Here is a 72,089-nt window from a genome sequence, read left to right on the forward strand (position 1 = left end):
CACTCACCGCCTTCTCACCGTGAGCGTCCCTCACTGCTAGCACTCACCTATTGAATGTGAGTGTCCCTCACTGCTACCACTCACCGCCTTCTCACCATGAGTGTCCCTCACTGCTAGCACTCACCGCCTTCTCAATGTGAGTTTCTTATGTATTGCAAATTAGTTTCCACACTAAATAATCTTCACACGGGACGCATTTTTTAAAATAATTTCTTATTAATTTAATATAGTTGTATCAATCATACTTTGCGCCATTCCACGAAAGAATTGAATGAGATAAAAGCCAAAATAAAGCGTGGACATTAGGGCGATCCCAGTCGGATCACACACAGACTGGCGCTTCTTGTGTGGTAATACAAGGTGATGTGATCCGTGGTCGCAGCTGACGTGGTCATAGCACGAGAGTATAAGTTTACTGGCCAGGGCGACTCATGGTGGCCACATATAGAGGCCTGGTAGCCACACATGGCCACAGGGACTGCACTTGACATGACCAAATGTGTTACAAAAGCAGGTGATCCAATCTGCATTCTGCAAGTTTGAAAGGCATGCCTCGCTGTGTGCACATGTCCGTGTTTGCTGGTACAATAAAAATGATCATACATGGAAAAGAAATAGAGTTCTTTGGACACCATGTAGGTGAGTATTGCATTAATTACGATTTTTCCCCCTAAAGTGTCAGTCAGACGGGGGCGAAACGCGTTGGGTCGTTTCATAGTAAACACTACTAGGTGGAGGATTTGTTAGACAGGTAAGAAATGAGTGCCACCACAGCCCCAACGTAGGTACAGATTCCCAGGAAGATGGAGAGTACGGCTAGCAGAAAGGTTTGTCTGGAAGCCACACTTGCCCCGTGGTAGTCACCTTGAGCCGACGCTTTATTTGTCTAGAGAGAGAGGAATCTGGCGTTAGTAAGTGGAGGTAACAGTGAGTACACATTGTGGGCAATTGTTAAATACATAGGGAACACCCCAATTTTATCATCCCTCTTCATTAATTCCTTCCCATTTACAACCCATAGCTAATACATGCTTCCCTTCCCAAAACATGGAACTGCAACCAGTTCCTCTGGGACTACCATATACCCATGTAATTTACTGCTACCACCACTAATATCCTTACCATTACCCACATACTATAACACTACCATCACCCCACATCCTATCCAACCACCATTACTCACATACTATAACAATACTATCACCCCACATCCTATCACCATTACCCACATACTATAAGACTACCATCACCCCACTTCCTATCCCACCACCATAACACACATACTATAACACTACCATCACCCCACGTCCTATCCCACCACATTACACACATACTATAATAGTACCATCACCCCACGTCCTCTCCCACCACCATTACCCACATACTATAACACTACCATCACCCCACGTCCTATCCCACCACATTACACACATACTATAACACTACCATCACCCCACATCCTCTGCCACCATTACCCACATACTATAACACTACCATCACACCACGTCCTATCCCACCACATTACCCACATACTATAACACTACCATCAGCCCACGTCCTCTCCCACCACCATTGCCACCACCATTACCCACATACTATAATACTACCATCACCCCACGTCCTCTCCCACCACCATTACCCTCATCACCACATATTCTAACACTGCCATGTCTGCTTGAGTTTCTCCCTCCTTTTCTACTGACCCTGGTCCTCAATCCCCCCATTGTGTCTGTTCTCACCTTCTGGGACAGAATGAATGCTGCAATGCCCATGGGCCAGAAACAGCACAGCATAGAGAACACGGCCAGACCTAGATAGTCCTGCGGCAGCAACAGCGAGAAGTGACTTTCACTGTCCGTGTCACTTTCACTAGACGAGTCGTTCTAAAGGGGGAAAAAAGACAGTGTCAGCGTCCCGCACACTACTACACCATGTATACACTTCTACACCATGCCACGAATACACTATCACACCATGTAATATATACCTAATACACCACTCAATGTATAAACTACTACACCATGCCACGCATACACTACTACACCGATATGTATGCACTACTACACCGATATGTATACACTGCTACACCATCCCATGTATACACTTCTACACCATGCCACGCATACACTACTACACCGATATGTATACACTACTACACTATGTCATATATACACTGCTACACCATGCCACGCATACACTACTACACCGATATGTATACACTACTACACCATGTCATATATACACTACTACACCATCCCATGTATACACTTCGACACCATGCCACGCATACACTACTACACCATGTCATATATACACTACTACACCATGTATACACTACTACACCATTCCATGTATACACTACTACACAATGTATACACTACTTCCCCGTGCCATGTATACACTTCTACACAATTCCATGTATACACTACTACACCATGTATACACTTCTACACCACGCCATGTATACACTACTACACCATGCCATGTATACACTACACCATCCCATGTATACACTACTACACCATCCCATGTATATACTTCTACACCACGCCATGTATACATTACTACACCACGCCATGTATACACTACCACACCATGCCATGTATACCCAATACACCACACCATGTATACCCAATACACCACGCCATGTATACACTACTACACCACGCCATGTATACACTACTACACCATGCCATGTATACCTAATACACCATCCCATGTATACCTAATACACCATCCCATGTATATACTACTACACCATCCCATGTATACACTAGTACACCACGCCATGTATACACTAGTACACCACGCCATGTATACACTAGTACACCACGCCATGTATACACTAGTACACCACGCCATGTATACACTAGTACACCACGCCATGTATACACTAGTACACCACGCCATGTATACACTAGTACACCACTCCATGTATACACTACTACACCACTCCATGTATACACTACTACACCACTCCATGTATACACTACTACACCACTCCATGTATACACAACTACACCACCCCATGTATACACTACTACACCACGCCATGTATACATTACTACACCACGCCATGTATACACCACTACACCATGCCATGTATACCCAATACACCACGCCATGTATACCCAATACACCACGCCATGTATACACTACTACACCACGCCATGTATACACTACTACACCACGCCATGTATACCTACTACACCACGCCATGTATACCTACTACACCACGTATACAGTACTACGCCACGTATACACTACTACACCGCACCATGTATACACTACTACACCAGTACCCCATGTATACACTACTACACCACGCCATGTATACACTACTACACCACGCCATGTATACGCTACTACACCACGCCATGTATACACTACTACACCATCCCATGTATACCTAATACACCATCCCATGTATACCTAATACACCATCCCATGTATACCTAATACACCATCCCATGTATATACTACTACACCATCCCATGTATACACTACTACACCACGCCATGTATACACTAGTACACCACGCCATGTATACACTAGTACACCACGCCATGTATACACTAGTACACCACGCCATGTATACACTAGTACACCACGCCATGTATACACTAGTACACCACGCCATGTATACACTAGTACACCACGCCATGTATACACTAGTACACCACGCCATGTATAAACTAGTACACCACGCCATGTATAAACTAGTACACCACGCCATGTATAAACTAGTACACCACGCCATGTATACACTAGTACACCACGCCATGTATACACTAGTACACCACGCCATGTATACACTAGTACACCACGCCATGTATACACTAGTACACCACGCCATGTATACACTAGTACACCACGCCATGTATACACTAGTACACCACGCCATGTATACACTAGTACACCACTCCATGTATACACAACTACACCACCCCATGTATACACAACTACACCACCCCATGTATACACAACTACACCACCCCATGTATACACTACTACACCACGCCATGTATATACTACGCCATACATATATAATACACCACTCCATGTATACCTACTACACCACACCATGTATACCTACTACACCACGCCATGTATACACAGCACAGACACCCCCTCACACTATTTAAAGATTTGAATGTGTGTAAATGCTGTGTGTCGATGTCTCAATCTGTTGATGTGCGTCAGTCAGGGTTCCACACAGCTAGATAGTGACATGGTTATAGTTACAGAGTATATTTGATGTTTTAGTATGAGTCCGTCACATTAAACCTTTAAAACACACCTTTTCCTGCTGCTGCATTAAACAAAGTGTGAAGCCATTTCTCATTGTGCCACAAACCTGGATGGACACATTATATCTGTAATATAATGTAATCTAACACAATAAAATGTTTTACTGTCCCTTTAACAGTAGGTACCAGAATGCCAGTGATAAGTGGCAGCCTGTACAGGGAAAATGGTGACCCAGAAAATAACAAATATTGACTCGAAAAGCCAGTTTAACCCCAGCCTTTGTAAATCTACACGCTGGAAGGGAAACATTCTGAATGACTCGGACAGCCGCTGGATTGGGGGGACGGTGGGGGCACTGATCGCTAAATTAGCGACATATTTACTAAATGCTGCTTAATGGCAAGAATTTCACCTGGGCAGACAGTTGGCTTAGTTTCATGTTCGGCAGTCACTATACGTAGTGTTTATGGTCAGAGTTTAATAATCTCAGGATAATGTCATTATCAATGTATAAAGCGTTCTTACTTTCACTAGCCAGTTATGGCCTCTGGCTCTCTAATCGCTAGTCCAGAAGCTTTCTGGGCATTTCAGCTCCAATAGAAAGGACAGAATTATTAAAAATCAAATTGTAAGGGAGGTACCCGGTAAACCGATTGTGGGAAAAGGGACCATGTCACTTTAAAATCTCCCTTTAAACACAATATAACCCACGATACACCGTGAGCTGTATTGGTAAATTCCGAAGTTCACTGAGTGCCTGTAGAGGGTTGTGTTAGGCTGCGATGTGTTTTAATTAAACCGTGCTGTCAATCCGCAGAGCTAACTAACTCCCCTGGGACGACATAGCAAATAACAGCAAAGAGGGAACTGAGAGATATACACAAACACGTTAACACGGTCTGATAGACCGCCACGGAGAGAGAGACAGAGCGTCCCTCTGATAGAGCGCCATGGAGAGAGAGAGAGACAGAGCGTCCCTCTGATAGAGCGCCACGGAGAGAGACAGAGCGTCCCTCTGATAGAGCGCCACGGAGAGAGACAGAGCGTCCCTCTGATAGAGCGCCACGGAGAGAGAGACAGAGCGTCCCTCTGATAGAGCGCCACGGAGAGAGAGACAGAGCGTCCCTCTGATAGAGCGCCACGGAGAGAGAGAGAGAGAGCATCCCTCTGATAGAGCGCCACGGAGAGAGAGAGACAGAGCATCCCTCTGATAGAGCGCCACGGAGAGAGAGACAGAGCGTCACGGAAAGAGAGAGAGAGAGACAGAGCATCCCTCTGATAGAGCGCCACAGAGAGAGAGAGAGACAGACAGAGCATCCCTCTGATAGAGCGCCACGGAGAGAGAGACAGACAGAGCGTCACGGAAAGAGAGACAGAGTATCATGGAGAGAGAGAGAGAGAGAGAGACAGAGCGTCCCTTTGATAGAGCGCCACGGAGAGAGAGAGACAGAGCGTCCCTCTGGTAGTGCACCACGGAGAGAGAGACAGAGTATCATGGAGAGAGAGAGAGCGCCACGGAGAGAGAGAGACAGACAGAGCGTCACAGAGAGAGAGAGACAGAGTCTCGCTCTGTTAACTTTTCATCGACTTTTATAAGAAAAGTGGGCTATGAGTTTGGGAAACCCCCAGTAATTCTGGCACGAGCTCCCAGCCACTCCCTGTATGAGACATGGAGAGGGGGTCTGAGGATTACTTTGTTTTTATTCTGGTCTTTCTGTTTATCGCTGAATACACACTGGGAGCCACTTTCGCAATACAATGGCGGACAGATAACGCACTGCGCCAAAAGAATGACTAGGTACACATGTGCATCGCGGGGTTATTCAGGGGTCAAAGTTGCTGCACACACCGCTATCAGTCACGAGGGCATCAGTAACGGCTGTTGCGATGCCCTTGTGAACCTCAATGCAGGAGTCTGCGCGGACAGTGCTCTGATTGGAGTGCTTGTCCGCGAGGGCGCTCTAGAGCGGGAAAAAACGCAATATATAAGGCGCCCTGAGGTGATATTTTGCGTCAGAAGAAAGAAGAATGTAGAGCTGTTTTCCCCTCCGTCGCTCCCTATAAGTTCAATATGTCGTAGTCTTTTATCGGGGTTGAGGTCACCTGCCTAATTTAAAGGGGGGGTGGACTGGCTGAGTTTCGTTATCATTTTCTTTAAGTTCTGCCTAATAGGGCACAACTCTGGTGAGTTAGGTGTTAAATCTCTGGGGGTTACAAATTACGTGTTTTAAAGTAAAGTAAGACCACTTCCTTCCCAGCACACACCTGAGCCTGTGTTTTGATTCATATATTTTATGTGTCGATCCGAATTAACCCCTGCTGAGCACATGGCGAGTTATTAAAAGCGCAGATAGAAACCGGACTATAAAAATGTAAAGAAACGTAGAATGGCGCCATCTGATCCCCATCAATACCGTAACCTGTAATACAAGCACCATCACTAATGTACCAATAAACGCTCTACATGCGCCATCGCCACCGAACGCCATGTCATTCCCATAAACATTGTTATCAAAATATTTAATTGCATAACAGCGGGAAAAATAATTATAAATTCTAATTAAAGCTGTTCCCTCCCAGGACGGGCACTAATCCCATTAATTATACAGAAATAATTACTGCGCAGGGTTCGTGTAAGAGCCAAGATACAGTTTTGTTTCTTCCATAGTTAATTATGTTGAAATCCAGCCCCAGAGCTCATTCCGTTTAACCTCTCCAAGTTCGGAATCTGTTGATCTAAATTAGGACTGAATTGCGCATATTCCACTCCACTGGCTGATTCATGGGAATTATAGTCATAGTGCACTGGGAGACGTGCAGGCATGATATAATTCCAATAATGAATTGAAATCTTCATTTCTGCCTCAAGTATTTGAGAATTCCCTGGACCAACATTACTCTCTCTGAATTGGACAGTTTTAACCCTTTATACTCCTAGGTATATTTCGTATCTGGCATTTAGTTTAATGACGCTTTGTCTGCTGTCTGTGAGATGAGGAATATAACCGCCATCTGTGTGCATATTTAACAAACCTCAAGAAATTCAAACTAAAGGGAGATTAATTTTTTTAGCCTCTTGCGTTGCTATGGTAACAAAAATCTATTTGATGCGTTTGTCCGTGGGCATTATAAAGGAAAGTTGCTAACAACCAGTCATCGAATTGTCCGTGCATCATGTGATACGAGAGAACTAACTGGACCCTCGGAAAACACTTCAAAAGCTTTGTTTTACTTTGTGCAGTTGGACATTTGATAATCAATTAAAACCTGTTACCAGAGGCATGTGTGGCAGGTGCGCCAAGAAACAACAAAATGCAGGACAGAACAGCATACCTCCCAAGTGTCCCTATTTAACAGGGACAGTCCCTATTTTGGTCCCAAATCCCTCTTTTCTTCTTTTCTATCCTAATGTCCCTCGTTTCTAGGAGCTCCATATTGTTGGCGTGTCTGCGTGTATAACAGAGCTCCACAGTAATAATACTCCCAGTAATGTGTCTGAGTGTATAACAGAGCTCCACAGCAATAATACTCCCAGTAATGTGTCTGAGTGTATAACAGAGTTCCACAGCAATAATACTCCCAGTAATGTGTCTGAGTGTATAACAGAGCTCCGCAGTAATATTACTCCCAGTAATGTGTCTGAGTTTATAACAGAGCTCCACAGCAATAATACTCCCAGTAAAGTGTCTGAGTGTATAACAGAGCCCCGCAGCAATACTACCAGTAATGTGTCTGAGTGTATCACAGAGCTCCACAGCAATAATACTCCCAGTAATGTGACTGAGTGTATAACAGAGCTCCACAGCAATAATACTCCCAGTAATGTGACTGAGTGTATAACAGAGCTCCACAGCAATAATACTCCCAGTAATGGGTCTGAGTGTATAACAGAGCTCCACAGCAATAATACTCCCAGTAATGTGTCTGATCGTATAACAGAGCTCCACAGCAATAATACTCACACTCAAAATAGCCCAGCTCCTGATAACACCTCCACTCACACTCAAAACAGCCCAGCTCCTGATAACACCTCCACTCAAAACAGCCCAGCTCCTGATAACACCTCCACTCACACCCAGAACAGCCCAGCTCCTGATAACACCTCCACTCACACTCAAAACAGCCACGCTCCTGATAACACCTCCACTCAAAACAGCCCAGCTCCTGATAACACCTCCACTCAAAATAGCCCAGCTCCTGATAACACCTCCACTCACACTCAGAACAGCCCAGCTCCTGATAACACCTCCACTCACACTCAGAACAGCCCAGCTCCTGATAACACCTCCACTCACACCAAGAACAGCCACGCTCCTGATAACACCTCCACTCACACTCAGAACAGCCCCGCTTCTGATAACACCTCCACTCACACTCAGAACAGCCCCGCTCCTGATAACACCTCCACTCACACTCAAAACAGCCCAGCTCCTGATAACACCTCCACTCAAAACAGCCCAGCTCCTGATAACACCTCCACTCACACTCACACTCAGAACAGCCCTGGCCACACCCCCACTCACTCAGTGATTAGTGATGATGATGTTTTGCCTTTTGGTAGGTTTTAGGCCAGGTAAGTGCTTTGGCTGGGGTGTAATGAAGAGTTAGGCTATTGGAGAGAGTTAAAAGGGGTATATTTCATCCACGATTGAACAATCAATACTTATTGACCCTATTATTCACCTTGATCAATCACACATCAGTTTGTAAAACCGTCAGAATGTTTGGGATCCCGCGTGTTAGTCTGTGAGCTTCACATCGTTTAAACTATAGTTTGGCAGCCACGACCCAAGCGCCACGGAAAACTGAAAACTAAATTAAAGCAAACTTGTCACATTTATGCAATCCTGAGTTATTCAAATGATCTCGTGAAATGAGCTGTTCGTTCTGTGAACCATTTTTCAAACTCCTGACAGATTCATAAATTAGCCTAGAATACGGCTTCAGCCGCGCTGTGACAGCGCTGATTCATTCACAAGGCAGCGAAGGTACGGGGACTGAGCATTATCTGCACATATTGCATTGTTCTAATTGTGCATATTCTAGCAATACAGATCGGAACGAGCACAGAGACAGGGGAGCCACCTTCCACACACTCATTACTCCCGGCCTTCATGCAATAACCTGCTAACTGACTAGAATCAGCAAAATAGCAAGTTTTAGGCAAATATTTTCTGAGCTGGACTGGAGGTACCTTCCCCTATAATCTATACCTTCCTCTATAATCTGTACCTTCCTCTATAATCTATACCTTCCCCTATAATCTATACCTTCCCCTATAATCTGTACCTTCCCCTATAATCTGTACCTTCCCCTATAATCTATACCTTCCCGTATAATCTGTACCTTCCCCTATAATCTATACCTTCCTCTATAATCTATACCTTCCCCTATAATCTGTACCTTCCTCTATAATCTGTACCTTCCCCTATAATCTATACCTTCCTCTATAATCTGTACCTTCCTCTATAATCTATACCTTCCCCTATAATCTATACCTTCCCCTATAATCTGTACCTTCCCCTATAATCTGTACCTTCCCCTATAATCTATACCTTCCCGTATAATCTGTACCTTCCCCTATAATCTGTGGAGAGAGAAAAACGGGTCGCAAGAGTATTCTGAGAACGGACAGCAGCTGAAATAGCCTGCCCTACGGTGGGTCCCCGCTCAGAACTCAAGCTGGTTTTAGCTCATCTTGTGCCATTACAGAGAGAACATATCTGAAGCATATCAGACTGGTCCCACCCATACGGGCAGTCCAGATCCGAAATACCAGCAAGTTCTCTCTGCACGAGAGACACAGCAACCCCAGATGATCATTTCAGCCTTGTTAGGCATCATCAGTGAGGCATAGCTGATATCTCTCTAGGCACCTCTATAATCTGTACCTTCCTCTATAATCTGTACCTTCCTCTATAATCTGTACCTTCCCCTATAATCTGTACCTTCCTCTATATTCTGTACCTTCCTCTATAATCTGTACCTTCCTCTATAATCTGTACCTTCCTCTATAATCTGTACCTTCCTCTATAATCTGTACCTTCCCCTATAATCTGTACCTTCCCCTATAATCTGTACCTTCCTCTATAATCTGTACCTTCCTCTATAATCTGTACCTTCCTCTATAATCTATACCTTCCCCTATAATCTATACCTTCCCCTATAATCTATACCTTCCCGTATAATCTGTACCTTCCCCTATAATCTGTACCTTCCTCTATAATCTGTACCTTCCCCTATAATCTATACCTTCCTCTATAATCTGTACCTTCCTCTATAATCTATACCTTCCCCTATAATCTGTACCTTCCTCTATAATCTGTACCTTCCCCTATAATCTATACCTTCCTCTATAATCTGTACCTTCCTCTATAATCTATACCTTCCCCTATAATCTATACCTTCCCCTATAATCTGTACCTTCCCCTATAATCTATACCTTCCCGTATAATCTGTACCTTCCCCTATAATCTGTGGAGAGAGAAAAACGGGTCGCAAGAGTATTCTGAGAACGGACAGCAGCTGAAATAGCCTGCCCTACGGTGGGTCCCCGCTCAGAACTCAAGCTGGTTTTAGCTCATCTTGTGCCATTACAGAGAGAACATATCTGAAGCATATCAGACTGGTCCCACCCATACGGGCAGTCCAGATCCGAAATACCAGCAAGTTCTCTCTGCACGAGAGACACAGCAACCCCAGATGATCATTTCAGCCTTGTTAGGCATCATCAGTGAGGCATAGCTGATATCTCTCTAGGCACCTCTATAATCTGTACCTTCCTCTATAATCTGTACCTTCCTCTATAATCTGTACCTTCCCCTATAATCTGTACCTTCCTCTATATTCTGTACCTTCCTCTATAATCTGTACCTTCCTCTATAATCTGTACCTTCCTCTATAATCTGTACCTTCCTCTATAATCTGTACCTTCCCCTATAATCTGTACCTTCCCCTATAATCTGTACCTTCCTCTATAATCTGTACCTTCCCCTATAATCTGTACCTTCCCCTATAATCTGTACCTTCCTCTATAATCTATACCTTCCTCTATAATCTGTACCTTCCCCTATAATCTATACCTTCCTCTATATTCTGTACCTTCCTCTATAATCTGTACCTTCCTCTATGATCTGTACCTTCCTCTATAATCTGTACCTTCCTCTATAATCTGTACCTTCCTCTATAATCTGTACCTTCCTCTATGATCTGTACCTTCCTCTATAATCTGTACCTTCCCCTATAATCTGTACCTTCCCCTATAATCTATACCTTCCTCTATAATCTGTACCTTCCTCTATAATCTGTACCTTCCCCTATAATCTATACCTTCCCCTATAATCTGTACCTTCCACTATAATCTGTACCTTCGTCTATAATCTGTACCTTCCTCTATAATCTGTACCTTCCCCTATAATCTATACCTTCCTCTATAATCTCTACCTTCCTCTATAATCTGTACCTTCCTCTATAATCTGTACCTTCCCCTATAATCTATACCTTCCTCTATAATCTGTACATCCTCTATAATCTATACCTTCCTCTATAATCTGTACCTTCCTCTATAATCTATACCTTCCTCTATAATCTGTACCTTCCTCTATAATCTGTACCTTCCCCTATAATCTGTACCTTCCTCTATAATCTATACCTTCCTCTATAATCTGTACCTTCCTCTATAATCTGTACCTTCCTCTATAATCTGTACCTTCCCCTATAATCTGTACCTTCCCCTATAATCTATACCTTCCTCTATAATCTATACCTTCCTCTATAATCTATACCTTCCTCTATAATCTGTAGCTTCCTCTATAATCTGTACCTTCCCCTATAATCTATACCTTCCTCTATAATCTGTACCTTCCTCTATAATCTGTACCTTCCTCTATATTCTGTACCTTCCTCTATAATCTATACACTGCTCTAGTATATAATCTATACCCTTCTTTAGTATATAATCTATACCATCCTCTAGTATATAATCTATACTCTCCTCTAGTATATAATCTATGCCCTCCTCTAGTATATAATCTATACCCTCCTCTAGTATATAATCTATACCCTCCTCTAGTATATAATCTATGCCCTCCTCTAGTATATAATCTATGCCCTCCTCTAGTATATAATCTATACCCTCCTCTAGTATATAATCTATACCCTCCTCTAGTATATAATCTATGTCCTCCTCTAGTATATAATCTATGCCCTCCTCTAGTATATAATCTATACCTTCCTCTATAATCTGTACCTTCCTCTATAATCTATATCTTCCTCTATAATCTGTACCTTCCTCTATAATCTATACCTTCCTCTATAATCTGTACCTTCCTCTATAATCTGTACCTTCCCCTATAATCTGTACCTTCCTCTATAATCTATACCTTCCTCTATAATCTGTACCTTCCTCTATAATCTGTACCTTCCTCTATAATCTGTACCTTCCCCTATAATCTGTACCTTCACCTATAATCTGTACCTTCACCTATAATCTATACCTTCCTCTATAATCTATACCTTCCTCTATAATCTGTACCTTCCTCTATAATCTATACCTTCCTCTATAATCTGTAGCTTCCTCTATAAACTGTAGCTTCCTCTATAATCTGTACCTTCCCCTATAATCTATACCTTCCTCTATAATCTGTACCTTCCTCTATATTCTGTACCTTCCTCTATAATCTATACACTGCTCTAGTATATAATCTATACCCTTCTTTAGTATATAATCTATACCATCCTCTAGTATATAATCTATACCCTCCTCTAGTATATAATCTATACTCTCCTCTAGTATATAATCTATGCCCTCCTCTAGTATATAATCTATACCCTCCTCTAGTATATAATCTAAACCCTCCTCTAGTATATAATCTATGCCCTCCTCTAGTATATAATCTATACCTTCCTCTATAATCTGTACCTTCCTCTATAATCTGTACCTTCCCCTATAATCTGTACCTTCCTCTATAATCTATACCTTCCTCTATAATCTGTACCTTCCTCTATAATCTGTACCTTCCTCTATAATCTGTACCTTCTCCTATAATCTGTACCTTCACCTATAATCTGTACCTTCCCCTATAATCTATACCTTCCTCTATAATCTATACCTTCCTCTATAATCTGTACCTTCCTCTATAATCTATACCTTCCTCTATAATCTGTAGCTTCCTCTATAATCTGTAGCTTCCTCTATAATCTGTACCTTCCCCTATAATCTATACCTTCCTCTATAATCTGTACCTTCCTCTATAATCTGTACCTTCCTCTATATTCTGTACCTTCCTCTATAATCTATACACTGCTCTAGTATATAATCTATACCCTTCTTTAGTATATAATCTATACCATCCTCTAGTATATAATCTATACTCTCCTCTAGTATATAATCTATGCCCTCCTCTAGTATATAATCTATACCCTCCTCTAGTATATAATCTATGCCCTCCTCTAGTATATAATCTATGCCCTCCTCTAGTATATAATCTATACCCTCCTCTAGTATATAATCTATGCCCTCCTCTAGTATATAATCTATGCCCTCCTCTAGTATTTAATCTATACCCTCCTCTAGTATATAATCTATACCCTCCTCTAGTATATAATCTATGCCCTCCTCTAGTATATAATCTATGCCCTCCTCTAGTATATAATCTATGCCCTCCTCTAGTATATAATCTATGCCCTCCTCTAGTATATAATCTATACCCTCCTCTAGTATATAATCTATACCTTCCTCTATAATCTGTACCTTCCTCTATAATCTGTACCTTCCCCTATAATCTGTACCTTCCTCTATAATCTATACCTTCCTCTATAATCTGTACCTTCCTCTATAATCTGTACCTTCCTCTATAATCTGTACCTTCCCCTATAATCTGTACCTTCACCTATAATCTGTACCTTCCCCTATAATCTATACCTTCCTCTATAATCTATACCTTCCTCTATAATCTGTACCTTCCTCTATAATCAATACCTTCCTCTATAATCTGTAGCTTCCTCTATAATCTGTAGCTTCCTCTATAATCTGTACCTTCCCCTATAATCTATACCTTCCTCTATAATCTGTACCTTCCTCTATAATCTGTACCTTCCTCTATAATCTGTACCTTCCCCTATAATCTGTACCTTCCCCTATAATCTGTACCTTCCTCTATAATCTGTACCTTCCTCTATAATCTGTACCTTCCTCTATAATCTATACCTTCCCCTATAATCTATACCTTCCCCTATAATCTATACCTTCCCGTATAATCTGTACCTTCCCCTATAATCTGTACCTTCCTCTATAATCTGTACCTTCCCCTATAATCTATACCTTCCTCTATAATCTGTACCTTCCTCTATAATCTATACCTTCCCCTATAATCTGTACCTTCCTCTATAATCTGTACCTTCCCCTATAATCTATACCTTCCTCTATAATCTGTACCTTCCTCTATAATCTATACCTTCCCCTATAATCTATACCTTCCCCTATAATCTGTACCTTCCCCTATAATCTATACCTTCCCGTATAATCTGTACCTTCCCCTATAATCTGTGGAGAGAGAAAAACGGGTCGCAAGAGTATTCTGAGAACGGACAGCAGCTGAAATAGCCTGCCCTACGGTGGGTCCCCGCTCAGAACTCAAGCTGGTTTTAGCTCATCTTGTGCCATTACAGAGAGAACATATCTGAAGCATATCAGACTGGTCCCACCCATACGGGCAGTCCAGATCCGAAATACCAGCAAGTTCTCTCTGCACGAGAGACACAGCAACCCCAGATGATCATTTCAGCCTTGTTAGGCATCATCAGTGAGGCATAGCTGATATCTCTCTAGGCACCTCTATAATCTGTACCTTCCTCTATAATCTGTACCTTCCTCTATAATCTGTACCTTCCCCTATAATCTGTACCTTCCTCTATATTCTGTACCTTCCTCTATAATCTGTACCTTCCTCTATAATCTGTACCTTCCTCTATAATCTGTACCTTCCTCTATAATCTGTACCTTCCCCTATAATCTGTACCTTCCCCTATAATCTGTACCTTCCTCTATAATCTGTACCTTCCCCTATAATCTGTACCTTCCCCTATAATCTGTACCTTCCTCTATAATCTATACCTTCCTCTATAATCTGTACCTTCCCCTATAATCTATACCTTCCTCTATATTCTGTACCTTCCTCTATAATCTGTACCTTCCTCTATGATCTGTACCTTCCTCTATAATCTGTACCTTCCTCTATAATCTGTACCTTCCTCTATGATCTGTACCTTCCTCTATAATCTGTACCTTCCCCTATAATCTGTACCTTCCCCTATAATCTATACCTTCCTCTATAATCTGTACCTTCCTCTATAATCTGTACCTTCCCCTATAATCTATACCTTCCCCTATAATCTGTACCTTCCACTATAATCTGTACCTTCGTCTATAATCTGTACCTTCCTCTATAATCTGTACCTTCCCCTATAATCTATACCTTCCTCTATAATCTCTACCTTCCTCTATAATCTGTACCTTCCTCTATAATCTGTACCTTCCCCTATAATCTATACCTTCCTCTATAATCTGTACCTTCCTCTATAATCTATACCTTCCTCTATAATCTGTACCTTCCTCTATAATCTATACCTTCCTCTATAATCTATACCTTCCTCTATAATCTGTACCTTCCTCTATAATCTGTACCTTCCCCTATAATCTGTACCTTCCTCTATAATCTATACCTTCCTCTATAATCTGTACCTTCCTCTATAATCTGTACCTTCCTCTATAATCTGTACCTTCCCCTATAATCTGTACCTTCCCCTATAATCTATACCTTCCTCTATAATCTATACCTTCCTCTATAATCTATACCTTCCTCTATAATCTGTAGCTTCCTCTATAATCTGTACCTTCCCCTATAATCTATACCTTCCTCTATAATCTGTACCTTCCTCTATAATCTGTACCTTCCTCTATATTCTGTACCTTCCTCTATAATCTATACACTGCTCTAGTATATAATCTATACCCTTCTTTAGTATATAATCTATACCATCCTCTAGTATATAATCTATACTCTCCTCTAGTATATAATCTATGCCCTCCTCTAGTATATAATCTATACCCTCCTCTAGTATATAATCTATACCCTCCTCTAGTATATAATCTATGCCCTCCCCTAGTATATAATCTATGCCCTCCTCTAGTATATAATCTATACCCTCCTCTAGTATATAATCTATACCCTCCTCTAGTATATAATCTATGCCCTCCTCTAGTATATAATCTATGCCCTCCTCTAGTATATAATCTATACCTTCCTCTATAATCTGTACCTTCCTCTATAATCTATATCTTCCTCTATAATCTGTACCTTCCTCTATAATCTATACCTTCCTCTATAATCTATACCTTCCTCTATAATCTGTACCTTCCTCTATAATCTGTACCTTCCCCTATAATCTGTACCTTCCTCTATAATCTATACCTTCCTCTATAATCTGTACCTTCCTCTATAATCTGTACCTTCCTCTATAATCTGTACCTTCCTCTATAATCTGTACCTTCCCCTATAATCTGTACCTTCACCTATAATCTGTACCTTCCCCTATAATCTATACCTTCCTCTATAATCTATACCTTCCTCTATAATCTGTACCTTCCTCTATAATCTATACCTTCCTCTATAATCTGTAGCTTCCTCTATAATCTGTAGCTTCCTCTATAATCTGTACCTTCCCCTATAATCTATACCTTCCTCTATAATCTGTACCTTCCTCTATAATCTGTACCTTCCTCTATATTCTGTACCTTCCTCTATAATCTATACACTGCTCTAGTATATAATCTATACCCTTCTTTGGTATATAATCTATACCATCCTCTAGTATATAATCTATACCCTCCTCTAGTATATAATCTATACTCTCCTCTAGTATATAATCTATGCCCTCCTCTAGTATATAATCTATACCCTCCTCTAGTATATAATCTAAACCCTCCTCTAGTATATAATCTATGCCCTCCTCTAGTATATAATCTATACCTTCCTCTATAATCTGTACCTTCCTCTATAATCTGTACCTTCCCCTATAATCTGTACCTTCCTCTATAATCTATACCTTCCTCTATAATCTGTACCTTCCTCTATAATCTGTACCTTCTCCTATAATCTGTACCTTCACCTATAATCTGTACCTTCCCCTATAATCTATACCTTCCTCTATAATCTATACCTTCCTCTATAATCTGTACCTTCCTCTATAATCTATACCTTCCTCTATAATCTGTAGCTTCCTCTATAATCTGTAGCTTCCTCTATAATCTGTACCTTCCCCTATAATCTATACCTTCCTCTATAATCTGTACCTTCCTCTATAATCTGTACCTTCCTCTATATTCTGTACCTTCCTCTATAATCTATACACTGCTCTAGTATATAATCTATACCCTTCTTTAGTATATAATCTATACCATCCTCTAGTATATAATCTATACTCTCCTCTAGTATATAATTTATGCCCTCCTCTAGTATATAATCTATACCCTCCTCTAGTATATAATCTATGCCCTCCTCTAGTATATAATCTATGCCCTCCTCTAGTATATAATCTATACCCTCCTCTAGTATATAATCTATGCCCTCCTCTAGTATATAATCTATGCCCTCCTCTAGTATTTAATCTATACCCTCCTCTAGTATATAATCTATACCCTCCTCTAGTATATAATCTATGCCCTCCTCTAGTATATAATCTATGCCCTCCTCTAGTATATAATCTATGCCCTCCTCTAGTATATAATCTATGCCCTCCTCTAGTATATAATCTATACCCTCCTCTAGTATATAATCTATACCTTCCTCTATAATCTGTACCTTCCTCTATAATCTGTACCTTCCCCTATAATCTGTACCTTCCTCTATAATCTATACCTTCCTCTATAATCTGTACCTTCCTCTATAATCTGTACCTTCCTCTATAATCTGTACCTTCCCCTATAATCTGTACCTTCACCTATAATCTGTACCTTCCCCTATAATCTATACCTTCCTCTATAATCTATACCTTCCTCTATAATCTGTACCTTCCTCTATAATCTATACCTTCCTCTATAATCTGTAGCTTCCTCTATAATCTGTAGCTTCCTCTATAATCTGTACCTTCCCCTATAATCTGTACCTTCCTCTATAATCTGTACCTTCCTCTATAATCTGTACCTTCCTCTATATTCTGTACCTTCCTCTATAATCTATACACTGCTCTAGTATATAATCTATACCCTTCTTTAGTATATAATCTATACCATCCTCTAGTATATAATCTATACCCTCCTCTAGTATATAATCTATACTCTCCTCTAGTATATAATCTATGCCCTCCTCTAGTATATAATCTATACCCTCCTCTAGTATATAATCTATACCCTCCTCTAGTATATAATCTATGCCCTCCTCTAGTATATAATCTATGCCCTCCTCTAGTATATGATCTATACCCTCCTCTAGTATATAATCTATGCCCTCCTCTAGTATATAATCTATGCCCTCCTCTAGTATTTAATCTATACCCTCCTCTAGTATATAATCTATACCCTCCTCTAGTATATAATCTATGCCCTCCTCTAGTATATAATCTATACCCTCCTCTAGTATATAATCTATGCCCTCCTCTAGTATATAATCTATGCCCTCCTCTAGTATATAATCTATACCCTCCTCTAGTATATAATCTATACCATCCTTTATCATACAATCTATACCCTCCTCTAATATATAATCTATACCCTCCTTCCATATATAATCTATACCATCCTCCAGTATATAATCTATACCATCCTTTATCATATAATCTATACCCTCCTCTAATATATAATCTATACCCTCCTTCCATATATAATCTATACCCTCCTCTAATATATAATCTATACCCTCCTTCCATATATAATCTATACCCTCTTCTAATATATAATCTATACCCTCTTCTAATATATAATCTATACCCTTCTGTAGTATATAATCTATACCCTCCTTTATCATATAATCTATACCCTCCTCTAATATATAATCTATACCCTCCTCTAGTATATAATCTATACCCTCCTCTAATATATAATCTATACCATCCTTTATCATATAATCTATACCCTCCTCTAATATGTAATCTATACCCTCCTCTAGTATATAATTTATACCATCCTTTATCATATCATCTATACCCTCCTCTAATATATAATCTATACCCTCCTTCCATATATAATCTATACCCTCTTCTAATATATAATCTATACCCTCTTCTAATATATAATCTATACCCTTCTGTAGTATATAATCTATACTCTCCTCTAGTATATAATCTATACCCTCTTCTAGTATATAATCCATACCGTCCTTTAGTATATAATCTATACCATCCTCCAGTATATAATCTATACCTTCCTCTAGTATATATTCTATACATTCTTTAGCATATAGTCCATACCCTCTTCTAGTATATAATCTATACCCTCCTCTAGTATATAATCTATACTCTCCTCTAGTATATAATCTATACCATCCTCTAGTATATAATCTATACCTTCCTCTAGTATATATTCTATACCATCCTTTAGCATATAGTCCATACCCTCTTCTAGTATATAATCTATGCCCTCCTTCAGTATATAATCTATACCATCCTCCAGTAAATAATCTATACCCTCCTCTAGTATATAATCTATACCCTCCTCTAGTATATAATCTATGCCCTCCTCTAGTATATAATCTATGCCCTCCTCTAGTATATAATCTATACCCTCCTCTAGTATATAATCTATGCCCTCCTCTAGTATATAATCTATGCCCTCCTCTAGTATTTAATCTATACCCTCCTCTAGTATATAATCTATACCCTCCTCTAGTATATAATCTATGCCCTCCTCTAGTATATAATCTATACCCTCCTCTAGTATATAATCTATGCCCTCCTCTAGTATATAATCTATGCCCTCCTCTAGTATATAATCTATACCCTCCTCTAGTATATAATCTATACCATCCTTTATCATACAATCTATACCCTCCTCTAATATATAATCTATACCCTCCTTCCATATATAATCTATACCATCCTCCAGTATATAATCTATACCATCCTTTATCATATAATCTATACCCTCCTCTAATATATAATCTATACCCTCCTCTAGTATATAATCTATACCCTCCTCTAGTATATAATCTATACCCTCCTCTAATATATAATCTATACCCTCCTTCCATATATAATCTATACCCTCTTCTAATATATAATCTATACCCTCTTCTAATATATAATCTATACCCTTCTGTAGTATATAATCTATACCCTCCTTTATCATATAATCTATACCCTCCTCTAATATATAATCTATACCCTCCTCTAGTATATAATCTATACCCTCCTCTAATATATAATCTATACCATCCTTTATCATATAATCTACACCCTCCTCTAATATATAATCTATACCATCCTTTATCATATAATCTATACCCTCCTCTAATATGTAATCTATACCCTCCTCTAGTATATAATTTATACCATCCTTTATCATATAATCTATACCCTCCTCTAATATATAATCTATACCCTCCTTCCATATATAATCTATACCCTCTTCTAATATATAATCTATACCCTCTTCTAATATATAATCTATACCCTTCTGTAGTATATAATCTATACTCTCCTCTAGTATATAATCTATACCCTCTTCTAGTATATAATCCATACCGTCCTTTAGTATATAATCTATACCATCCTCCAGTATATAATCTATACCTTCCTCTAGTATATATTCTATACATTCTTTAGCATATAGTCCATACCCTCTTCTAGTATATAATCTATACCCTCCTCTAGTATATAATCTATACTCTCCTCTAGTATATAATCTATACCATCCTCTAGTATATAATCTATACCTTCCTCTAGTATATATTCTATACCATCCTTTAGCATATAGTCCATACCCTCTTCTAGTATATAATCTATGCCCTCCTTCAGTATCTAATCTATACCATCCTCCAGTAAATAATCTATACCCTCCTCTAGTATATATTCTATACCATCCTTTAGCATATAATCCATACCCTCTTCTAGTATATAATCTATACCCTCCTTCAGTATATAATCTATACCCTCTTCTAATATATAATCTATACCAGGGGTAGGCATAATGCTCTTTACCTTATTATGCTGGCAAAGCATCATGGGAGGTGTAGTCCAAAACATCTGCAGTGCCGAAGGTTGCCTAGGCTATGCCTGATCTATACTCTCCTCTAGTATATAATCTATACCCTCTTCTAGTATATAATCTATAACGTCCTCTAGTATATAATCTACACCCTCCTCTAGTATATAATCTATACCCTCCTTTAGTATATAGTCTATACCCCCTTTAGATAATCTTTACCCTCCTCTAATATATAATCTATACCCCTTTCTAGCATATAATCTATATCTTCCTCTAGAATATAATCTATACCCTCCTCCAGTATATAATCTATACCCTCCACTAGTATGTAATCTATACCCTCCTCTAGTTCTGTATATAATATATACCCTCCTCCAGTATATTATCTATACACTCCACTAGTATATAATCTATACCCTTTTCTAGTATATAATCTATACCCTTTTCTAGTATATAATCTATACCCTCCTCTAGTATATAATCTATACCATCCTCCAGTATATAATCTATAACCCCTCCTTTAGATAATCTATACCCTCCTCTAGTTCTGTATATAATCTATACCCTCCTCGAGTATATAATCTATACCCTCCTCCAGTATATAATCCATACCCTCCTCTAGTTCTGTATATAATCTATACCTTCCTCCAGTATATAATCTATACCCTCCGCTAGTATATAATCTATACCCTCCTCTAGTATATAATCTATACCATCCTCTAGTATATAATCTATACCCTCCTCTAGTATATAATCTATACTCTCCTCTAGTATATAATCTATGCCCTCCTCTAGTATATAATCTATACCCTCCTCTAGTATATAATCTATACCCTCCTCTAGTATATAATCTATGCCCTCCTCTAGTATATAATCTATACCCTCCTCTAGTATATAATCTATACCCTCCTCTAGTATATAATCTATGCCCTCCTCTAGTATATAATCTATACCCTCCTCCAGTATATAATCCATACCCTCCTCTAGTTCTGTATATAATCTATACCTTCCTCCAGTATATAATCTATACCCTCCGCTAGTATATAATCTATACCATCCTCTAGAATATAATCTATACCATTTTCTAGTATATAATCTATACCCTCCTCTAGTTCTGTATATAATCTATACCTTCCTCTCATATATAATCGTACCCTCCTCCTCTAGTATATAATCTATACCCTCTTTTAGGATTTCAGTATACACATACTAAACTCCTAATGTATTTATTTAATACCTTTATATTATTGTATAAAAGAGCCATTATTCGTGCTAGCCTCCTACGATCATGCTTTTTAATTTCAACATCCCAAGCCCTGGATATGCACTAATTATGAGAAAGTAAAAATTGATTATTGCGGACGTGGTAGTGACAGCTCGAGCCCCCAGTGAAACCCAATTTATACTTTCTAACACTGTGATAGGAATTCTGGGTACTGGACCAGCGATACGCCATTACTATCAGACTGCGAGGAAAGGGATAGAATATTACAGATACAGGACTAGGATACATTCTGTGCATTAATATTTAGTCATAGTGCTGGAGCAATGCCTTCTACGGGGACCCAGTCAAGCTACATACACAGAGAAAACTGCACATCATTTCACCATTACCATCATTCTTTAAACATTCCTACACTCTGACATCTCAACTCTCTTCCAGATTGGCATAGACAGAGGCATTTCATGCAAATCAGCTTCATTTCCCATGATCCTTCAATATGATAAAATAGTGCACGTGTGTGTGTGTGTGTGTGTGTAGTATACACAATGATACATACATACACAGCCAACAGAATGATATGCATTGTCCATACAATCATATACACCATTCACTAGACACAGTAATACACAAAATCAATGCAACAAATAATGCAGCCAGTTCAATGATACACAAAGCCAACACAATAACGCACAGCTAACACAGTAACACACACAGTCAATGCAAAGATACACACAGCTAACACAATGATACACAAAGCCGACACAATGATACACACAGCTAACACAGTGATACACACAGCAACACAATGATACACACAGCTAATACAATGATACACATAGCAACACAATGATACACCAAGCTGACACAATGATACATAGCAACACAATAATACACATAGCTAATATAATGATACACACAGCAACACAATAATACACACAGCAACACAATAATACACACAGCTAATACAATGATGCACAGCTAACACAGTGATACACACAGCAACACAATAATACACATAGCTAATATAATGATACACACAGCAACACAATGATGCACACAGCTAATACAATGATACACACTGCTAATAGTGTGTGTGTGTGTGTCAGTATAACTGTGTGTGTCAGTATGTCTGTTAGTGTGTCAGTATGTCTGTCAGTGATGTCTGTCAGTGTATGTCTGTGTGTGTCAGTATGTCTGTTAGTGTGTGTCAATATTTATTTCAGTGTCTGTCAGTGTATGTATCTGTGTGTCAGTATGTCTGTGTGTGTGTGTGTGTGTGTGTGTGTGTGTGTGTGTGTGACTGTCGGTCAGTATTTGTATCTGTGTGTGTCAGTGTATTTGCCTGTCTGTGTGTGTCAGTATTTATTTCAGTGTATGTGTGTGTCAGTATGTCTATCAGTTTATGTATCTTTATGTCAGTATATCTGTCAGTGTATGTGCCTGTGTATGTGTGTCAGTTTGTCTGTCAGTGTATGTGCCTGTGTGTGTGTGTGTCAGTATGTCTGTATATATGCCTGTGTGTGTGTCAGTATGTCTGTCAGTGTGTCAGTATGTCTACCAGTGTATGTGCCTGTGTGTGTCAGTATATCTGTCAGTGTATGTGCCTGTGTATGTGTGTCAGTTTGTCTGTCAGTGTATGTGCCTGTGTGTGTGTGTGTGTTTCAGTATGTCTGTATATATGCCTGTGTGTGTGTCAGTATGTGTGTCAGTGTGTCAGTATGTCTACCAGTGTATGTGCCTGTGTACCTGTATGTAGTCAGTGTGTGTATATGTGTATCTGCATGTGTATCAGTGTGTCTGTGCACCAACATTAAATACAAATACACCCCTCCATTCAAACTTCAACATTACAAACACACTGCTGCATTGAAACATCAATACTCCATACAAACACACCTCTGTATTAAACACAAAAATTATATATGAACAAACTACTACATTCAAAAACCAACACTACACATAAATGCACACTTGCAACACCACATACAAACACATTCACACAAACACACTCCATACAAACACATGCTTATTTTCAAACACACAAACACGGCTCAGTGCTAAGTACAACCCAGCAAAATGGAAAATTGGTAGAGCATCAGCTGTCAAAGCATTGTTGCACGACAGATTGGGTTCTACCTTTTGCACCAGGGCTCTTTCTATTATAATTCCGCCACTGCTTTGGGGTGGATGCCGGGATGCCGGGATTGCATACAATGATACACACAACTAATACAATGATACACAGAGCTAACATAATGATACACACAGCTAATACCATGATACACACAACTAATACAATGATGCACACAACTAATAGAATGATACACAGAGCTAACATAATGATACACACAGTGATACACACAACTAATACAATGATACACACAGCAACACAATGATACACATAGAAAACACAATGATACACATAGGAAACACAATGCTACACACAGCAAACACAATGATACACACAGCAACACAATGATACACACAGCCAACACAATGCTACACACAGCAAACACAATGATACACACAGCAACACAATGATACACACAGCCAACACAATGCTACACACAGCAAACACAATGATACACACAGCTAACACAATGATTCATACAGTTAATACAATTATACACACAGCAACACAATGATTTACACAGCTAATATACTGATACACATAGCTAATATAATTATACACACAGCAACACAATGATACACACAGCTAATATAATTATACACACTATTCATAAAATACACATCATTATACACTGTGATACATGACAACAAAATACTACACAAAGCTAGTGTCTCTGCTCAGGTTCTAGCAGTGATTAGTCACAGTTGTGGGTCACTGAAGCGTACAAACCCAGTCTGTCTGACACAAGCAGCACACAAACATCTTATTATTACCATTTATATGGCGCCAACAGATTCCGTAGCGCTTTACAATATTATGAAAGGGGGGATTTAACTATAAATAGGGCAATTACAATAAAACTTACAGGAACGATAGGTTGAAGAGGACCCTGCTCAAACAAGCTTACAGTCTATAGGATACTGATAGATTGTGTATTCACATAGATATTATCCCTTCATCCATTAACCAGGACCCAGAACAACACACACACACACACACACTTCCAATTATTTATGCTCACTACACCTCCATCCTGCCCTGCAGCTCTCTGCTATTCCTGTACTGACCCCACACACAGCTCTGTCACTGCACCTCCATCCTGCCCTGCAGCTCTCTCTGCTATTCCTGTACTGACCCCACACACAGCTCTGTCACTACACCTCCATCCTGCCCTGCAGCTCTCTCTGCTATTCCTGTACTGACCACACACAGCTCTGTCACTACACCTCCATCCTGCCCTGCAACTCTCACTACTATTCCTGTACTGACACCACACAGCTCTGTTACTACACCTCCATCCTGCCCTACAGCTCTCTCTGTGCTATTCCTGTACTGACCCCACACACAGCTCTGTCACTACACCTCCATCCTGCCCTGCAGCTCTCTCTGCTATTCCTGTACTGACACCACACACAGCTCTCTCACTACACCTCCATCCTGCCCTGCAGCTCTCTCTGTGCTATTCCTGTACTGACCCCACACACAGCTCTGTCACTACACCTCCATCCTGCCCTACAGCTCTCTCTGCTATTCCTGTACTGACCCCACTCACAGCTCTGTCACTACACCTCCATCCTGCCCTACAGCTCTCTCTGCTATTCCTGTACTGACCCCATACACAGCTCTGTCACTACACCCCCATCCTGCCCTACAGCTCTCTCTGCTATTCCTGTACTGACCCCACACACAGCTCCGTCACTGCACCTCCATCCTGCCCTGCAGCTCTCTCTGCTATTCCTGTATTGACCCCCACACACAGCTCTGTCACTACACCTCCATCCTGCCCTACAGCTCTCTCTGCTATTCCTGTACTGACCCCACAAACAGCTCCGTCACTGCACCTCCATCCTGCCCTGCAGCTCTCTCTGCTATTCCTGTACTGACCCCTCACACAGCTCTGTCACTACACCTCCATCCTGCCCTGCAGCTCTCTCTGCTATTCCTGTACTGACCCCACACACAGCTCTGTCACTACACCTCCATCCTGCCCTACAGCTCTCTCTGCTATTCCTGTACTGACCCCATACACAGCTCTGTCACTACACCCCCATCCTGCCCTACAGCTCTCTCTGCTATTCCTGTACTGACCCCACACACAGCTCAGTCACTGCACCTCCATCCTGCCCTGCAGCTCTCTCTGCTATTCCTGTACTGACCCCACACAAAGCTCTGTCACTACACCTCCATCCTGCCCTACAGCTCTCTCTGCTATTCCTGTACTGACCCCACACACAGCTCCGTCACTGCACCTCCATCCTGCCCTGCAGCTCTCTCTGCTATTCCTGTACTGACCCCTCACACAGCTCTGTCACTACACCTCCATCCTGCCCTGCAGCTCTCTCTGCTATTCCTGTACTGACCCCACACCCAGCTCTGTCACTACACCTCCATCCTGCCCTGCAGCTCTCTGCTATTCCTGTACTGACCCCTCACACAGCTCTGTCACTACACCTCCATCCTGCCCTGCAGCTCTCTGCTATTCCTGTACTGAACCCTCACACAGCTCTGTCACTACACCTCCATCCTGCCCTGCAGCTCTCTGCTATTCCTGTACTGAGCACACACAGCTCTGTCACTGCACCTCCATCATACCTGCAGCCCCTTATTATGCGCATTCACTCAAGCCTATACTCACTCGGGGTCTTCCTTACCTCTATGTCGAGAACGTCTTCCTCTCGTACTGCGCATGATACTGTGTGGATGTCTTTCTCTGGAGAGTAGATCAGTTTTCTGCAGATCTCTGGGCTGTCCTGAGGGTCTACAAATGTTGTCTCTATATATTCTTTGCCCCTCCACATCCGGGGGTCAGTGGACCTCCAGAAAGCCAGTTCAGTCACTCTACCAACCCCGGGGTCTGCAGTCCTGCGCAAACTCCCCGGATCCAGAAACTGGTGGGTGATATCTGCCCCAGGTTGGGCACGGTGGGGGAGACATTTCCAAATCAGACCCCCTCCATCATCCTCTTTAGGGAGAAGAGGTGTCATCATACCCCCTCCCAATGACCTCTCCAGCAGAGGGTGCTGTAACTCCTGTAGGCATTCCATCATTCTGCTATAGCAGGGTCACAGCAGGGGGATTCTCGAAGCAGCCATTCTTCTCCAGACTAATCTCTGTGCTATTGTCCTCGGACTCTGTGCTTGGTTTCCTCAAACGCCCTTACTTGCTGATGTCTCAGAACTTTAGATTGTCAGCTCCTGGATCCAGGAAATTTGTACTGAGCCTTGATTCATTTTACATTGACTGGGCTAAAAATGGGTTAGAAATCTTTGTCATGTTTATGTGGAGACAGCTTTCAGCACTGTGGAGTCTGTCTGTCTGGCTTGGAGTTATCAATAAGGAGTTAGAGGTTCGATTCTTCTGGTGACAGATAACATTTCATTTGGTTGCTGTCTTTTCAATGTTTATTGAGATAAACGATCAATTCTGCAAAGGTAGCGAAGATTAGGAGCTGTTTTCAAAATAATTTCGGTATTTCTATCACCTCACCTACAGGAAAAAAACAGAAGAATTGTTACAGTTAATTAGCATGCGCACCAACTCCCATTACTATGTCACACCAGGATGCAATTGGGACACAGAGTCAGCCCCTCCCACTGTAGGGTGACACAGACAGAAGGAGCTATGGGACACACAGTCTGTCCCTCCCACTGCAGGGTGACACAGACAGAAGGAGCTATGGGACGCTGAGTCTGTTCCTCCCACTGCAGGGTGACACAGACAGAAGGAGCTATGGGATTTAGAATCTGTCCCTCCCACTGCAGGGTGACATATAGAAAAATAATCCATGTTTTAATTGATGGGGTACATATTAATCTCTTATTTGATTATTAATGCCTTCTATTAATCCCTACATTCCAATATTTTTTGAAAAAAATTTTTTTTTTATTATTTCTTTGTGGTGTGCACAGGATTTTTTGACAGCACCTTTTCCATTATTGGATCTGTAAAAATTGGCCTGGTACCGTATTTGAAACATTGAAACTTCTGTTACCAATACATATACGGGACCAACAGACTCTGATTTGAACACAAAAAAACCCTTCTCATATTATACCCGGGATATGCGTACACTGACGGCACAAACACTGGCTCAGCTGAGGACACCAAACATATTGCAAGATTCCAGGTAACTCTGTTTGGGCAAATCCCATACAAATAAACACTGTTACACTAAGACAACACGACGAACACACACACACACGTACACAACAGCTGAAATGTCTGACAGCAATACGCCTATCACTACTTCTGCTCTATATAAACAGGCAGATCTGATTTTTATTATAATTATTAGTACCTTCTAGCAGCGAGTCATTGACAGACACAAGAGGTAAAGACCTTGTTCAGGTGAGCTTACAATCTAAGAGAAAATTGTGAAAATGACGGGGAGAGGCTGAAATATAGGATATGATGACTGCATGGTGCATAGCTCCTAACATTGGGCGGTATGAAATCCGGACAGGTCGGGCCTTCACTGACCCCATAAATAGATAGAATGCATTTTGTATCTGGATTCAATCTGCAGCTTTTTTTGCATTAGATAAGAAATGTAACAATGTCGCTATCCGATTCTTTTTGTGTAAAGGTTTATGGATCACTCCACAACCGCCATAACAGAGGGAATTGGTGCAGCAATGAAGAATGATCCAGTTACGTCTAGGAATGTGCAGTGATGTCAGATGGATGGGCTGGGATAGCAAGTCACTTGTCCTCTCTGTGGGACATTCTGCTGACACAGTGACATTCACATTGACATTGCAAACAATCATTGGCACAGTATCGCTAAATTAGTGGATTTTACCGGGAAGCCTGTTTTAGGGAGGGGACATGTGTTTTGGTGGACGTTTCCCCAATGGGGAGGAGGACGGAGCAATCATGTATCATTTTGATTCAAAGTGAAGGAGAAGGCAAGCACAAGCAAATGGGATAAGGAGAGCTGATAGGGCTACGTGGGATAAGGAGAGCTGATAGGGCAACGTGGGATAAGGAGAGCTGATAGGGCAACGTGGGATAAGGAGAGCTGATAGGGCAACGTGGGATAAGGAGAGCTGATAGGGCTACGTGGGATAAGGAGAGCTGATAGGGCAACGTGGGATAAGGAGAGCTGATAGGGCAACGTGGGATAAGGAGAGCTGATAGGGCTACGTGGGATAAGGAGAGCTGATAGGGCAACGTGGGATAAGGAGAGCTGATAGGGCAACGTGGGATAAGGATAGCTGATAGGGCAACGTGGGATAAGGAGCGCTGATAGGGCCACTTGGGATAAGGAGAGCTGATAGGGCCACATGGGGTAAGGAGCAATGACAGGGCTACGTGGGATAAGGAGAGCTGATAGGGCAACGTGGGATAAGGAGAGCTGATAGGGCAACGTGGGATAAGGAGAGCTGATAGGGCAACGTGGGATAAGGATAGCTGATAGGGCAACGTGGGATAAGGAGAGCTGATAGGGCCACTTGGGATAAGGAGAGCTGATAGGGCCACATGGGGTAAGGAGAGCTGATAGGGCAACGTGGGATAAGGAGAGCTGATAGGGCAACGTGGGATAAGGAGAGCTGATAGGGCCACTTGGGGTAAGGAGAGCTGATAGGGCCACTTGGGATAAGGAGAGCTGATAGGGCCACATGGGGTAAGGAGAGCTGATAGGGCAACGTGGGATAAGGAGAGCTGATGGGGCGAGGATCCCGTTATACGGTTTATAATGGAAGTTAGATGGGGCGAGGATCCCGTTATACGGTTTATAATGGAAGTTAGATGGGGCAAGGTTCCCGTTATACGGTTTATAATGGAAGTTAGATGGGGCAAGGTTCCCGTTATACGGTTTATAATGGAAGTTAGATGGGGCAAGGTTCCCGTTATACGGTTTATAATGGAAGTTAGATGGGGCGAGGATCCCGTTAAACGGTTTATAATGGAAGTTAGATGGGGCGAGGATCCCGTTATACGGTTTATAATGGAAGTTAGATGGGGCGAGGTTCCCGTTATACGGTTTATAATGGAAATTATATGGGGCGAGGTTCCCGTTATACAGTTTATAATGGAAGTTAGATGGGACAAGGTTCCCGTTATACGGTTTATAATGGAAGTTAGATGGGGCGAGGTTCCCGTTATACGGTTTATAATGGAAGTTAGATGGGGCGAGGATCCCGTTAAACGGTTTATAATGGAAGTTAGATGGGGCAAGGTTCCCGTTATACGGTTTATAATGGAAGTTAGATGGGGCGAGGATCCCGTTATACGGTTTATAATGGAAGTTAGATGGGGCGAGGTTCCCGTTATACGGTTTATAATGGAAGTTAGATGGGGCGAGGTTCCCGTTATACGGTTTATAATGGAAGTTAGATGGGGCAAGGTTCCCGTTATACGGTTTATAATGGAAGTTAGATGGGGCGAGGTTCCCGTTATACGGCTTATAATGGAAGTTAGATGGGGCGAGGATCCCGTTAAACGGTTTATAATGGAAGTTAGATGGGGCAAGGTTCCCGTTATACGGTTTATAATGGAAGTTAGATGGGGCGAGGATCCCGTTATACGGTTTATAATGGAAGTTAGATGGGGCGAGGATCCCGTTATACGGTTTATAATGGAAGTTAGATGGGGCGAGGTTCCCGTTATACGGTTTATAATGGAAGTTAGATGGGGCGAGGTTCCCGTTAAACGGTTTATAATGGAAGTTAGATGGGGCAAGGTTCCCGTTATACGGTTTATAATGGAAGTTAGATGGGGCGAGGATCCCGTTATACGGTTTATAATGGAAGTTAGATGGGGCGAGGTTCCCGTTATACGGTTTATAATGGAAGTTAGATGGGGCAAGGTTCCCGTTATACGGTTTATAATGGAAGTTAGATGGGGCGAGGTTCCCGTTATACGGTTTATAATGGAAGTTAGATGGGGCGAGGATCCCGTTATACGGTTTATAATGGAAGTTAGATGGGGCGAGGATCCCGTTATACGGTTTATAATGGAAGTTAGATGGGGCGAGGATCCCGTTATACGGTTTATAATGGAAGTTAGATGGGGCGAGGATCCCGTTATACGGTTTATAATGGAAGTTAGATGGGGCGAGGATCCCGTTATACGGTTTATAATGGAAGTTAGATGGGGCGAGGATCCCGTTAAACGGTTTATAATGTGTCACGACAGTGACCCCTTCTCGCAGAGTGTAACCTAACTATAGAACGTATACCGGACCTTAGAATGGCCGGACTCACGTTAGAGTAGTCAAATGGGATAGCCAGAGGTCAAGGGATAACAGAAGACGGGATAACGATAAGCAAGCCAAAGTACAGGGAACCAGAGAGTAGAGTAGTCGAATAGGGAAGCCAAAAGTCAAATACCAGGGTAGAATACAAATATCACAGAAACTAGCACTAGGGGAACCAGCAAGAACCACACTAGGGCGTCTTACTGCTGTCAGGGCAGACCTTTTATAGTGTGGTGTGTGTAGCCTTAAAACCACGCCCCCAAAAGGTCCGGGGGCGTGGCCGCGTCAGGACCTTGTCGGCTTCAAGCCGACGGCAGTGGCGCGCATGCGCCGAACCTAGAAATTCCGAGCTGATCGAGCGGCCGGCGTTAGAAGTGCCGTGCCGCTCAGTGAAGGAGGGCGCTGTGCTGCGTGGGTCCGAGGAAGTCAGGTAAGGTATCGTGACAGTACCCCCCCCACAAGGACCGCCCCCAGGGCGGTTAGAACGCCTCCTTTCAAACAAACGAACCAGGCGAGGGGCGTGAACATCAGAAGCGTCCACCCACGAACGATCTTCAGGACCATAACCCTTCCAGTCTAAAAGGTATTGAAGTTTACCCCTAGAAAAACGAGAACCCAAAATAGACCTCACTTCATATTCGTTTTGTCCCTCCACAACTTCAGGAAGAGGAGGAGGGGTACTACGAGTAAACCGATTACAGATTAATGGCTTGAGAAGTGAGACATGAAACGAATTCGGTATTTTCATATTAGAGGGTAAACGAAGACTGTAACAAACAGGGTTGACACGTTTGAGGACCTGAAACGGGCCAATGAATCTGGGAGCAAATTTCATAGACGGGACCTTGAGTTTAATGTTACGGGTACTTAACCACACTTTATCCCCGATCATGAACGTGGGAGCAGGTCTCCGATGCCTGTCCGCATTAGCTTTGTACACACTAGCCCTTTGAGTCAAGATTTGTTTAACCCCTAGCCAAGTCTCCCTCATATTCCGGACGGTGTCATCCACACTAGGCACTCCCGTAGAAGGGACGGAACTTGGTAGAGTCGTAGGGTTAAACCCATAATTCATAAAAAAAAGGGGCTGTGTAAAGTGGATTCATGGACATGATGGTTGTGAGCAAATTCTGCCCAAGATAACAACTCCGCCCAGTCATCTTGATGAACCGAAGTGAAACAGCGGATGTATTGTTCCAGGCATTGGTTCATCCTTTCCGTAACACCATTTGATTGGGGATGATAAGAAGAGGAAAGGTTAAGGTTGATACCCAACTGTCCACAAAACGAGAAATAAATTGAGGTCCCCTATCAGAGACAATATCATGGGGTACCCCATGTAAGCGGACCACCTCCCTTATAAATATAGAAGCCAGTTCAGAAGATGTAGGTAATTTATAAAGAGGGACCAAATGAGACATCTTGGAGAATCTGTCAATTATCGTTAATATGACAGTGTGGTTCTTAGAAGGAGGTAGGTCTACTACAAAATCCATGGCAATACTCGACCACGGAGTCTCCGGAATAGGTGAGGGCATGAGGAGACCTAAAGGACGACCCTTAGGGGATTTAGTAGCGGAACAAATACCACAAGCAAGGACAAACTCACGAACATCCTTCTTGTAGGAAGGCCACCAAAACCGTTCCACCAGCAATGATGTGGTTTTATGTATCCCTTGATGCCCTGCCATTTTGGAATCATGCATGAGGGATAGTACTCTGTCCCGATAGGCCAATGGCACATATAGTTTTCCTTGTGGAACAGTCAAGGTAGTGCGATCTTGGAACGTAGAGAGTTCCTCTATTAATCCCGATGAGACTCTAGCATAGACAGTGGCGACAATACGATTCTTAGGGATTAAAGAGGACATAACTTCGTTGGAGGATGTAAAAGGTTCATATTGGCGGGATAGGGCATCAGCCTTAATATTTTTTGACCCCGGCCTATATGTAACAATATAATTGAAACGATTGAGATATAGAGACCAACGTACTTGTCTGTCAGACATTTTCTTGGCTTCACTGAAGTAAGAGAGGTTTTTATGGTCTGTAAAAATGGTAACAGGGATGGGTGACCCTTCAAGCAAGTATCGCCATTCTTTAAGGGCAGAAATAATTGCCAACAACTCTCTCTCCCCTATATCGTATCTTTTCTCAGTTTCTGTTAATTTCTTAGAGAAAAACCCACATGGGTGCAATGGTTGATCATCCGAAGGTCTTTGAGATAGTATCGCTCCTATCCCTGTCTCGGATGCATCTACCTCCAGTATAAAAGGACGGGAAGGATCAGGATGCCGTAATACTGGCGCTGAAGAAAAGGCTTCTTTTAATGAATCAAAAGCTCTCTTAGCTTCTGGGCACCATTCCCTGTGAGTCCTTCCCTTCTTAGTCATAGCAGTAATAGGGGCTGTTATTGAAGAAAATCCTTTAATGAATTTTCTATAGTAATTGGCAAACCCCAAAAAGCGTTGGATTGCTTTAAGTTCAACTGGTAAGGGCGATTGCTGAATGGCCTCTAACTTTTTCGGCTCCATTTGGAAACCCGTACTAGAAATGATGTATCCCAGGAAATGCACTTCTTCCTTGTGGAACAAACATATCTCCAATTTACAATAGAGACCATTCTCTAATAACTTTGAAAGAACCAATCTGACATGTTCATAGTGTTCGTTCATGTTTTTTGAGTAAATCAGGATATCATCCAAGTATACTATTACAAACATTTGTAAAAAGTCTCGTAACACATCGTTAATGAAGTCCTGGAAGACTGCTGGGGCGTTGCATAACCCGAAGGGCATAACTCGATACTCATAATGACCATAACGAGTATTAAAAGCAGTCTTCCATTCATGCCCTTCTTTTATTCTGATTAAATTATATGCTCCCCGCAAATCCAGTTTAGAAAAGACAGTAGCTCCTTTCAACCTGTCAAATAGTTCAGTCACTAAGGGAATAGGATAAGCATTACGTATAGTAATCTTATTTAACCCTCTGTAATCAATACAGGGTCTTAAATCCCCCTCTTTCTTAGATACAAAGAAAAACCCAGCGCCCGCAGGCGATGAAGATTTAGTGATAAACCCCTTCTTTAAGTTCTCAGCAATGTATTCCTCTAATACTTTATTCTCGGCTATCGACAGGGGATAAACTGTACCTCGTGGAGGCATAGTGCCGGGCAACAATTCAATAGAACAATCATAGGGACGATGAGGAGGTAATCTTTCTGCCTCTTTAGGTTCAAAGACATCTTTAAGATCAATATATTGGTTGGGTATTTGGGTGGTCAATGGTTCCATAGTAGGTATATTGATCAACCCCACTGGTTTGATCGGAGTAATGCATTTACTGTGACAAGATTCTCCCCATTTAAGAATCTCCCTCTTATCCCAGTCAATCGAAGGATTATGCTGGGCTAACCAAGGAAACCACAGTATTACAGGAAAAATAGGGGATGTTATCTGTTGCAGGGTGATAACCTCCCTATGAAGGAGACCTGTAGATAATACTAAGGGAATGGTTTCCTGGGTAATAAGAGGTATCGACAGTGGTCTACCATCTATGGCCTCAACGGCCAAGGGTGCAGATCTTTTTTGGAATGGGAGAGAATTTTTCTGCCCGAACAAGTGATCCACAAAATTCTCGGCAGCCCCAGAATCAATTAAAGGGTGGATACTTTCTTTCCCTCCCATTCTAGAGTAATAGGTAGAAGAAGCCGGAGATCTTTTTTATCATTGAAGGAGGACATACACATAACACCCAAGGCCTGTCCCCCCTGCGGACTTAGGTGCGAGAGTTTTCCGGCCGGTTAGGACAATTCACTCGTGTATGTCCCTTCCTGCCACAATATAAACATAAACCTTCCCTCCTACGGTATTGTCTCTCTGTCTCAGACAATCTTGTAGCCCCTAATTGCATGGGTTCTGGAGGGGTAACTGTTGGGGTTTCTGACGAGGGATAAGTCAGAGCAAGACGTTCCGGTACCCTCCTAGGTCTCTCTCTGGTATTCTGCCTATACCTAAGGCGTTCGTCAATATGAGCCAAATATGTTATCAATTCCTCTAGAGTGTCTGGTAAATCTCTTGTGGCCACTTCATCTAAGATTCTGTCAGACACTCCATTCAGGAACACATCCACGAAAGCTTGTTCGTTCCATCTGACTTCTGCAGCTAAAGTACGGAACTCCAAAGCATAGTCTACTAGAGAACGGGTACCTTGTCTTAAACGTAACAAGGATTTGGCAGCGTTAGTCTTTCTGCCTGGGGGATCAAAAGTTCTCCTGAAAGCTGCAACAAAGTTTATATAATTAAAGACAATTGGGTTGTCATTTTCCCACAAGGGATTAGCCCAGGTTAAGGCCCTATCTACTAACAGGGTGATAACATACCCAATCTTAGCCCTATCGGTAGGGTACGCTCTAGGATGGAGTTCAAAATAGATGCTTATCTGGTTCAAGAACCCCCTGCATCCCTTAGGATCACCCCCATACCTGAGAGGCGCTGTAGCCTGATTGGAAGTGCCTGTAGGTAGCACTTCCATGGGATGTTCCTGGGGTCTCCATCCTCCGGCTGGAGATAAGCAGTACGGTTAATTAACGTCTGTACGGCGAGAGCGATCTGGTCCATACGATGGTCCAGTTCCTCAAACCTATTGTCAGTACCAAGCCCAAGAGGGTTAACACCTGCAGGGTCCATGGCCCTAGTGTAATGTCACGACAGTGACCCCTTCTCGCAGAGTGTAACCTAACTATAGAACGTATACCGGACCTTAGAATGGCCGGACTCACGTTAGAGTAGTCAAATGGGATAGCCAGAGGTCAAGGGATAACAGAAGACGGGATAACGATAAGCAAGCCAAAGTACAGGGAACCAGAGAGTAGAGTAGTCGAATAGGGAAGCCAAAAGTCAAATACCAGGGTAGAATACAAATATCACAGAAACTAGCACTAGGGGAACCAGCAAGAACCACACTAGGGTGTCTTACTGCTGTCAGGGCAGACCTTTTATAGTGTGGTGTGTGTAGCCTTAAAACCACGCCCCCAAAAGGTCCGGGGGCGTGGCCGCGTCAGGACCTTGTCGGCTTCAAGCCGACGGCAGTGGCGCGCATGCGCCGAACCTAGAAATTCCGAGCTGATCGAGCGGCCGGCGTCAGAAGTGCCGTGCCGCTCAGTGAAGGAGGGCGCTGTGCTGCGTGGGTCCGAGGAAGTCAGGTAAGGTATCGTGACATAATGGAAGTTAGATGGGGCGAGGATCCCGTTATACGGTTTATAATGGAAGTTAGATGGGGCGAGGTACCCGTTATACGGTTTATAATGGAAGTTAGATGGGGCAAGGTTCCCGTTATACGGTTTATAATGGAAGTTAGATGGGGCGAGGATCCCGTTATACGGTTTATAATGGAAGTTAGATGGGGCAAGGTTCCCGTTAAGTCTTTCTATAATACACGTCTGTGACATGCTAAGTCTTTTTGTAATACACGTCTGTGACCTCTACCCCAGTAACCTGACGCTCAGGTACCCACACCCCGGGTAAACATATAACATTCTATAGGATACCATATTAGATACAACAGCCCTATAGGTTCCCGACAGGAATACTGTGACATACATCAGCTGCGATATACGGATATTAGTTACTGTATAGATTCACTAAGTGCCTCGTATGTTGCGCTCCGATCCCCTTTATCTCACGCCTGCTGGCTAATAGACTTTAATACGACCTCCCATACAGCCCAAGGAAATCAATCTGGTGAAACCAGATCGGCCCTAAGTAGGAAGGACACAATATAGAGAAAACAGCTTTTATGCATCATTTTCCTTAATCTGTGTAAATGTTTCCATTGTGAGAGCCTTTAGTATGTAAGTCTGTATCGCGTCCGCCGGGAATACCGCGTCCTCATCCTATATTAATTTACTGAACACGCAGCCGCTTCCTGTGGCACGAGAAAAGAAAAGGAAAAAAATCCAATTCATTGTTACTATTCTTAACCGTGGATCTGCGGGGGATTTGTGAATGCTGCAGGCGGGAGGCGAGAAGCTTGCACAGAGAGCTGACCCCTCTTCTTTCTGCTTCATTACACATAATCCATTAGCAGAGTGTGCTGCTCCAGAATACAGATCCTCGCTAACTCTCATCTATGTCCTCGATGGGTCCTCCAGCCCTCCACAACTTGTATACCCCTTCTGGGGCAACCACGTACTAAAACACCTAATAAGGGGCCTTATTACCCACTGGACACCATGTATCACACATGTATCCATTATATTATTACCCACTGGACACCATGTATCACACATGTATCCATAATATTATTACCCACTGGACACCATGTTTCACACATTGTCTTATTATTACGCACTGGACACTCTGTATCGTACATTGTCTTATAATTACCCACTGGGCACCCTGTATCACACATTGTCTTATAATTACCCACCGGGCACCCTGTATCGTACATTGTCTTATAATTACCCACCGGGCACCCTGTATCACACATTGTCTTATAATTACCCACCGGGCACCCTGTATCACACATTGTCTTATAATTACCCACCGGGCACCCTGTATTGCACATTGTCTTAATATTACCCACTGGGCATCCTGTATCACACATTGTCTTATAATTACCCACCGGGCACCCTGTATCGTACATTGTCTTATAATTACCCACCGGGCACCCTGTATCACACATTGTCTTATAATTACCCACCGGGCACTCTGTATCACACATTGTCTTAATATTACCCACTGGGCACCCTGTATTGCACATTTTCTCAATATTACCCGCTGGGCACCCTGTATCATACATTGTCTTATTATTACCCACTGGGAACACTGCATCGCACATAGTCTTATTATTACCCACCGGGCACCCTATATCACACGCACTGGACACTCTGTACCGTACATTGTATTATTATTACAAACTGGGCACCCTGTATTGCATATTGTCTTATTATTAAGCACTGGGCACCCTGTATCACACATTGTCTTATTATTACCCACTGGGCACCCTGTATTGCATATTGTCTTAATATTACCCACTGGGCACTCTGTATTGCATATTGTCTTAATATTACCCACTGGGCACCCTGTATTGCATATTGTCTTAATATTACCCACTGGGCACCCTGTATTGCATATTGTCTTAATATTACCCACTGGGCACCCTGTATTGCATATTGTCTTAATATTACCTACTGGGCACTCTGTATTGCATATTGTCTTAATATTACCTACTGGGCACTCTGTATTGCATATTGTCTTATTATTACCCACTGGGCATCCTGTGTTGCATATTCTCTTACTATTACCCACTGGGCACTCTGTACTGCATATTGTCTTATTGTTACCCACTGGGCACCCTGTATCACACATTGACTTATCATTACTTACTGATGATTTCTATTGGGTATTGCTAATATAATTATTATTAAAGAGCTCCAACATATTTTTTAGTGTAGCACAAGATAATAAAATATACTATTGCTACTGACGATAAATTTATAACATACAGGAACAAGGTGACGAGCCTGCTAACACATGATTACAGACTAGAGGCAGTTGGATACATTTAGACAGATAGTAAAGTGCCTATTATCCCGCTGGCAGACTGATTTTAATATATGCCGTACAATTATATGGCTGGGATACAGCTGGGAAAGATCAGGGTCGGCCCGTATAGGATAAAAAATGAAAATGACGAATCAGAATTCTCTAATGTAGATTTTGTAAGGAAGACTCCAATCACCATAACCACTGTACCATACTGTGCAGTGTTCCTTTAAGGAATGTGCTAAAGTCCTGGCGTCTAGGGGTGAGTCTGTGAGGAGAATGGCGTGGCTCTAGAGAAGTCTTCTGAGGCTGTAGGACCAGACCAGAGCGAACAGAGAACCCACACAAGTGGGTGGCAGAGCCCATTGATGGGAACTAATCCTGACAGCTATCTAAAGCCAATATATGGGGTAGTAAAGGGGAACAGTATGGGGTCAACTGAGGGCACAGCAGCAGCATTCATTATGGACTGCAACAGGATATAGATTGGGCCCAGTAACAGGATATAGTAAGCGTGTATATATTTTTTATATAGTGCTAACAGGCGTACTATGCACTTTACAGGTTACATTACAGTAGAGGGAGGTACAGTAAGTGCAGTAGGTATACAGTGTATGTATATTTTATTTATATAGCGCTAACAGGTGTACTCAGCACTTTACAGGTTACATTACAGTAGAGGGAGGTACAGTAAGTACAGTAGGTATACAGTGTACTATACAGTATACAGTGAAGTACAGTTGGTATACAGTGTATACAGTATATTTATACAGCGCTAACAGGTGTACTCAGTGCTTTACAGGTTATATTACATTAGAGGGAGGTACAGTAAGTGCAGTAGGTATACAGTGTATGCATATTTTATTTATATAGCACTAACAGGTGTACTCAGCACTTTACTGGTTACATTACAGTAGAGGTAGGTACAGTAAGTGCAGTAGGTATACAGTGTATGTATATTTTATTTATATAGCGCTAACAGGTGTACTCTGCACTTTACAGGTTACATTACAGTAGAGGGAGGTACAGTAAGTGCAGTAGGTATAGAGTGTATATTTTATTTATATAAGGCTAACAGGTGTACTCTGCACTTTACAGGTTACATTACAGTAGAGGGAGGTACAGTAAGTGCAGTAGGTATACAGTGTATGTATATTTTATTTATATAGCGCTAACAGGTGTACTCTGCACTTTACAGGTTACATTACAGTAGAGGGAGGTACAGTAAGTGCAGTAGGTATACAGAGTATGTATATTATATTTATATAGTGCTAACAGGTGTACTCAGCACCTTACAGGTTACATTACAGTAGAGGGAGGTACAGTAAGTGCAGTAGGTATACAGTGTATGTATATTATATTTATATAGCGCTAACAGGTGTACTCAGCACTTTACAGGTTACATTACAGTAGAGGGAGGTACAGTAAGTGCAGTAGGTATACAGAGTATGTATATTATATTTATATAGTGCTAACAGGTGTACTCAGCACTTTACAGGTTACATTACAGTAGAGGGAGGTACAGTAAGTGCAGTAGGTATACAATGTATGGATATTTTATTTATATAGCGCTAACAGGTGTACTCTGCACTTTACAGGTTACATTACAGTAGAGGGAGGTACAGTAAGTGCAGTAGGTATACAGTGTATGTATATTTTATTTATATAGCGCTAACAGGTGTACTCTGCACTTTACAGGTTACATTACAGTAGAGGGAGGTACAGTAAGTGCAGTAGGTATACAGTGTATGTATATTTTATTTATATAGCGCTAACAGGTGTACTCTGCACTTTACAGGTTACATTACAGTAGAGGGAGGTACAGTAAGTGCAGTAGGTATACAGTGTATGTATATTTTATTTATATAGCACTAACAGGTGTACTCTGCACTTTACAGGTTACATTACAGTAGAGGGAGGTACAGTAAGTGCAGTAGGTATACAGAGTATGTATATTATATTTATATAGTGCTAACAGGTGTACTCAGCACTTAACAGGTTACATTACAGTAGAGGGAGGTACAGTAAGTGCAGTAGGTATACAGAGTATGTATATTATATTTATATAGTGCTAACAGGTGTACTCAGCACTTTACAGGTTACATTACAGTAGAGGGAGGTACAGTAAGTGCAGTAGGTATACAGAGTATGTATATTATATTTATATAGTGCTAACAGGTGTACTCAGCACTTTACAGGTTACATTACAGTAGAGGGAGGTACAGTAAGTGCAGTAGGTATACAATGTATGGATATTTTATTTATATAGCGCTAACAGGTGTACTCTGCACTTTACAGGTTACATTACAGTAGAGGGAGGTACAGTAAGTGCAGTAGGTATACAGTGTATGTATATTTTATTTATATAGCGCTAACAGGTGTACTCTGCACTTTACAGGTTACATTACAGTAGAGGGAGGTACAGTAAGTGCAGTAGGTATACAGTGTATGTATATTGTATTTATATAGCGCTAACAGGTGTACTCTGCACTTTACAGGTTACATTACAGTAGAGGGAGGTACAGTAAGTGCAGTAGGTATACAGTGTATGTATATTTTATTTATATAGCGCTAACAGGTGTACTCTGCACTTTACAGGTTACATTACAGTAGAGGGAGGTACAGTAAGTGCAGTAGGTATACAGAGTATGTATATTATATTTATATAGTGCTAACAGGTGTACTCAGCACTTAACAGGTTACATTACAGTAGAGGGAGGTACAGTAAGTGCAGTAGGTATACAGAGTATGTATATTATATTTATATAGTGCTAACAGGTGTACTCAGCACTTTACAGGTTACATTACAGTAGAGGGAGGTACAGTAAGTGCAGTAGGTATACAGTGTATGTATATTTTATTTATATAGCGCTAACAGGTGTACTCAGCACTTTACAGGTTACATTACAGTAGAGGGAGGTACAGTAAGTGCAGTAGGTATACAGTGTATGTATATTTTATTTATATAGCACTAACAGGTGTACTCAGCACTTTACAGGTTATATTACAGTAGCGGGAGGTACAGTAAGTGCAGTAGGTATACAGTGTATGTATATTGTATTTATATAGCGCTAACAGGTGTACTCAGTGCTTCACAGATTACATTACAGTAGCGGGAGGTACAGTAAGTGCAGTAGGTATACAGTGTATGTATATTTTATTTATATAGCGCTAACAGGTGTACTCAGCACTTTACAGGTTACAGTAGAGGGAGGTACAGTAAGTGCAGTAGGTATACAGTGTATGTATATTGTATTTATATAGTACTCAGCACTTTACAGGTTACATTACAGTAGATGGAGGTACAGTAAGTGCAGTAGGTATACAGTGTATGTATATTATATTTATATAGTGCTAACAGGTGTACTCTGCACTTTACAGGTTACATTACAGTAGAGGGAGGTACAGTAAGTGCAGTAGGTATACAGTGTATGTATATTATATTTATATAGTGCTAACAGGTGTACTCTGCACTTTACAGGTTACATTACAGTAGAGGGAGGTACAGTAAGTGCAGTAGGTATACATTGTATGTATATTTTATTTATATAGCGCTAACAGGTGTACTCAGTACTTTACAGGTTACATTACAGTAGAGGGAGGTACAGTAAGTGCAGTAGGTATACATTGTATGTATATTTTATTTATATAGCGCTAACAGGTGTACTCAGCACTTTACAGGTTGCATTACAGTAGAGGGAGGTACAGTAAGTGCAGTAGGTATACAATGTATGTATATTATATTTTATTTATATATATATATATAATAGAAGGAAAGATTGGTTAATAATAGAGTTTACAGGCTGACCAAGGATACATTTAATAAAATAATGAGAGCATTAAGTGACATAGTACCATAAGTTTTATTCATTTGAAGACTGAGTTAAAGTATTCTCAACTTTGTACCTGAGAAATAGAGAGGACGATGTATTACGCTAGCCGTGTCAATCCGATGGGGTTATAGAAAGATAGTGCAATGCTGCTATATTTAGATACTGGGGAAATAGATTTGTTTAAATAATGAAAACGAGAAAGCAGATCTAGTAGGGGACCTATGTCAGATCATGTAGATACAAGATTTATCAGATTAAGATTCCTGCATGGAATTAGGGAGTCAGCACATAAAGGGTTAAACCTTTAGGATTCTTGGATTATAGATGCTATCAGTTTGGGAATTGGATTATTGGAAGATGGAGTAGGGTACCAGGTGGTGGCCGGGGTGAAGCTGGCATGCAGCTGGTACCCTAAGGAACAGACTGGGAGGATTTGGGTATCAGATGGCAGATTGGGAACAGGGGGGACAACTCCAGTGTTACAGACCCCGTCCCCGTTCCCTCTCACCTTGTCGCTGCCCCTGGTCCCAGGTTGGTGTCCTGATGCTGATGCTGATCCATTCTGTGTGAGGAGCATACGCTGAGGAGGAGAGATGGAGGCAGTGCAGGAGGCAGGCAGGGGAGGTTGTAATGCAGGAGTTAACCTTTTCCTGGCTGCAGCAGCCTTACACAGGATTCTCCCAGCAAAGGACAACTGGGGATACGTGGAATGGTACCTAACAGGACCCCCTGAGAGTGAGCGCTGAGAAATCGGTTATTGTGCCCCTATCTGCCGTCTAAACAATTTATTCATGTTTTTTTTTAATCAACAAAGTCATGTCTTTGTCTTTCTTTGTTAGGTCTCCCTTCCAGCAGCAAGAGGTTTAATTCCGCTGCCCCCACTCCCCCTCACCCTTCCTCAATCCTCTCTTTTTAATCCTCTTGTAAACCACATGTCAGGCATATTACTACACTCTGGACAGATGTGGGAGATATGAAAAGCATCCCTTTATCCACAGCTAATACTTGCCATCACTCCACCTCCTCTAATGTGTCGCAGAGCAGTAATGTACTACTCCAGGCAAAATATAAATGATATTAATAACTTAATATTTACAGTAGGAGACCTTAAACATGTCACTGTCATTAGTACGCTGTGATCCTGGGAGGGACTGACCATTAAACATGTCACTGTCATTAGTACACTGTGACCCTGGGAGGGACCGGCCATTAAACATGTCACGGTCATTAGTACACTGTGACCCTAGGAGGGACCGACCCTTAAACATGTCACTGTCATTAGTACACTGTGACCCTAGGAGGGACCGACCCTTAAACATGTCACTGTCATTAGTATACTGTGACTCTGTGAGGGACAGACCATTAAACATGTCACTGTCATTAGTACACTGTGACCCTGGGAGGGACTGACCACTAAACATGTCACTGTCATTAGTACACTGTGACCCTAGGAGGGACCGACCCTTAAACATGTCACTGTCATTAGTACACTGTGACCCTAGGAGGGACCGACCCTTAAACATGTCACTGTCATTAGTACACTGTGACCCTGGGAGGGACTGACCCTTAAACATGTCACTGTCATTAGTACACTGTGACCCTGGGAGGGACTGACCATTAAACATGTCACTGTCATTAGTACACCGTGACCCTGGGAGGGACTGACCATTAAACATGTCACTGTCATTAGTACACTGTGACCCTGGGAGGGACTGACCACTAAACATGTCACTGTCATTAGTACACTGTGACCCTGGGAGGGACTGACCATTAAACATGTCACTGTCATTAGTACACTGTGATCCTGGGAGGGGCTGACCATTAAACATGTCACTGTCATTAGTACGCTGTGACCCTGGGAGGGACTGACCATTAAACATGTCACTGTCATTAGTACACTGTGACCCTGGGAGGGTCTGACCATTAAACATGTCACTGTCATTAGTACACTGTGACCCTGGGAGGGACTGACCCTTAAACATGTCACTGTCATTAGTACACTGTGACCCTGGGAGGGACCGACCCTTAAACATGTCACTGTCATTAGTACACTGTGACCCTGGGAGGGACCGACCCCTAAACATGTCACTGTCATTAGTACACTGTGACCCTGGGAGGGACCGACCATTAAACATGTCACTGTCATTAGTACACTGTGACCCTGGGAGGGACCGACCCCTAAACATGTCACTGTCATTAGTACACTGTGACCCTGGGAGGGACTGACCCTTAAAGGACCACTATAGGCACCCAGACCACTTCAGCTCCTCTAGGGTTAACCCTGCCTTCTGTAAACATAGCAGTTTCAGAGAAACTGCTATGTTTACTTTAGGGTTAATCCAGCCTCTAGTGGCTGTCTCATTGACAGCCGCTAGAGGTGCTTCCGCGCTTCTCACTGTGATTTTCTCAGTGAGAAGACACCAGCGTCCATAGGAAAGCATTGAGAATGCTTTCCTATGGACTGACTGAATGCATGCGCAGCGTTTTTTTGCGCCCCCCCGAAAGTGCCGCCCTAGGTAAATGCCTTGTTTGCCTTGTGGCAAATACATCCCTGCCTGGGAGGAACTCACCCTTAAACATGCCACTGTCATTAGTACACTGTGACGCTGGTATTGTTGATGTTATTTGCAAATACTGTGGCAACTGGGATTGTTTGTTTTTGCAAAATGCAGATTTTAGCGACGTTTATTTATCGTTCGATTCCATGAAGTCTTGTTTTGTGATTGATGAAGTGAAGTTTGTGGTTTGCAAACAGACAGCCAGGACAGTTAAGCTTCTTCCAATCAGTTTCATCCTAGAGGCGCAGACAAAAATGGCTACCCTATACTTTAAAGATACACTATTCTCACCAAAACAACTTTAGCTGTATGAAGCAGTTTTGCTGTATAGATCATGCCCCTGCAGTCCCACTGCTCAATTCTCTGCCATTTATGAGTTAAAGCACTTTGTTCATGCAGCCCCATTCACCCTCCCCCTGCATGTGACTTAAACAGTCTTCCTAAACACTTCCTGTAAAGAGTCATCTAATGTTTACACTTCCTTTGTTGCAAATTCTGTTTAATTTAGTATTTCTTATCTCCTGGTCTCTTAATAGCTTGCTAAACCCTGCAGGAACCTCCTGTATTTAATTAAAGGGACACTGTAGGCACCCAGACCACTTCAGCTAATGGACGTGGTCTGGGTGCTGTGACCCTTTTGCACTTAGTGCTGCAATGTAAAACATTGCAGTTTGAGAGAACTGCAATGTTTACATTGCAGCTCTAAGTCTGCCCTCTGTGACTATCTAACAGACAGCCACTAGAGGGCTTCCGGAATCTAAACTGACTTTTGGTCCGTTATCTGACGCTGGACATCCTCATGGACCTCCAGTGTCAGAATTTCCCTGTAGGAAAGCATTGTATAAGGGTCTAATGTTAGGGTCTAAAGCGCGCGCAGCCATTGCCGCGCATGCGCATTAGGTCTCCCCCGCCGGCTGACGTCAGCAGGGGAGGAGCGTGGGCAGAGCTGGATTCAGGTAAGTGGCTAAAGGGGTTTTAACCCCTTCAGCCCTGAGGGAAGTGTGGCCCGGGGGATGGGGGCACTCCAGGAGCCTATAGTGCCAGGAAAACGGGTTTGTTTTCCTGGCACTATAGGATGCCCTTAAAGTTACATTTACAGAGCAGGGGATACAAACTTTCAAAGTAAGTTACATCTGATTGAAAATGAAACCATTTTGTTTCATGCAGGCAGTGTCAGTCACAGCCAGGGGAGGTGTGGCTTAGGGCTGCATCAACAGAACAAAAGTGATGTAACTCCTAAGTGGCAGATAATTGAGCAGTGAGACTGTAGGGACATGATTTTATAGACCATAACTGCTTTATTCTGCTAAAGTTGTTTTGGTGACTATAGTGTCCCTTTAACACATCCCATGCTTCTCCCCAATATTTACATTTGAAATTGGTAGAACAGTGAATAAAGCAGTTATGGTCTACAAATCATGTCCCTACAGTCTCACTGCTCAATTATCTGCCACTTAGGAACTCGGTGACATGTTTATCTGGGGAGCCGATCACTCAGCCCATAATTAATTTAAATACATTTGGGAACTAAAGGCCACTATTATTGGACTCACAGTTAAAGGGACACTGCAAGCTAGATGTAACTTTATTTATAAATAAAAAAAAGGCTATAGGTAAAAAAAAATGTTTAAAAAGAAAAAATACTCAATGTGGAAGTTGCTTCATTTCTGCCATCCCCCATGCTGTGCATCGTCTGAATTAAATTCACCAAACCGTGAGATGGACTGGGCTCTGACTGCGGGATGCACATTTTAGACTCAAATTTTGTTTATCGGTTGGTAATGTAACTGATTTATAAAAGAAATGCCAATCTGATAGTGTTGGTACTTATTAACCATACTATGATGCTGTCATTTTAAAGCAGTAAGTGATGCTGCTGAACCCATTCTATCACTCCGCAGTATAGCGGCTAGATGATTGCTGGCACTAACAGCCAGACACCTTTTCTCCATCACGGGGAACGAGTCCTTATCTCTGCTCACATACATGGTGTGCCACTCTGTGAGAGCAAGCGATAAGCAGCCGGCTACTCCCCTGGAGAATGTGCTATTTTCATCCGTGCCACACAGAGCCAGGCAAAAACATAATTTATCAGATTAGATGGGCACACAGCCCGTGCTCTAGACACGCTGGGTTAAAGAAAGAGAGAGGCGCATATTATCCTGAACCCAGGGCCTGGGAAAGAGGCAACCAGAAATTGTGTCTGGTACACTTTAGATTGTAAGCTCACGGGCAGGGCCCTTTACCTGTTGTATTTGTCTGTTCTTATTGTCTTTGTCTTTTTCCCAATTGTACAGCGCTGCGGAATTTGTTGGCGCTTTATAAATGCCAGTAATAAATGCCAGTAATAATAGTAACAATGCACCCAGGGGAATGTGATACAGAGCAAAAAGGCACTGAGTGGTGTGGGATATGGAGCAAAAAGGCACCGAGGGGTGTGGGATCTGGAGTAGAAAGGCACAGTGGGGTGTGGGATATGGAGCAAAAATGCACCATGGGGTGTGGGGGGTACGGAGCAAAAATGCACCGAGGGGTGTAGGATATGGAGCAAAAAGACACCATGGGGTGTGAGATACAGAGCAAAAAGACACCATGGGTTGTGGGATACAGAGCAAAGATGCACAAGGGGCGTGGCATACCGAGCAAAAAGACACCAATGGGTGTGGGATATAGAGCAAAAAAGCACCAATGGCTGTGTATACCGATGAAAAAGGCACCAAAGGGTGTGAGCAAAAAAGCACCAAGAGGCTGTGTTATACGAAGCAAAAAGGCACCAAGGTTGTAGGATACATAATCTGGACTGCAATAATGAGGGCTTATTATATGACCTGTAATAATGAGAGATTATATGAACTTTAATAGTGAGAGCATATTATATGGACTGTAATAATGCACTGGGGCTTATTGTATGGGCTCTAATAATCATGAGCTTTTTCTACAGGCTGTGATAATGAGGGCTTATTATGGGGCTGTAATAATGAGAGCTTATTATATGGGCTGTATTAATGAGGGCTTATTATATGGGCTGCAATAATGCCCCAATGAATTATTATATGGGTTGTAATAATGAGAGCTTATTCTATGGGCTGTAATAATGAGGGCTTATTATATGAGCTAATAATGAGGGCTTATTAAATTACCTGTAATAATTCCCAAGAGGGTTTATTATATGGGCTGTAATAATGCCCTGATGAATTATTATATGGGTTTTAATAATGAGAGCTTATTATATTGGATGTATTAATAAGGGCTTATTATATGGGCTGTAATAATGCCCCAAGGAATTATTATATGGGCTGTAATAATGAGAGCTTATTATATGGGCTGTAATAATTCCCTGATGAATTATTATATGGGTTGTAATAATGAGAGCTTATTATATGGGCTGTATTAATAAGGGCTTATTATATGGGCTGTAATAATGCCCTGATGAATTATTATATGGGTTGTAATAATGAGAGCTTATTATATGGGCTGTATTAATAAGGGCTTATTATGTCGGCTGTAATAATGCCCCAAGGAATTATTATATGTGCTGTAATAATTAGAGCTTATTATATGGGCTGTATTAATGAGGGTTTATTATATGGGCTGTATTAATGAGGGTTTATTATATGGGCTGTAATAGTGCCCGGAGGAATTATTATATGGGCTGTAATAATGAGGGCTTATTATATGGGCTGTAATGATAATGATGAGTGATATAGTGATAAGGCAGTCCTGTTGTACAGATGATACATGAATAGAATGACTCTGTGAAGGCGTACGCACACACTCACTGTTCTCTACAAAGGTTACTTCGCTAATTATGCTGTCCTCATTAAGCGCATTGTTTTTGGGAGCAGTTTGATTTAATATTCAGCTTACAGAACGTGTGAACGCGGGGGATAGAGGAGCCATTTAAACAGCAGTGGATGTCAATCAGTCTGTCTGGGTTATATTTCATATACTCAATGTGCACTCTCCTGATTATTCTCTTCCCTGTCATCAGATTAGCAACAAAATCTCCCAGACCCCCAAATATACTCTATCCCTCCCTCTGTATATCATCATCTCTGTATACCCTTTCTGTACTTCCCTCTCTGTATATCCCTCTGTATTTCCCCTCTGTGTATATCCCTTGTTATATCCATCTGTATATCCCCTCTGTGTATATCCCTTGTTATATCCCCTCTGTATATCCCCTCTCCATATATCCCCTCTGTGTATATCCCTCTGTATATCCCCTCTGTATATCCCCTCTGTATATCCCCTCTGTGTATATCCCTTGTTATATCCCCTCTGTATATCCCCTCTCCATATATCCCCTCTGTGTATATCCCTCTGTATATCCCCTCTGTATATCCCCTCTGTATATCCCTCTCTGTATATCCCTTGTTATATCCCCTCTGTATATCCCCTCTCCATATATCCCCTCTATGTATATCCCTCTGTATATCCCCTCTGTATATCCCCTCTGTATACCCCCTCTCCATATATCCCCTCTATGTATATCCCCTCTGTGTATATCCCCTCTGTGTATATCCCCTCTGTGTATATCCCCTCTGTGTATATCCCCTCTGTGTATCCCTTGTTATATCCCTCTGTATATCCCCTCTCCATATATCCCCTCTATGTATATCCCTCTGTATATCCCCTCTATGTATATCCCCTCTGTGTGTCCCTCTGTATATCCCTCTCTGTATATCCCTCTCTGTATATCCCTTGTTATATCCCCTCTGTATATCCCCTCTCCATATATCCCCTCTATGTATATCCCTCTATATATCCCCTCTGTGTATATCCCCTCTGTGTATCCCTGTGTATCCCTTGTTATATCCCTCTGTATATCCCCTCTCCATATATCCCCTCTATGTATATCCCTCTGTATATCCCCTCTGTGTATATCCCCTCTGTGTATCCCTCTGTATATCCCCTCTGTATATCCCTTGTTATATCCCCTCTGTATATCCCCTCTCCATATATCCCATCTGTGTATCCCTCTGTATATCCCCTCTGTATATCCCTTGTTATATCCCCTCTGTATATCCCCTCTCCATATATCCCCTCTGTGTATCCCTCTGTATATCCCTCGTTATATCCCCTCTGTATATCCCCTCTCCATATATCCCCTCTGTGTATATCCCTCTGTATATCCCCTCTGTGTATCCCTCTGTATATCCCTCTGTATATCCCTCTGTATACCCCCTCTATGTATCCCTCTGTATATCCCTCTCTGTATATCCCTTGTTATATCCCCTCTGTATATCCCCTCTGTGTATATCCCCTCTGTGTATCCCTCTGTATATCCCTTGTTATATCCCTCTGTATATCCCCTCTGTGTATATCCCCTCGGTGTATCCCTCTGTATATCCCTTGTTATATCCCTTCTGTATATTCCCTCTCCATATATCCCCTCTATGTATATCCCTCTGTATATCCCCTCTGTGTATATCCCCTCTGTGTATCCCTGTGTATCCCTTGTTATATCCCTCTGTATATCCCCTCTCCATATATCCCCTCTATGTATATCCCTCTGTATATCCCCTCTGTGTATATCCCCTCTGTGTATCCCTCTGTATATCCCCTCTGTATATCCCTTGTTATATCCCCTCTGTATATCCCCTCTCCATATATCCCCTCTGTGTATCCCTCTGTATATCCCCTCTGTATATCCCTTGTTATATCCCCTCTGTATATCCCCTCTCCATATATCCCCTCTGTGTATCCCTCTGTGTATCCCTCGTTATATCCCCTCTGTATATCCCCTCTCCATATATCCCCTCTGTGTATATCCCTCTGTATATCCCCTCTGTGTATCCCTCTGTATATCCCTCTGTATATCCCTCTGTATACCCCCTCTATGTATCCCTCTGTATATCCCTCTCTGTATATCCCTTGTTATATCCCCTCTGTATATCCCCTCTGTGTATATCCCCTCTGTGTATATCCCCTCTGTGTATATCCCCTCTGTGTATCCCTCTGTATATCCCTTGTTATATCCCTCTGTATATCCCCTCTGTGTATATCCCCTCGGTGTATCCCTCTGTATATCCCTTGTTATATCCCTTCTGTATATCCCCTCTCCATATATCCCCTCTATGTATATCCCTCTGTATCCCTCTGTATATCCCTCTCTGTATATCCCTTGTTATATCCCCTCTGTATATCCCCTCTGTGTATATCCCCTCTGTGTATCCCTCTGTATATCCCCTCTGTGTATCCCTCTGTATATCCCCTCTGTGTATCCCTCTGTATATCCCTTGTTATATCCCTCTGTATATCCCCTCTGTGTATATCCCCTCTGTGTATCCCTCTGTATATCCCATGTTATATCCCTCTATATATCCCCTCTGTGTATATCCCCTCTGTGTATATCCCCTCTCCATATATCCCCTCTGTGTATCCCTCTGTATATCCCATGTTATATCCCTCTGTATATCCCCTCTCCATATATCCCTCTGTATATCCCCTCTGTGTATATCCCCTCTCCATATATCCCCTCTACATATATCCCCTCTGTGTATACTTGGTCACTTGGACGCTCTGTGCTATCACAGGGAATGAGGGGGGGGAGATTGGGATGGAGGCATCACGTTGCCATGGCAGCTAAAGTTCAAGGGCAGTTAATGAGGTTATCAGTAACCTCCAATATGTGGGTGGAGTCACAATAATGAGACTGGGGGGGGGGGGGGGGAGAGGAACGACGACAAAGGGAGAAAGTCATGGAGGGATTTTCATATGTTAGATATACAGAGGGAAGGAAACCTCGTACAGGGAGAAAGACTGGGTGTAATACATAGAAAGAGACAGAGACAAATACACAGAGAGACAGAGACAAATACTGAAAGAGACAAATAGAGAGAGAGAGAGAAACAGTGACAAATACAGAGAAAGACAGACAGTGACAGAGCGATACAGAGTGACAGAGAGAGAAATACAGTGAGACAGTGACAAATACAGAGAGAGAGACCGTGACAAATACTGAGAGAGACAAATATATATATACAGAGAGAGAGACAGTGACAAATACAGAGAGACAGAGACAAATACAAAGAGAGAGACCGTGACAAATACTGAGAGAGACAAATATATATATACAGAGAGAGAGTGAGTAACAGAGAGAGAGAAATACAGTGAGACAGTGACAAATACAGAGAGAGAGACAGAGACAAATACAGAGAAAGACAGACAGTGACAGAGTGATACAGAGCGAGAGAGAGACAGACAAATACAGAGAGACAGACAAATACAGAGAGACAGAGACAAATACGGAGAGAGACAAATATATATATATGCAGAGAGAGAGACAGTGACAGAGAGAGAGAGAGAGACAAAATAGAGAGACACAGACACATTACAGAGAGAGGCAGGTAGAGACTGAGAAAGAGACAAACAGAGATAGAGAGACAGAGAAACAAATACACAGAGAGAAAAAAATGGAGGCAGAGAGAGACAAACAGATCGAGACAGAGAGGCACAGACAACCTAAGACACAGAGAGATGGAGAGATAAGAGGAAGGAGACAGAAACAGAGACCATATAAGAGGGAGCGAGACAGAGAAAAAGAGGAACAGAGAGAGAGAGTGAGACGGGCAGACAGAGCAAGGTGTAGCAGAGACAAGTTGGGGTCATGAAGTTTCTCAGAATGGACAGTTTGTCTGTAACGGCGTAGACATGTGGGCGCAGTGTGATAACACACTGTGTGTTTGTGATACGCAGTGTGTGTCCGTGGTTGCCTGTTGTAAGACAGACAACTCACACACCTGAAAACACAGTGGGGGTTTCACATACAAAATGCCGCATTTGCTTTTCTGGGGCTTTTCCTGTTTGCGTCTATTTATTGGCTTATTTGATCTCTCTGTGTTTGTGTTTTTGGACAGATTTTACTGTCACCGTCAGATGCTGGTTTTACCCCAACAGATGAATAGTAAGGAGTTAATGTATCCAAGTGACATGATGCATTGCACGCTAAACCAAAACACGCGTTGAACATGCATGGAGCATATGTGGGGGATACGTGAAAGTGAACATGACACTTCTATACATAACGCCTCTGCCCCCGTGATCTGACACGGAAAACCACTAATAAGAGTAAAATAATCGAGGAGCTTTGCAACGTCATTTAGATTTTGTTTGTAGGAATGAGGATTTACCTTACAGATATCTAGCGACAGACTGGCTTCTTACTTTAGGGGTCCACGACTCCACGGGAGCGTGATGGGGAGCATGGGGGAGGGGAGGGAAAGGCAGGACATGAGCAGAGGGGGCAGTGGGGGTATGTAAGAGAAAGTGGATTCTCTGCAAACGAGGAGAATTTCCGACAATAAAGATAACGATGACTAATGAGAAAATTGAATCATTCCTGGAAAATTCTGGGTCACGGAGCCAGAGATTATTAGTGTGTGTTATATAGTCAATTTGTAGTGACTGCGCTAATGGGTGTGATAGACAGGGCGGTAATATAACTAACTGTGAACTGATATGAAACATTATAAACAGACAGAGGAGGAGAGGGGGCCAGGAGGGTTTAGGACAAATAACTGACATTAGGGGGGTGGGAGCTGTATAGATGGGGAGGCTGGTGTACAGAGGTGGTGGGAGCTGTATAGATGGGAGGGGGGGGCTGTATATATATGGGGGTAAGTTTATTAATGGGCGTGGGGGAGCTGTATGGATGGAGAGTAAGGTTTATAGATGGGGGAGCTGTATGGATGGAGAGGAAGGTTTATAGATGGGGGAGCTGTATGAATGGAGAGGAAGGTTTATAGATGGGGAGCTGTATGGATGGAGAGGAAGGTTTATAGATGGGGGAGCTGTATGGATGGAGAGGAAGGTTTATAGATGGGGGAGCTGTATGGATGGAGAGGAAGGTTTATAGATGGGGAGCTGTATGGATGGAGAGGAAGGTTTATAGATGGGGGAGCTGTATGGATGGAGAGGAAGGTTTATAGAGGGGGTGGGAGGTGTATAGATGGAGGTGGAAGGTTTCAAGATGGGGTTCAAGGTTTACAGATGGGGTGGAAGATTTAGAGATAGAGAAGCTCAATAGATGGAGGTTGAAGGTTTATAGATGGTGTAACGGAGCTCCGTGTACTCCAACCGAGTACCCTCCGTTGATGGATGCTCCTAGCGCTCTCAGAGGACTCCAAGCACTGCAGACGACACCACAACCACCGCACGCTGCTCAACCGCCGGAGCTTAACTGGAGCCGCGCCGTCTTCCTTCCACCCTGGAATGAACCTCCAGCATTCAGGACCGTGTGGGGAAGACCTCTCCTGCAGGAGAGCGTATCCGGAACAAGCTCTTAAAAGAGCTAAGTGATTAAGCTCAGGGGAATATGCAGAGCATAGCAATCCCCAGTGTGATACAGCAATTCCCTCCAATAACGAGACGAGGCTACGTTTTGAAGGGTCAAGAAGAACTGAGGACTGGGACACCCAGCCTGCTTTTTATTACAAAAAGGTACACACAGGACACTCCCAGGGGGAGGATCAAATTAACCAATCACATACATGGTACCACCCCCACGTCTCCTCCCCTCAGATAAACATATAACATAATTATAGCATACAGTAAAAATACAGTTTTCACACATACACTGTAACTTTAAAACTATACATTCAATCTCCATAAAAATTGCATATTTGAACTCAGCATAAATCAAACATAAACACTTCCAAAAACCAGCCAAATCCCTCCAGTGGATCAAAAGTTAGCTGGAGGTCCCTTTATGACCGACCGCGAGCACAATTTCCTGCCCAAAACAGTTCCATAGATTTGGGCTGTGCGGTCGGTCAATTTCATGCCGAAAACGGACTCATTCATTTCGAACGGGACTTAGTCTCTGGAGCTGAAAAACGAAGTGTAGGAGAAGGTAAGGGTCAGCGGTGTTCGGCAAAATGTGTAGCCGATTTCAGTTCCACAGAATCTTTAGCATACGCCGCTGACCACATTCGACTGAACAAAGATGGCTGCCGCCACGTGCAATTAACCTGCAGTAACCTCACAGCCTGGGAGGTAAATTGCCTGCACACTTTAACTTCTGGGTGGTCCGCCTGTGTAATACTTGGTTCAGTAAGCCCTATTTACTGAACCAAATGGGAGAGAGCCAGGGGCAAGTTATTTTACAGGTCTGGGGACATAGTCTTAAAGGGGTATTGTTCAGCAAAGTCACAATATGTCCCCAGACGGTTCTTAAAGGGCCATACACACCCAATAAAAGTTAATACGTTTTCAGGGGCACAATCTTCCAGGGGCCATAGTCATGAGGAAGGAGGCTGGCAAATAGGCTTCTCCACAATCCAGGGAAGCAGGGCAATTTTCCATTTAAAGGGCCAGTTACAAATAGCGATTTGTAACAGATGGGGAAGATTTATAGAGGGGGTGGGAGGTTTATAGATGGGGAAGGTCAATAGATGGGGAAAGGTTTATAGATGGAGGTGGAAGGTTAATAGATGGGGGAAGGTTTATAGATGGGGGAAGGTTAATAGATGGGGGAAGGTTAATAGATGGGGGAAGGTTAGTAGATAAGGGAGGTTAATAGATGGAGAGGTTAATAGATAGGGGAAGGTCAATAGAAGGGGGGAAGGTTTATAAATGGGGGAAGGTTAGTAGATCGGGGAGGTTAAAAGATGGGGAGATTAATAGATAGGGGGAAGGTCAATAGAAGGGGGGAAGGTTTATAGATGGAGGTGGAAGGTTAATAGATGGGGGAAGGTTTATAGATGGGGAAGGTTAGTAGATAGGGGAGGTTAATAGATGGGGAGGTTAATAGATAGGGGGAAGGTCAATAGAAGGGGGGAAGGTTTATAGATGGGGAAGGTTAGTAGATGGGGGAGGTTAATAGATAGGGGGAAGGTCAATAGAAGGGGGGAAGGTTTATAGATGGAGGTGGAAGGTTAATAGATGGGGGACAATGAGTGTCTGGTGGGCTGAAAGCAATGATTTTTAATGCTATTTAACAGTTTGCGGGTCAGTGAGTCAATGTTCATTGAGTGACATATTTATCCCATTTGAGCGGGATCAGACAGTAGGGTTGATTAATAACCTGATAGAGTCTGAGGCTGGTAATCATGGCCCTGTCAACAGCTGTGAGAGCTCTCATCATAATCCATAAATCACAGAGAGCGGGAGAGGAGGGGAGTTATAGTGGGAGATGCAGTACAGAGGGTATAGACAGGGTATGGGGGAGATGGAGTACAGAGGGTATAGACAGACTATGGGGGTAGATGGAGTACAGAGGGTATAGACAGGCTATGGGGGTAGATGGAGTGCAGAGGGTATAGACAGGCTATGGGGGTAGATGGAGTACAGAGGGTATAGACAGGGTATGGGGGGAGATGAAGCACAGAGGGTATAGACAAGGGTATGGAGGGAGATGAAGCACAGAGGGTATAGACAGGGTATGGGGGAGATGAAGCACAGAGTGTATAGACAAGGGAATGGGGTAGATGAAGCACAGAGGGTATAGACAGGGTATGGGGGAGATGGAGTACAGAGGGTTTAGACAGGGTATGGGGGAGATGAAGAGGGTATAGACAGGGTATGGGGGAGATGAAGCACAGAGGGTATAGACAAGGGAATGAGGTAGATGAAGCACAGAGGGTATAGACAGGGTATAGGGGAGATGGAGTACAGAGGATTTAGACAGGGTATGGGGGAGATGAAGCACAGAGGGTATAGACAGGGTATGGGGGAGATGAAGCACAGAGGGTATAGACAAGGGAATGGGGTAGATGAAGCACAGAGGGTATAGACAGGGTATGGGGGAGATGAAGCACAGAGGGTATAGACAAGGGAATGGGGTAGATTAAGCACATATAGACAGGGTATGGGGGAGATGGAGTACAGAGGGTATAGACAGAGTATAGACAGAGGGTATAGACAGGGTATGAGGTAGATGAAGCACAGAGGGTATAGACAGGGTATGAGGTAGATGAAGCACAGAGGGTATAGACAGGGTATGGGGTAGATGGAGTACAGAGGGTATAGACAGGGTATGGGGGTAGATGAAGCACAGAGGGTATAGACAGGGTATGGGGTAGATGGAGTACAGAGGGTATAGACGTTTTCTCTCTCTCTCCCTCTATCCACCACTCTCTCTTTCCCTATTTCTACTCTCTCTCTCCCCCGCTCTCTCTTTCTCCCTCTCTCCCCCGCTCTCTCTCTCTCTCCCCCAGGTTTCATTGAATCATTTCTAAGTGCTAAGTGCTCTGCAGCACTAGCTGGAAAGACTCCCAGTTCCCATCAGATCTTGGATCGGTGCCAACAGAGCACAGAACATACTGCCGGGCCCTGATCTTACTGCTATCTCCTTAACCCTTTAGGCATTGTGCGGTTAACCTGTTCTGTGCTGTAACATAATACAGCGATATTGGGCGCCATATTCACATCCTGCATTCCCATTTCTGTTTTGAGATTTTGTGAAAAGATTGTTGTAATCCCACTGCTGCCACCAAGCTTGCTGCCACCAATCATGTTTAATGTTAAATCCATATATAGGTAGTGGAACTGCACTCAAACCCGTACTGGTCCCAGTACCAAAAAAGACCAAATGTAGAATTTAAATGTGGAAAGTAATCCGGGCACTCCAAAAGTCTTCCAAACATAGGCAATTTTATTGGACCCAAGAACCAAAATACAACGTTTCGACCCCTTGAGGTTTTTGTCAAGCTTGACAAAGACCTCAAGGGGTAGAAACTTTGTATTTTGGTTCTTGGGAATAAAATAGCCTACGTTTGGAAGACTGTTGGAGTGAATGGATTACTTTCCACATTTAATGTTAAATCAATGTCGTGAATCAATGCTGATTCCTGCAGCTCTCCAGGATACTGAGATATCCTGCTGAGTATAATTAGCCCTGCAGCTTTCCAAGATACTGAGATATCCTGCTGAATATAGCGAACCCTGCAGCTCTCCAAGATACTGAGATATCTCCCTCAATATAGCAAACCCTGCTGCTCTCCAAGATACTGAGATATCCTGCTGAATATAGCGAACCCTGCTGCTCTCCAAGATACTGAGATATCCTGCTGAATATAGCGAACCCTGCAGCTCTCCAGGATACTGAGATATCCTGCTGAGTATAATTAGCCCTTCAGCTCTCCAAGATACTGAGATATCCTGCTGAATATAGCGAACCCTGCTGCTCTTCAAGATACTGAGATATCCTGCTGACTATAGCAAACCCTGCTGCTCTCCAAGATACTGAGATATCCTGCTGACTATAGCAAACCCTGCAGCTCTCCAAGATACTGAGATATCCTGCTGAGTATAGCGAACCCTGCAGCTCTCCAAGATACTGAGATATCTCGCTGAATATAGTAAATCCTGCAGCTCTCCAAGATACTGAGATATCCTGCTGAGTATAATTAACCCTGCAGCTCTCCAAGATACTGAGATATCCTGCTGAGTATAATTAACCCTGCAGCTCTCCAAGATACTGAGATATTCTGCTGAATATAGCAAACCCTGCTGCTCTCCAAGATACTGAGATATCTCTCTGAGTATAGCGAACCCTGCAGCTCTCCAAGATACTGAGATATCCTGCTGAATATAGCAAACCCTGCTTCTCTCCAAGATACTGAGATATCCTGCTGAGTATAGCGAATCCTGCAGCTCTCCAAGATACTGAGATATCTCTCTGAGTATAGCGAATCCTGCAGCTCTCCAAGATACTGAGATATCCTGCTGAGTATAATTAACCCTGCAGCTCTCCACGATACTGAGATATCCTGCTGAGTATAGCGAACCCTGCAGCTCTCCAAGATACTGAGATATCTCTCTGAGTATAGCGAACCCTGCAGCTCTCCAAGATACTGAGATATCCTGCTGAGTATAATTAACCCTGCAGCTCTCCAAGATACTGAGATATCCTGCTGAATATAGCAAACCCTGCTGCTCTCCAAGATACTGAGATATCTCTCTGAGTATAGCGAACCCTGCAGCTCTCCAAGATACTGAGATATCCTGCTGAATATAGCAAACCCTGCTTCTCTCCAAGATACTGAGATATCCTGCTGAGTATAGCGAATCCTGCAGCTCTCCAAGATACTGAGATATCTCTCTGAGTATAATGAATCCTGCTGCTCTCCAAGATACTGAGATATCCTGCTGAGTATAATTAACCCTGCAGCTCTCCACGATACTGAGATATCCTGCTGAGTATAGCGAACCCTGCAGCTCTCCAAGATACTGAGATATCTCTCTGAGTATAGCGAACCCTGCAGCTCTCCAAGATACTGAGATATCCTGCTGAATATAGCAAACCCTGCTTCTCTCCAAGATACTGAGATATCCTGCTGAGTATAGCGAATCCTGCAGCTCTCCAAGATACTGAGATATCTCTCTGAGTATAGCGAATCCTGCAGCTCTCCAAGATACTGAGATATCCTGCTGAATATAGCAAACCCTGCTTCTCTCCAAGATACTGAGATATCCTGCTGAGTATAGCGAATCCTGCAGCTCTCCAAGATACTGAGATATCCTGCTGAGTATAGCGAATCCTGCAGCTCTCCAAGATACTGAGATATCCTGCTGAGTATAGCGAATCCTGCAGCTCTCCAAGATACTGAGATATCCTGCTGAGTATAGCGAATCCTGCAGCTCTCCAAGATACTGAGATATCCTGCTGAGTATAGCGAATCCTGCAGCTCTCCAAGATACTGAGATATCCTGCTGAGTATAGCGAATCCTGCAGCTCTCCAAGATACTGAGATATCCTGCTGAGTATAGCGAACCCTGCAGCTCTCCAAGATACTGAGATATCCTGCTGAGTATAGCGAATCCTGCAGCTCTCCAAGATACTGAGATATCCTGCTGAATATAGCAAACCCTGCAGCTCTCCAAGATACTGAGATATCCTGCTGACTATAGCAAACCCTGCAGCTCTCCAAGATACTGAGATATCCTGCTGAGTATAATTAACCCTGCAGCTCTCCAAGATACTGAGATATCCTGCTGAGTATAGCGAACCCTGCAGCTCTCCAAGATACTGAGATATCCTACATCTGGATTAGGCAGGGCTTCCCATTATTATTATTATTATTATTATATAATTATTAGCTTTATTATAGTGCGAGCTGGCTATGGAGGCAAGTTCTTATGGAAGACTCTGTGATCGAATATAATAAATGGCAACGAGATACTTCATCAGAGGCGATACAACATCTTCATTCCATGAGCAGGTGGGGGGGAGGGGGCAAATAAACAAGTCCCCCCCCCCCCCCTTAGTCGTAGCGGTTTCATGTCCCGGTGACTCTCACATCCTTCCATAGTCCTTGTCAGACTACAGATTATTTCCGGACACATTCCCTCTCTTTATGAGCTTTTTATTCAATCCTCACTCCCTCCAGCGGGTTTTATTTTCTTAAAAGGTAGTAAAAGCTTTTAATGTAACAATATATCAGAAAGAGACAGAGAAAGAGAGGCAAAGAGAGAGACAGAACAAAAGAGTAAGAGAGAAAGGTCGAGATGGACAAAGACAGCAATAGAGAGCAAGAGAGACAGTCAAAATATTAGGAAACTGACATTCATGGGATTTATATAGTGTTCCATGGGCACCAGGTAAGTAGGCAGTCTGGGCACCAAGTAGGTAGGCAACCTGGGGATCAGGTATGTAGGTAGACTGGGCACCAGGTAGGTAGGCAGCCTTGGCACCACGTAGGGAGGCAGACTGGGCACCAGGTAGGTAGGCAACCTGGGGAACAGGTATGTAGGTAGACTGGGTACCAGGTAGGTAGGCAGCCTTGGCACCATGTAGGGAGGCAGACTGGACACCAGGTAGTGATACTAAAAAAAGGTACAAAAAGCCAGAAATAACATTTACAAAATCCAGAAATGTTGTATGGAGCTATAAAGGAGGTATTAAAAAGAGCTGGTATTAGCTCTAATACATGTGAGTAAGATAATATAAGATCTACATGCTATCGGAGTTTTTTATTATATATATATCTTTATTTTACATTTAAATTACATCCATGTAACATACTTTCAAAATAGATTTACTATATTACAATGATTACAGTTTATGCATATCATATCTAAAACCATGTTTTTACATTTTATACAATAAATGTGTTGAGGTCAAAAGGATAGACACATTGACCTCTTTCATACTCATACGAAGATTAAAAAAAAAAAAAAAAGAAACTACTAAACTACCTAACAGTAAGAGGGTGGTATTGGGGATTTAGTGGGGGATTTAAACTTTTGATCTTAAATATCTAACCCAAGGGGCCCAAATTTCATCATATTTCTCTTTGGATACTCTATCTAATGCTATGCCTGCTTCCATCCTATATTGGAAATCCACTTGTGTACAAATGTCGTGCCAATTTAAGGTAGGTAGGCAGCCTTGGCACCATGTAGGGAGGCAGACTGGGCACCAGGTAGTGATACTAAAAAAGGTACAAAAAGCCAGAAATAACATTTACAAAATCCAGAAATTTTGTATGGAGCTATAAAGGAGGTATTAAAAAGAGCTGGTATTAGCTCTAATACATGTGAGTAAGATAATATAAGATCTACATGCTATCAGAGGTTTAATTGTCCTATTATACTACATCATTGGCTTTTTATTGTTTTTTTGTTTGTTTGTTTTTTGTATAACCATATTGATTTCAACAATATATCAGAAAGAGACAGAGTAAGAGAGGCAAAGAGAGAGACAGAACGAAAGAGTAAGAGAGAAAGGTCGAGATGGACAAAGACAGCAATAGAGAGCAAGAGAGACAGTCAAAATAATAGGAAACTGACATTCATGGGATTTATATAGTGTTCCATGGGCACCAGGTAAGTAGGCAGTCTGGGCACCAAGTAGGTAGGCAACCTGGGGATCAGGTATGTAGGTAGACTGGGCACCAGGTAGGTAGGCAGCCTTGGCACCACGTAGGGAGGCAGACTGGGCACCAGGTAGGTAGGCAACCTGGGGAACAGGTATGTAGGTAGACTGGGTACCAGGTAGGTAGGCAGCCTTGGCACCATGTAGGGAGGCAGACTGGACACCAGGTAGTGATACTAAAAAAAGGTACAAAAAGCCAGAAATAACATTTACAAAATCCAGAAATGTTGTATGGAGCTATAAAGGAGGTATTAAAAAGAGCTGGTATTAGCTCTAATACATGTGAGTAAGATAATATAAGATCTACATGCTATCTGAGTTTTTTATTATATATATATCTTTATTTTACATTTAAATTACATCCATGTAACATACTTTCAAAATAGATTTACTATATTACAATGATTACAGTTTATGCATATCATATCTAAAACCATGTTTTTACATTTTATACAATAAATGTGTTGAGGTCAAAAGGATAGACACACTGACCTCTTTCGTACTCATACGAAGATAAAAAAAAAAAAAAAAGAAACTACTAAACTACCTAACAGTAAGAGGGTGGTATTGGGGATTTAGTGGGGGATTTAAACTTTTGATCTTAAATATCTAACCCAAGGGACCCAAATTTCATCATATTTCTCTTTGGATGCTCTATCTAATGATATGCCTGCTTCCATCCTATATTGGAAATCCACTTGTGTACAAATGTCGTGCCAATTTAAGGTAGGTAGGCAGCCTTGGCACCATGTAGGGAGGCAGACTGGGCACCAGGTAGTGATACTAAAAAAGGTACAAAAAGCCAGAAATAACATTTACAAAATCCAGGAATTTTGTATGGAGCTATAAAGGAGGTATTAAAAAGAGCTGGCATAAGCTCTAATACATGTGAGTAAGATAATATAAGATCTACATGCTATCAGAGTTTTTTTTTTTATATATATATCTTTATTTTTCATTTAAATGACATCCATGTAACATACTTTCAAAATAGATTTACTATATTACAATGATTACAGTTTATGCATATCATATCTAAAACCATGTTTTTACATTTTATACAATAAATGTGTTCAGGTCAAAAGAATAGACACATTGACCTCTTTCATACTCATACGAAGATAAAAAAAAAAAAAGAAACTACTAAACTACCTAATAGTAAGAGGGTGGTATTGGGGATTTAGTGGGGGATTTAAACTTTTGATCTTAAATATCCATCCCAAGGGGCCCAAATTTCATCATATTTCTCTTTGGATACTATATCTAATGCTATGCCTGCTTCCATCCTATATTGGAAATCCACTTGTGTACAAATGTCGTGCCAATTTAAGGTAGGCAGCCTTGGCACCATGTAGGGAGGCAGACTGGGCCCTAGGCAGGACAGTGCTCGGGCCTCCCCCCCAATTTAACCCCCCCCCTTCTTGTCAAGGCCGCACTTTGAATGACAGACGCTCACTCACTGACAGACGCACACTCACTGACAGACGCATACACTCATTGACAGACACTCACTCTCATATACACTGACAAACAATGACATACAAAACTCACTGATTTGACACACTGATAGATAGACACACACTATTACTTGGACACACACTGACAGACACACTCACTGACAGACTCATACTCACTGACAGAGGCACACTCTCACTGACAGACGCATGCACTGACAGACGCACACACTGACATACACACGCACTCACTGATTTGACACACGGATAGACAGACACACACTATTACTCTGACACACACTGACAGACTCACACTCACTGACAGACTCACACTCACTGACAGATGCATGCACTCACTGACAGACGCACGCACTCACTGACAGACACACACACACATTCACTCACAGACACACACACTCACATAGACACACACTTACAGACACACACACAGACACACTCACACACTTACAGACACACACACACATTCACTTAGACACACACATTCACTTACAGACACACACACTTACAGACACACATTCACTTAGACACACACACACACATACAGACACACACATACATTTCCACCAATACACACACATTATATATTTTTTAAAATTTCATTTTAAATCCACGCAGCCTCCCTGGGAGAGCTGGAGTGGATTGCTTACCTGCGGTCCAGTGGGGCTGCTGGATGGGCAGGCAGGGGGCGGACATGCAGAGTAGGCGGCGAGGGAGCTTTAATCTTCCTGCTCAGCTCCCTTGCGCACTGCTTAGTGATGCTGGGAGCTGGAGTGACGTCATATTCCGGCTCCTGGTTTCATTATGCGGCGCGGAGGGAGCGGAGCAGCAACAGCTCAAGTGAGCATGCTCCCTCGCTGCCCACCACCTGCCTCGGGGGGTGCTTAAAAGTGGCCAGCCGGCCAGCTGTTGAGCCCCTCAGGACACGGGGCTAACAAGGGATCTGCCTGGGCGTTTGGGGGCGGCTTTTTTTGTCGCCCCCTGCAAAGTGCCGCCCAAGGCAGATGCCTTGTTTGCCTCGCGGAAGATACGTCCCTCGTTGTAGGGCATGCAACTATATCTGCAAAGATTCCAAAACCTTTAAGAACAGTTCCCAGTCGGAGACCTTTCATCAAAATTCCTTTTTCAATTGCAATACCAAAGGGGTGGTATTAATATTAATACTTAATTGTTTGCCAATGTAACATGCTATATGTGGGCAAGACTTTCAGGATATTCAAAAGACGGATCCTAGAACACATCAACTCCATAAAAACTATCAGGAACATAGAAACCCCCATATCCAGACATGTAAAAACTTCTCATCATGGAGATCACACAGTACTTACATTTTTAGGTATTGAATTAGTTAAACTGGATCAAAGGAAAAGTAATTTGGATGAAAGGCTGAGGAGAAGAGAATATTTTTGGATTTATCGTTTGAACACTTTATTGCCTAAGGGATTGAATGATGGTTTTTCCTATTCTCCCTTCATTAGTGATCTATAAATTCATTCATAGGGGTTTTACATCAGAGGAATAGGGAACCGGTCGGAGATGGTGAGGATGGGAGGATCTATGGGCCAACTAGAGGAGGCTTTCACCGCCCACATGGCCGACTGGCACGCCCACCAATGACGAGCCTTATGTCATAGGAATGGGGAACCGGCAGGAGTTGGTCAGGATGGAAGGAGTTACGGCTGTCACGGCCCCCATTCAACTCCCACTTCCACACCTGATTCAATTTATTCAGAGTAATGAGTCAGGTCACAGATTGGCCCGCTGGGGTATATATACTGTTTCCACATGGAGGTAAGGTTATCCCCTGACGAAGGTGCAGCTATATGCACAGAAACGCGCGTCGGGTTTTTTCTTTATTTTTTTATTTTAATTCACTGATGGAGGCACAGGGTGTCTAGCACTATGTATATTTTTGCTTGGTCTGTGGGGGTTCTTTGGAGGCGTATGGCTGATATTATATAGATTTCAGGGACAGATTTAGAACACCCATGAAGGTGTTTCCTTAGGAGAGCTTTGAGACCGAAGGTGTTTCCTTAGGAGAGCTTTGAGATCTTTAGCAAATATGGCCAGGTTGCAGAAGGTGAGTCTCACATTTGCTATTTTATTTTTTGCTATTTAAACGAGAGTGGTCCTAAAGATTTTTGTTTCTTTGAAGAGTATATCCATAAACTTTGAGTACTTTTTTTTTTCTCATCAGTGGTTGTGGTTAAAGATCGTGAAACAAAGAGGTCTGGGGGCTTTGGCTTCGTCACATATGAAAATCCTGATGATGCAAAGGATGCAATGATTGCAATGAATGGCAAGGTTAGTTCAAACTACGCACCTTTTGAGTGAAATGACTAGAATTGACAATGAGATGCTGATATACTTGCATACGTGTTAATGCTTCTTCATGATCTGCCCTCTCAGTCTGTTGATGGACGTCAGATTCGTGTTGACCAGGCAGGTAAATCCTCAGGTGACCGAAGAAGAGGCTACAGAGGTGGATCATTCCGTGGTGGCAGAGGATTGTTCCGTGGTGGCAGAGGACGTGGTATGTAATTGATAATGCACTTATAAAGTAGCTTTTATGTAGTTGGCATTCTTTCTCATTTAAGCTATTTGAGTTGTGAGCAATTAAACACAGGGAACCAAAATGTATTTGTCTGTAGAGGTAGGGCACCCCTGAGACCATAGCCAGCATTACAGGTTGCAATGTTTAAATACAAGCTATTTCAAAAGGTTTTCATTGTATTAATGATGAACTTTATATTACAGGTGGTGGAGACGGGATATAGTGGCAGTAGCCGCTTTGACAGCAGAAGTTGAGGCTATGGTGTTAGTGGTGGATCCCGGGATTACTATGGCAGGTAAGAATGGTCTCTTGTGTCACAATGTGTACTTGTCATAGCTGGTTTCTAGTTGTTGGCTAATGATGTATAACCTTTCTAGTGGCAGAAGTCAAGGTAGCCAAGGCAATCGCTCAGGAGGCTCTTACAGGGACAGCTATAATAGTTATGGTAAGTTTACAAGCCATTGGGACATGTCCTACGGGGGGGTATGTGTTAGCTCTGCTTTCTGGTTTCAGCCATTCTATAGTAACTGCACTTTCAACCCTGTAATGCATGTGGAGGCTCTGTCCTAATATGAGACCTAATCCAAAGCAATTAAATGTAAAGTTTGGCTGGGAATGGGCTATTTAATGTTTTGGTGAAGATGATGCTGGGGCCTGTCCATACTTCAAGTGCCTTTACAACTGTGCCTGCTTCTTGTCCTCGGCTACACGCAAAGAGTAAAAATTCCTTCCTGACTCAAGATCGTCCTTCCAATGGCTGTATTTATAAAGATTTTTGGAGCTTCGCAGAACCGTTAATATGTAGTTGCATCTACCTGTGTTCACTTTTAGTAACCGTTCATTTTGGTTAACCTGACAGCTTGTGTTAAATGTGGAACAGCTGTGTCCAAAACTGTTCAATGGGCACTTATTCATTTTGTTGCGTTACTTTATATACTTTGAAACTTGGTTTTCATATTGATCGGATATTTTAGCCTTCTGTTCCACTGGAGCTGATCAGGCTTTGAGCTCTCCTATTATCATGTTGTACGTTAAGGACCAGAGCAGTTTTGACACTTTTGTGGTGTTTGTGTTTAGCTGTAATTTTCCGCTCTCTCTCATTTATGGTTCCCATACAAATTATATAATGCTTTTTTCAGGACAAGAAGGGCTTTCTTTACATACCATTATTTGTTTCATGTCATATATTTTACTTTAAAAAAATAAATAAAATTTGGTGAAAAAATGAAAAAAAAAAACAGTTTTTTGGACTTTTACTTGAAATATCTTTTACTTATCTACAAAAGCTAATGAAAAAAACTGGCAAATAGATTCAAAATTGTGTCCTGAGTTTAAAAACACTGAGTGTTTACATGCTTTTTTGCAAGTAATAGGGCTATAAGTACAAGTAGGAAATTGCTGTTTCAATATATATATTTTTAAAATTGTATCAATAGTGAGATTGTAACACTGTTATCTGTCATAAATCCCCGAATTACACCTCACACGTACATATTTTTTTAATGTAGACAACCCAGGGTTTTCAATATGGGGTATGTCCAGTCTTTTTTATTAGCCACTTAGTCACAAACACTGGCCAAAGTTTTTGGCTACTAAAAAAGGCTGAACATACCCCATTTGGAATACCTTGGGTTTTCTTCTTTTGCAAATGGTATACCATCATGGGGGTAATTCTCATTCCTGGGCTACCATATGCTCTCAAAGGCAACATAACCAATCTGACAAATTTCAATAAAAAAAAGTAAAATCAAGCCTTATATTTGACCCTTTAACTTTCACAAACACTATAAAACCTCTACATGTGGGGTACTGTTATACTCAGGAGACACAAATATTAGTGTTTCAGAACAGTAAAACGTATCACAGCAATAATATCATTAGTGAAAGTGCCGTTTGTGTGTGAAAAATGCAAAAAACGTCACTTTCACTGACCATATCATCGCTGTGATATATTTTACTGTTTTGAAACACTAATATTTGTGTTCCCTGAAGTCTCCCGAGTAAAACAGTACATGTTTTAGGGTGTCATAGAAAGTTACAGGGTTAAACACAGTGCTAGCAAATTAAATTCCCTGGACTTTCGGCCTGGGTTGTCAGGCATGTCCCTCAAATTGCAATCAATAAAATTACTTACCGTATATACATTTTTTGTGCTGAAAAACCCCAACTCGACTTATACTCGAGTCACGATCTGTATTATGGCAATTTACATTGCCATAATACAGACTGGGGGCTGGCAGGAAGCTCTTACCTCTCCTGCAGCTCCTGTCAGCTCCCTCCTCCTCCGCTCCGGTCCGTTCAGCACCTCTGTCAGCTCCCAGTGTAAGTCTCGCGAGAGCCGCGGGGTCATAGTGCGGCCGCGAGACTTACACTGTGAGCTGGCAGAGAGAGCTGCACGGACCGGCGCGGAGGAGAAGGGAGCTGACATGAGCTGCAGGAGAGGTAAGTGCTTCCTGCCAGGCCCCTCCACTGAACTGCCAATGCCACTGGACCACCAGGGAGTGAGAGCCCCCCTCCCTGCCATGTATCAAGCAGGGAGGGGGGACGAAAAAAATAATAATAATAAAATAAAATAATAATAAAAGAAAAGAAAAGAATATTTTAATAATAATAATAAAAAATTATTAAAATCATTAAAAAAAAAATTATAATAAAAATGCTCAACCCCCCCCACCAAGGCTCTGCAACACACACACACACACTGCACTCATACACACTGCACTCATACACACACTGCATTCATACACACACTGCACTCATACACACACTGCACTCATATACACAAACTGCACTCATACACACACTGCACTCATATACACAAACTGCACTCATACACACACACTGCATTCATACACACACACTGCACTCATACACACACTGCACTCATACACACACTGCACTCATACACACACTGCACTCATACACACACTGCATCCATACACACACTGCACTCATACACACACTGCACTGATACACACACACTGCACTCATACACACACACTGCATTCATACACACACACTGCACTCATACACACACTGCATTCATTATATACACACACTGTAAATAAATATTCAATTAATATAATTTTTTGAGGATCTAATTTTATTTAGAAATTTACCAGTAGCTGCTGCATTTCCCACCCTAGTCTTATACTCGAGTCAATACGTTTTCCCAGTTTTTTGGGGTAAAATTAGGGGCCTCGGCTTATATTCGGGTCGGCTTATACTAAAGTATATACGGTAATTATGTAAAAATATTACATAAATATGCACGTAGAATTTAAATATATATAAGTCTACGTGTATATTTATGAAATTATTTATGTAATTATGTATATGGACATATGTATATTTCATATTATTTTTATTTATATATATATATATATATATATATATAATTTCATTCTAAGAGTATTTTGATAGAAATATATATATATATATACATTAATATCAAAATACCGTTAGAATAAAATTACATATATATAAATTATTTTTACTTTTTTATTTATTTTTATTATCATATTATTTATATTTTATAATAATATATAAACAATATATATAGTTATTATATATATTATATATATATAATATATATATATATATATATATATATATATATATACGTGTGTAATTTAAATATAAGTGTATTTTTAAATGTCAGTTGCCACAACTCTGATCATTTTTCTAGTTTACCTAAATCATTTGCCATTTGGCTTATCCCTCCTGGAACATCAACCCTGTTACATATCTTAGTATCATCAGCAAAAAGACACACCTTACCATCAAGACCTTCTGCAATATCACTAATAAAAATATTAAAGAGAATGGGTCCAAGTACAGATCCCTGAGGTACCCCACTGGTGACAAGCCCAAGCTTCGAATATACTCCATTGACTACAACCCTCTATTGCCTGTCACTCAGCCACTACCTTACCCATTCAACAATATTGGAATCCAAACTCAAAGATTGCAGTTTATTGATAAGCCTTCTATGTGCAACAGTGTCAAAAGCCTTACTGAAATCTAGGTAAGCAATGTCTACTGCACCACCCTGATCTATTATTTTAGTTACCCAATCAAAAAAATCAATAAGATTAGTTTGGCATGATCTCCCTGAAGTAAACCCATGTTGTCTCTGATCTTGAAATCCATGTGTTTTTAGATGTTCAACAATCCTATCCTTTTCATGGTTTCCATCACTTTCCCCACTCTCTCTTTTTTTTATTGTGTCGTTATAACAAAGTTTTGTTCATTGGTTTCTGTGATCTCTACGTAATGTATAAATGATCTAATTCTTCTGATTAGATTCAATTCATTACAGCTAACACGATGAGCGGTGAATGTCTCCCCGTAGATTCATGCAATGTCCACCACTTATTACATTTCGGGAATATTGGATTATGTTCATTTATAAACATGAGACAGATTAACCATCTAGCTAAACAGCACGTCTTAATTATAAGGTCAAATGGGATTCTCCCTCTCACTCTCTCTCTCTCTCTCTCTCTCTCTATCCGTTCATGCTGTACATAGTCTACAGTCTTTATGTCTTCCTCTCTCTGCATAAACAAAGTGATTAACTCCTAAATGGCAGAGGATTGAGCAGTGAGGCTGCAGGGGCATGATCTATACACCAAAACTGCTTCATTCAGCTAAAGTTGTTTTGCTTCTCACAGTTAAATTATAGACATATTCTAGTCCAGCTATTTTGGTCTAATATTTGTTTAAGCTCTTACCTTGTCATTTCATGGCTTAATGCAGCAGATGTGCTAGCATTTTATCCCACACTGCCAATGGCGTAGATCTGTGAGATAAATGTTTCCTCTATAAATAAAAATTCATCAATACGTGTGCCAGCAGAATGCGAAATGTAAAATGTTATAACTAATAAAGTGACGCTGCGTCATTTCATGCTGAACGCGTCCCTGTCACCGTCACAAAGCTTGTCTCCTTAATGAAAACCTTCCATTCTCTTAATTAATTGTCACTGAATTCCTTCCAGATCCATAATATCTCTTTATGAACTGCCGTCCGAGCAGCACTTTAAATCCAAGATGTTTTTTTTTTTAAAAGCGTATCGATCCGTTTTATATAGAGCTGATAAAAATGGAAAATCTTGCAAAATAAAGGCAGGCAACATGTCGGCGCCACATGGATAGACAGCTCGTTAAACCCATTGTTTAAAGCGACAAGATAGGAAAAGAGTCCAATTTACTTGTGCTAGCCAAATGACTACCAAACAGCTCAGTAACCAGCTAAATGATAGAAAAATAAATGCAATTGTGCGTTGTGCCC

At 41.9% G+C, this 72,089-nt stretch overlaps 1 protein-coding gene and 1 pseudogene across 1 annotated transcript; one reads left to right on the forward strand and one right to left on the reverse strand.

Moving 5' to 3' along the window:
* Window positions 1–235: 235 nt before the first annotated feature.
* TMEM91 (transmembrane protein 91) lies at window positions 236–44,122 on the reverse strand. Its single transcript, XM_063431292.1, has 4 exons — window positions 43,897–44,122; window positions 27,456–28,290; window positions 1,740–1,883; window positions 236–886 (listed from the first exon to the last, which is right to left on the reverse strand). The coding sequence occupies exons 2-4, from the start codon at window positions 27,849–27,851 to the stop codon at window positions 728–730; spliced, it is 699 nt and encodes a 232-aa protein (XP_063287362.1). The 5' UTR covers window positions 27,852–28,290; window positions 43,897–44,122; the 3' UTR covers window positions 236–727.
* Window positions 44,123–66,025: 21,903 nt separating this feature from the next.
* LOC134573600 (cold-inducible RNA-binding protein B-like) overlaps window positions 66,026–72,089 on the forward strand; it is a 19,410-nt pseudogene continuing 13,346 nt past the window's right edge.

This window comes from Pelobates fuscus, chromosome 9 (genome assembly GCF_036172605.1).
Source record: "Pelobates fuscus isolate aPelFus1 chromosome 9, aPelFus1.pri, whole genome shotgun sequence".
NCBI lineage: Eukaryota > Metazoa > Chordata > Amphibia > Anura > Pelobatidae > Pelobates > Pelobates fuscus.

What these genes read in the sequence shown, in the direction of transcription:
- TMEM91 (XM_063431292.1), bottom strand. Translation starts at nt 27,851, where the DNA reads ATGATGGAATGCCTACAGGAGTTACAGCACCCTCTGCTGGAGAGGTCA. An exon ending in AAGACGTTCTCGACATAGAG is followed by an intron (nt 1,884 to 27,455) that starts GTAAGGAAGACC and finishes TTCCCCCTTTAG; the next exon opens with AACGACTCGTCTAGTGAAAG. An exon ending in CATTCATTCTGTCCCAGAAG is followed by an intron (nt 887 to 1,739) that starts GTGAGAACAGAC and finishes CTCTCTCTCTAG; the next exon opens with ACAAATAAAGCGTCGGCTCA.